Consider the following 62,475-nt stretch of genomic DNA (forward strand, 5'->3'; position numbering starts at 1 on the left):
TCCCTTGTCACCTCCATTCCCAAAGAGCATTTTTAAGAGAACAATGGATGGCAGCCCCAGGAGGGCGGGCAGCCTTTGGGTAGGGACAAATGATGTTATGTTGGGGAGGAAGCAACAAGAATGAGGTGGTACAGGGGTGCCAGAGAACCCAGTGAGAAGGAGGGCCAGTTACGGGGGAGTCATCTATGAGGGGTGACGTGGCAACCTCACGTGTTTAGACTGTTGTCAATAAGCACCTTTGACTGTGTTGGCCGCACAAGGACGTATCAAACTGTAGCTGCCCTGCCCCTCCCTCTGCTAGGGAGATGGGAGGAAGAAGCCTTTCATTCAACCTTCCTTGTCAGCGCACCCAAAATGGCTACCAGTGAGCGGCGGATTCTAGAGGGACATGGCACCAGGTCTCTCCTCCGAGGATGTGCCTTTTTTGCTTGGAAAAGGAAGGGAAGGGGCCAGAGCCTCATTTGGTGAGTGCTTTTTGACACCCCTTTGTGATGCTCGTGCTAGGAGGCCTCCAGGCCCCGGTCCGTCCTGCTGAGCTGGGGTACAGGAGAAACCAGGGTAAGGGGTGGCCTGGAAAGGCAGTCTTTCTCCCTCAGCCCAGCTCTGCGGCTCCTCTCATGGCACATTTACCCACCCTCCACCCAATTCCAACCTGTCCTTCTTAGACTGAGCTGGTTCCAGTTCTTCATCTGCATAAAGTATTTATTCTCTGGTCATTAATGCTACACTCTCCCTCTGAAATGCCAAAGCACATACTGCTTATAGTACTCAGTTTTCACCCAGCGTTACCCACTTCTTTTTCTCTGTGGCTTGCCTTGCTTCCCAACAAAAAGCCTAGAACCCTCTCACACCTAACTCCATACCAGGTACATAGGTTAGGCTCTCAGCAAGTACACTCCGATTCAATGAGGAAGGGAGGCAAGCTTCTAGGATATACCGTTGTCAGGAACTTTAATATCAGCTGCTGCCATCTTGGGTATTCCCTATGAAAGGGTGCATTACCTCTCACTCTGCCAACCAGGAAAGAGAAAGCTCAGTTTATCCAACTCAGTGAATATAGATAGCATGGTGTCACGACTGATTTGCAGTCACCAAAGCACATCTTTGCAGACCATCTGATTTGAACCACACAGAAACCTTGTGACCATTTAACAGATGCGGAACCTGAGGGTCAGAGGGGTTAAGTGATAGGACCCAGGGCACATGATTAGTTCAGCACACAGGTAGGTCCCTAGTCTCCCAGCCGTGCACCTCCTATAGTATGTGCACCTAGCATTCGGCTTAACACTTAGTATCCAGGGGCGCCTGGGGGCCTCATTCCGTTAAGCATCTGACTCTTGATTTTGAGGAAGGGACAGGCATTAAGGAGGGCACGTGACGTGATGAGCCCTGGGTGTTATACGCAACTGATGAATTACTGAACCCTACGTCTGAAACTAATGATGTCCTATATGTTGGCTAATGGAAAATTTAAAAAAATAGTGAAAATTAAAAAAAAATAGAAGAAAGTGGGTTCTACCCCAGAGGTTGGCAAACATGACTATACGAGAAAATGGCGGCAGCTGTCTCTTCAAATAACTGATTCTGGGGGCCACTCATCCCTACTGGCTCATTCCTTGGGGCAGCGGGGCTCCATCTCAGCTGCGCACCAGCATCATCCCAGTGCCCAGGCAGACTCCCAGGTCTATTCAATCCGCACCTCTTAGAGGGTAGAACCTAGGCTTTCTTCAAGTCCTGAAGTATATATACTCACTGAGTATCCGTGTAGGACCAAGGCTGAGAATCTCTGCTCTCCAGTGAGCTAGGGATCTGTGTGTTTAACAGGCTCCCTCACTGATTCTAAGGAACCCCAAGTCCACCTCACTGTGTTGCCAAGTATTTGAGAAACGCTGCTAAAGGTAACTTTCCTTAAAGCCACAAGTGTGGTCTACCAAACCAGCAGGGATAACGGTGGAGGCCAGAGGCCAGGTCCTGGCACAGTGCAGATGGTCAACGATGGGACAAGAGTGCCACTCAGCGATTCTCTTCTGGCCTGTGGCACCTCAGGAAAGCTATAGAACTTGGGCCTCCAGCAGGAGGAGCAGAACTGACAAGTCCAGAGGAAAATGGCTCGTCCCTTTGGTGCTGGGTTTAACGCTGTCCTCTTCAGACAACCCGAACCCAAACCATTTCCAGTGTATTACCCGATGCCACTCACATTCGAAGTCAGTCGCATGCACACGGTGTCTAAAGGCAGGGGATCTGGGTTTAATCCCACACTGTACTTGTTAGTTGTGTGATCTTGTGCGAGTTACCTAAGTTCTCTGAGCTTCTGTTTCCTCAGCTGCTATATGGAGCTAATCATACTATTTATGTCTTTGTGTAGTTGTGAGAATCAAACAAGATCATTAATACGCGAGGAGCACTTGGAACAATACCCGGCATGCAGTAAGTGCCCTATAAAGATTAGCTATAGAACTATATCAGGGCTGACTATGGGCCAGGCACTATTTTGGGCACTCTCCTCGCACCTTGTGAGTGGGAGGCCCAGACCCAGGAGCTCCGGGCTCCCTCTCCGAGGCCCTGGGACAAGTCACTTCCCTTCCTGGGAGGGATCTCCAAAGCAAGGCTGACAGCCCAGGCTCTGCGAGGTCTCCCAAAGCCTTTACAGCCCAAAGTTCTGAGCCAGACCCTCCCGGGGCACCTTCTTCAACCCGCAGCTAGGACCCAGGGGTTCCTATTCTTTCCGACTTGCTCTGAGAAGAGGTGAAAACACCCGGGCACACCCAAGAAACAGAGCAGGCTCTTTCCGTGTGGTTTTGGCAGGGGGCACGTCTCCCTCTGCGCTACGCCCACAGCCCAGCCCTGGCACACGGAGAACGCCCACAGATCCCGGCCCTGGCCAAGGCGGGGCCCTGAGCCCCTTCTAGAGGGAAGCAATTCCCGACAGGAGGGTGAGGGACACCCCGTGCCGCAGGAAATGCCACCCGGGCCCAGACCCAGGACCCCCTCGGGGCAGCCAGGGCCTCCGGGGGCCGGGGGGGGGGGGCGGGGGGCGGGTTAGAAGGGGCGACAGCCCCGGAATCCCGGGGGCGCCCGGGGTCCAGGCGAGCACAGAGTCTCCTCCCGAAGCCCTGTTCCCACAAAGCAAAACTGCGGGGTCCAGCGCGCACCCCGGCTTTGGGAAGGCCTGGAGCCCCTGGGCTGGGCCCAAAATGAGTCCCGAGAGGGCCGGGCCGAGGAGAGGGGGCACGCCGACAGGGCGGCGCCCAGGGCCCGACAGGCTCACGGGGCCAGCTCGGTGCGCGCGGCCAGGGCCGGCGAGGGGGGAAAGCGAGGCCCGGACGCGGCGCGGGACAGCTGACTCATCCTCCCACCGCTGCCGTGAGTCACCCGCGGGCGCCGCCGCCTCACGCGGCGGGCTCTGGCCCCGGCGGCCGGCCCGCGGCGCCCCCTGGCGGCCACACGGGACGCGCCGCCCGGGTCCCCACGCCCCGTGCCCGCCCTCGGCTCCGCCCGAAGCCCAGCGGCTGAGCGGGGAGTGTCTCTCTCTCTCTCTCTCTGTCTCTCTCTCTCTGTCTCTCTTTCTCTCTCTCTCTCCCTCCCCCCACAATGCGTTGTCCTTTTAAAAGATGAGTTTCTTGACCCTCTCAGGGACTCCAAGGCAATGCCACATTGGAGCCGGAAGCTGGGGGGGGGCCTCCCCACCCACCGCAACCCCCAAGAGGAAAGACCAGACCCTTAGCTTCCAGGAAGAAGACCAATGACCGAGGCTACCATCTACCGCTCCTATCCACCTCTGTCCCCACCTGGGATGTGGGCCCGAAGAACAGTGAGCCTGTCTGGCTGGCTCATCCCCACCACCCCCACAATCCCCACCCCCACTCCCATACACCTCCCCCAACCCTTCAACCCTCCCCCCTACACTGTGAAGCGCAGGATTTTCACCCAGCAGACCCTCCATGAAAATGTACCAAATGAATGAATGGGTGAGGGACTTTGGAGTGCAGGGGAAGGGAGCAGGCAAAAGGAGAGCAGGGGTCCCCATCCACTCCTCCAGCTACACTTACCCCTAGAAATCTCACAAGACTTTTTCATCACTGCGCTTCTTCCTCCTCCTTCATCCCCAGGGAACTGAGGCACCTTGTGAGCCCCCCACCACCCATTGCCTGCTCACCGTGTCAGGCCCAGGGGGATCCCAGGGCTGGCCCCCGGCATCCTAAACCCCAGCCCTCAGCCTGGCACAATTACCCGTTTCCCCTTCCTGGTGGAGCTTCGTGGTCAGACAGCAAAGAATTCTCTGGAGATGAACAGGGGATTAATGATAGTGGCCAACATTTGCCCAGCACGAGTGTCAAACATCTTGCAAAGCCTTTTACCCGCTTTATTTTATTTAATGCTCACAGCCACCTGAGGAAGTAGGTGCTGTTATGTGTCCATACTCAGAGAAAGAGATAAAGACTAGCATAATGACAATTTGTAAAGAACTTAATTATTTAGGCAACACTTTCATTTAATTCCACAACAATCCAAGGAATGAGAGATTATTCCCCTGCTTTACAGATCAGCCAACAGGACAAGTCTTTTAAAAAGTAAACAATTTAGTCAAGGTCACACAGCCCCAGCCCTCAGACACCAAGCCCCCTGGTGTTCTTTCTGTCTCCTTCCAGGGTCACCCCACCTCTTCCTACCCCCAAGCAAAAAAAGTGACTCACTCTCTTAACGCACTCCCCATCTGGATGCCAGCACCCATGAGTAATTTACCCTGCTGGTGGCTTTTGCATCAAAAACAAACCTAAACAGGGGTGCCTGGGTGGCTCAGTCAGTTAAAGGGCTGACTTTTGACTTTGGCTCAGGTGGTGATCTCAGGGTCATGAGATCCAGCCCTGCACCCAGCTCCCTGCTCAGCATGGAGTCTGCTTGTCCCTCTGCCTCTGTTCCCCCCCACCCCCGGCTCGAGCTCACGTGTGCTCTCTCTTTCTCTCTAAAATAAATAAAGAAAAATCTTAAAAAAAAAAAAAAAAAAAACATATCCCCCTGCTAAGCAGCCAGCTCCTGGGACAGGGATTTCTTTTTTTATGTTATGTTCCCTGCTGTCTCTCCAGTGCCTAGAACAGTCTGCCTATCTAGGGCTCAGTAGACTTGTGAGGAATGAATGAAATCTCCACACCAAATGAGGCCAGACAGCCCCTAACAGACTTCAAAAAGATTGGAAGATAGGGAAATGAAGAATTGGGAGGTGGGGGACAGTTGTGCTCCTAAAGGCTCTCCGGGAAGAAAGGGCACCTTCTAGGGCTCTGTCAGCTGCCAGTCTTCATGCCTCGTACCCTGTCAAGGTCAGGTATTTCTTCTTCAAATCTAGCCTTGAACATACTCTCACATTCCCCACATGCTTTAGGGGCCAGAATGAGGTTGGCGTCCTTCTGGCTCTTCATGGCTGCTTCCAGAAGTTACGTCCCACCACCACCCCTGCCATCCCTTATAAATATCCTTGAAGAATTCAGGCATCAACCTTTAGCAACCTGTTCTCTCTCTGCACCACCTCCTGGCCACTCCCCTTCCTTCCCTGCAGACTGAGCTCCTGGTCCCCATCACCGAGGCCTCTCTTTCCCTGGTCTTCTTCCTTCCTAATGACAAATTCCTCTCCCCTCAACTTCCCACTCCTGAGCCACACCTTGGATCTTATCATGTGCCTGAAACTGCCCCACCTCCCCAGGCCCCTGTCCCATCATCGCAGCTCTGGCCCCCTGCTCAGGGACTGCCCGTAAACCAAACCTTTGGTGTCACAGAGACCTCCAGCCTGTCACCCCTCCTCTGGCTTCTCTTCACTCTCCATCAGCCGAGGGTCAGTGGATCTTCATTAGACTCACTCCCTTGCACAAGTCCTCAATCCTCTCCCTCCCCTCCCAACATACTCACCCAGCAAAACCTCAGCCCTGGATAACTTCTCCAGGCCACACAAACAGAGTCGAGCATTGCTAGAGAACACACAGCAACCAGGCAAATGACATTGCTGTGATTTCTTGCTGACCAGCCTCCGGGGGGCTCCAGACGCAGCCACCGATCCTAAGATGTTTCTGAACCAAGTTCTCCCTCCCACTCTCCCTGCCCCTCAAAACTGCTGCTGGCCCCTGCCCCTCCCGAATTTCGCCTGACCGCTTTCTTCTCACTTCCCCAGGACAGAGCTTTTTCAACTTCCTGTGACCAAACTCACCCACCTACACCAGACCCCACCCCCTTTTCCTCTCCTGAGACCACAGAGGACCGGGTCCCTCCTCCCAGAGACCAGCAGCCCGCAGGAGCCCTGGATCCCATCCTCCAACGTCCCCTCTGTCTCTGCCACCCCCATCCTTCCCTCCAACACCACACATGCTCTTATAAACGCATCTGCCTTCTGGTTGGATTTTCTTTCATTTTCTTCATTTTTATTTGTATTGAAGTACAGTCGACACACAACCTTATATTAACAGTTTCAGATGTACAACATAGGGAGCCTACAGTTCCATACGTTACGAAATGCTCATGGGAAGCGTAGTTACCACCTGTCACCATTCAAAGTTATTATGATAGCATCGACTATATTCCCTATGCTGTTCATCCGCGTGACTTATTTATTTTATAATTGGACGTTTGTACCTCTTAACCCCTTTCATGTGTTCCGTCCATCCTCCACCCCCGCCCCCGCCGTAGGCACAAGTTTGTCCTCTGTACTTATGAGTCTGTTTCTGTTTGTTTGTTCATTTGTTTGGTTTTTTAGATTCCATATATAAGGGCTCATACAGTATTTGTCTTTCTCTGTCCGATTTATTTTACTTAGCATGACAACTTCTAGGTCCATCCATGTCATTGCAAATGGCAAGATATCATTCTTTTTTTATGTCTGAGTAATATCCCAATGTCTATCTACCACAACTTCTTTAACCAATTCATCCGTCAATGGACACTTAGGTTGCTTCCTTATCTTGGCCGTTGTGAATAAAGCTGCAGTGGACATGGGATGCCCATATCTTTTGGAATTACTGTTTTCATTTTCTTTGAGCAAATACCCAAGAGTGGAATTACTGGATCATAATGCTATTTCTATTTTTAAATTTTTGAGGAACCTCCATACTGTTTTCCTCGGTGGAAAGCATTTTAAAAGCCAAAGAACTACAAAACCCCTGTTCTTTCTCCACATCCCTCTTGCTCAGGACTGCCCGTTTCTCTGTCGATCTTCAGAGCCTAGCTTCTCGATAGAGCTGCCTGCCCTCCCGTACCCCCATTCTCCCTTCTGCTGGCCTCTGCCCTTAGCTTGGGCTGGAACTGCTCTTGTCACCAACGGCCCACCATGCGGCCCAGCCCAGGGGGTGCTGCTCCTCTGCCTTCCATTGTCACAGCAACCACCCCACAAAGGATTACTCCCTCTCTCAGCCCCTGGGCCCCACGATTCGTCTTTCTCCTTCTGGTCCTCAGCTGTTGCCTCCTCCAGCCAACCATAAACATCAAGGTCTGGTCCTAGGCCCCCATCTTCTCCAGTTTGCTCTGCCTCAGCCATCTCCACCATCCCACGACCTCAGATACCGTCTATGTCACCGTGACTCCCAGAGTCTCTCTCCTGCCCACAAGGCTCATACCCAACTGCCGACTGGACGTGGCCCCTTGCAGGCCTCCCAGGGCTTTAAAAATGGAACAACACTATCCACGGTTCCCCATCAGCAGGCCAGGCCACCCCGTCGCTGACCTGACCCCATAACATCCTTGCACTTTGGGCTGTCTCCAACCCTTCTCCACCCCCAGGCAGGGCGATTTTGTGTCATTTGAAATTTGTGTCAAACTCATATAGTATCATTTCTAAAACAAGAATTAAAAAGAAAAGAAAAACAATCGAAAGCTGGGCCTGGAAGAGATATTGGTACACCCATGCTCACGGGAGCATTACTCACAACGGCCAAGAGGTGGAAACAACCCAGTGTCCTTTGACAGATGACTAGGCAAGCAAAATGTGACATACATACACTGGAATATTATTCAGCCTTAAAAAGAAAGGAAATTCTGACACAGGCTACAAGCTGGATGAATCTTGAGGACATAACGCTAAGTGAAACAAGCCAGTCACCAAAAAATACAGTATACTTGTGTATCGTCTGATCCCACTTACATGGGGTACCCGGAGTAGTCAAATTCATAGAGACAGAACGGAGAATAGGATTGCCAGGGGCTGGGAAGTGGGGGGGGGGGGGGGGTTGTTATTTAATGGGTGTAGAGTCCTAGTTTTGTGAAATGAAAAGATTTGTAGAAACCCATTGCACAATGTGAATGTACTTCAGCTACTGAGCTGTGCACTTACCAAGTGGTTAAGATGGTAAAGTTTATTTTATGTGTTTATTTTTACAATTAAAAATAAAATAAGAAAAACATAAATGAGCTGGTGTTTCTCCCCTGTTTTAAACCCTACCACGGCTTCTCATTTCCCTGAGAATGTTGATGTCGTTTTTTTGGAGGGGTCTTGGTGAGGTCCGGAGCCGACGGCCAAGAAAGAATTCTTGAGCTGTCTTCGGTGCAAAAAAAAAAAAAAAAGGTGATTTTATGAAAGCATGGGGACAGATCCGTGGGCAGAAAGAGCTGTTGCTGCCCCGGGATTGTGAGGGGCAACTGATTATATACTCTGGGGTTGGGGGACTTAAAGTTAAGGAAAGTTCTGAAAGGATTTTCATATGCTAAAGAAGATTCACCAGATACGGGAGGCCTTGCTATTGCCAAACTAAGGTTGTTTTTCCCCTCCAGCAAAGCATTCACCTTAAGTCGGTTGGGAGCTTCCTGGAGGAAGGTTATCCTCTGCAGGTTATAAGGACATTTAATTTTATCAATGTTTCCTTCTGCCTTTGTTGCCCACATCAAATATGACTTCTGCTTCCCTGTCACCCTCACCTCTGCTCCCGATCCCCTGCTCAGCCAGGCCAGCAGCCTCTCAGATGCATACCCGGGCCAAGCTCTTCCCTCCTTGGAAGGCTCTGTCTCAGCCTCTTCCCATGGCAGGCTTTTATTTTATTTATTTATATTTTTAAGACTTCATCTATTTATTTGAGAGAACGAGAGAGAGGGCACGGAGCAGGTGGAAGGGACGAGCAGGGGCAGGGGCAAGCAGACTCCCCACTGTGCTAGGAGCCAGAGGCGGGACTCTATCCCAGGACCCTAATGAGATCAGGACCTGAGCTGAAGGTAGACGCTTAGCGACTGAGCCACCCGGGTGCCCCTGTTTTATCCTTTAGTCTGAGCTGAGCTGCTATTTCCTCAGGCCTCCCCTAGTCAACCTCCCCAGAGATTTCCCCAGCTTTCTATGTTGCTGTCCCCTATTTATTTCCTTCAGGGCACTTTCCTTAATTTGCAATTGCAGGCATTAATGTTTACTCTGCTTCCCACTAACACAACCACCAGCAGCACCTCCTCCAGGCACTAAAGCCTCAGGAAAGCAGGAAGCAAGCCTGTCCTGTTCCCCCTCTACCCCTGGTGCCCAGCGCACCACTGGACACACACCATTGCCTCCTGTGAGTTTGCCGGTGAGTGGGTCCCACTTGCTTGTGTTCCCCAGAGTAGCAACAGCACAGCGAGAGTCAGCCACTCCTGGAATTAAATCCCAGCCTCCCCACTAAGTGGCTGTGTGACCTGGAGCAAAAAGTACTTTCGCCTCTTTGAACTTCAGGTTCTTCATCTGTGAAGTGAAGGTATCTTGCAAGGTAGTTTTGAGGATTGTGTTAAATAACATATATTAAGTGCTTGCCACTGGTAGATGTCAACACATTAGTACCTAACATCATTGCATCCGATACCGTCAAGGGGACGCATTACATTCTACACCTTCAATGGAACGGCGTCGCTCTGGGAGGGAGAGGAAGGGGAAACGTCACAAAGCCCTTTGAGAGTTTGATTAAAACTGTAAAACTTTCCTCTGACTAGAAATATACAGCTCATCCCAGGGACACATATTTTACATATAAATTCTAGATGTTCACTGACCACAGTCACCAGGTTAAGAACCCTGAATATCAAGGAGAAAAACAAAACGAATACCATTAGATTGCTGAGGCTTGGGTAGCGTTCAAGAAAGCCTGTCGCAAACAGCATTCTAGGTGGACTCACGGAACAACCTGGCTGGCGTCCCTCGTTGTACAGTGCCCCCTGGTGGTGGGCTGTAACTCTGGCATCGGACTCCCGGGCCGGAGTAGGAAGGGCAGGATTCCCTGGGAATGTGCTCCATCCACCCTGGGAGGCTACCCTCAACACTTCACGTGGTCTCCGTCTACCTATTTATCCTTCAGTCACCTTCCCCGAAGCCCATCGCGTTCCTATTAAAATCTCTTTGGAGCAGTGAAGTGTTTCCAAGAACAGCTTTATCAGGGCGCCTGGGTGGCTCAGTCGGTTAAGCGGCTGCCTTCGGCTCAGGTCATGGATCGAGCCCCGTATCGGGCTCCCCGCTCAGCGGGAAGCCTGCTTCTCCCTCTCGCACTTCCCCTGCTTGTGTTCCCTCTCACGCTGTGTCTCTCCTTGTCAAGTAAATAAATGAAATTTAAAAAAAAAAAAAAAACGGTCTTATCAACTGTAGACTGGTAGTTTCAGGAGAAAAAAAAGGTGATCAACAATTCTGCTCCTTATCTTTCACAAACTGGAAATATGACATTGATTATGGGTGTCACAGACATCTCATTATGTTAATAATTATTACATTCCCAAAGATTTCAGGACTGCTTTAATTAAAGGGGCCAGCTTACGCATGTTTTTGCTTATGTTTTAAAATGTACTTCGTGTGTTCACACTGTTGTGTTATGTTATATCCCCAAATTATAAAAAGTCATTAATGGTTCAAAAGTGCTTTATGGAGTCATAAAAGTAGCAATGACGATAGTAATATAAATCTGACAACTCAGAACAATGTCATCTGTACACGGTTAGCAGGAATTCAGTGGGAATATAATATGTCTGTATGTACTGAGACAAAGGAAAATGTAAGAGTGATTATTTTGCACAACAAGCAAAAAAGAAACTGCGGATAGGAGCTGCCACAAAGATTACCTGGAAACTCGGGTTTCTTGACCATTCACCCCTTGTCCCCAGTGCATTATCAGCTGTGAAATGTCAAATCATGGCTCAAAGTCATCAAAACCTGCTTATGAGTCACAGGCAGAGCCTATTGATTTTTTTTCAAAATAAGCACAAAATATTTTTTAAAAGAAACCATTAGTGCAAAAGAAGAAGACAAAAAAAAAAAAAAAAGCACTTCCCAGAATAAAAATTTACTGGAAATAGAGCACATCACTCCAAGTTGTCCTCACTCCTCTGAGCAAATCAGGTACAAGTCACACAGCAAGAGATGTGTGAAGAGAGATGACCCAGTTGTGAAGTTAATGACCTAAATACTTAGAAAGCAGCTTTATCAAATGCCGTGGTTGGATATCACATAGCTGGCAGATGAGGTGCTACAAGGACTATGAAATAGCTGTGGGCGTGAGGACCACATACACGATGGCAAAACAGTCAACGAAGTTTTGTTCTCCTTATCTCTAAAATTCCCGACTACGGGAGAAAAATATTTTGTGCTATTAGAGATTATTTTGTGAATGAAAGGAACACATTGGCATCAGCACAGATGGAGAACTGGCTTTGGGAGCAAGAAGGCAGGCGGTTGAAGTTGTAATAAAAGAAGTTTGCCAGGTACATGGGTGGCTCAGTGGGTTAAGTGTCTGCCTTTGGCCGAGGTCACGATCCCAGGGTCTTGGGATCAAGCCCCACATCAGGTTCCCTGCCATCTTCTCCCTCTCCCTCTACTCTTCCCCCTGCTTGTGCTCTCTTGCTCTGTCAAATAAATAAATAAAATCTTTAATAAAAAAAGTCTACCTCTTTGTGGTTCAGTTTTTTCCCTCTAAAAATTGGAAATGATGATGACACTAATAACGATAACAATACCTATTTCATACAGTTGGGGTAAGGATTAGTGAAGAAATACATACGAAGTGCCGAGGACAACGTCTGGCAGACGGCAAGGACTCAGTGAAGATTATTATTGCGAGCATCGTATGAACGGCAGTTCACAGAGAACCACCGAGAGCTTCGATATGCCTCCTGAATCCAAGTTAGTGTTGAAGGAAATAGAAACATTTCACCGTGATTCAGATTGCAGTCACCAAGGATGGATTCCTTCCAATGTGTTCAGGTAGAAATAAACAGCATATAGAAGAAACTGCTTCCTCCTCCCAACACCTGGAAAGTTCTCTGACTCTAGAGGGCAAAGGTGCTCACATGAATTTGTTCTGTTCTATTTTAACATTTTTATTGAGATGTAACTCACATAACATAAAATTCACCATTTTCAAGCGTATGCTCCAGAAATTTTTGTATATTTACTATATTGTGCAACCATCGCTAACTCCAAAACATCTCTATCACCCCAAAAAGAAACCCCACCCCTATTAGCAGTTAGTCCAAATTCCTTCCCTCCCCCATCCCCTGGTACGTGCTAATCTACGTTCTGCCTCTATGGATTTGCCTACTCTGGACATTTTATATCAATGGAATCATACAGTATTTGGTCTTTTGGGGTTGGCTTCTTTCACTTATCACACTGCTTTCAAGGTTCTCCCGTGTTGTAGCAAGTATCGGTACTTCGTTCCTTTTTATGGCTGAATAATATTCCATGATACGGCTATATCACATTTTGTTTATCTATTAATTGCTTGATGAACATTGTGTTGGTTCTACTCTTTGGCTATTGTGAGTAATGCTTCTGTGAACATTCACGTACAAGTTTTTCTGTGAACGTGTTATCAGTTCTTTTAGGCATATACCTAGGAATAGAATCGCTGGGTCATATGAGAATTCTATAACCTTTTGAGGAATTGCCAAACTGTTTTCCACAGCCGCTGAACCAGTTTATATTTTCAAGAGCAGTGTAAGAGGGTTCCAATTCCTCTACCTTCTCATCAACACTTGTTATTTTCCTTTTTGTTATTATTATTTTAACTATTCTAGTGGGTGTGAAGTGCTATCTCACTGGTTTTGATTTGCATTTCTCTAATAATTAATGATGTTGAGTGTTTCTCCATGCTTTTATTGGCCACTTATTGTATCTTTGGAGAAATGCCTATTCAAATCCTTTGCCCATTTTTTAATTGGGTTGTCTTTTTACTGTTGAGTTGTAAGAGTTCTTTATATATTCTGGATACTAGACCCTTATCAGGTATATGATTTGCAAATATTTCCCTCATTCTGTGTGTAGTCTTTTCACTTTCTTGTTAGTGTCCTTTGACCCACAAAAGTTCTTAATTTTGATAAAGTCCCATTTATTTATTTTTTCTTTGTGCTTTTGGTGTGCTATCTAAGAAACCATTGCCTAATCTGAAACCACACAGTTTCACCTGTGTTTCCTTCTAAAAGTTTTCTACTTTCAGTTCTTTTATTTAGATCTTTGATCCATTTTGAGTTAAGATTTGTGTATGGTATGAGATAGAAGTCCAAATTCATTCTTTTGCATGTGGATATTCACTTATCCCAGCATTATTTGTTGAAAAAGTTTTGTCCCCATTGAATGGTCTTGGCACCTTTGTCAAAAATCAATTAGCCATAAGTGTATGAGTTTGTTTCTGGACTCTTAATTCTACTCCATTGGTCTATGTGTCTATCCTTACAACAGGACCACACTGTCATGATAACTGTAGCTTTGTAGTAAGTTTTGAGATTAGGAACTGTGAGTCTTTCAACTTTTTTCTTTTTCAAGATTTTTTGGTTATTCTTGGTCCCTTGCAACTCTATATGAAATTTAGGATCAGCTTACCCACTTCTGGGGGGATTAAAAAAAGCAGTTTTGACAGGGATGACATTGAATCTGGAGATCAATTTGGCAAGTATTACCATCTTAACCATATCAAATTTTCCAGACAATGAACACAGATGTTCTTAGATTTATATTACATAGACCATCTTTAATTTCTTTTAACAGTGTTTCAGAGTGTACAAGTCTTGTACTTTTTTGGTTAAATTTATCCCTAAGTATTTTTATTATGTTTGATGCTATTATAAATGAAATTGTTTTAATTTCACTTTCATTTTTTTTAAAGATTTTATTTACTTATTTGACAGAGAGAGACAGCTAGAGCAGGAACACAAGCAGAGGGGAGTGGGAGAGGGAGAAGGAGGCTTCCCGCCGAGCAGGGAGTCCGATGCGGGGCTCAATCACAGGACTATGGGATCATGACCTGAGCCGAAGGCAGACGCTTAAAGACTGAGCCACCCAGGTGCCCCTTAATTTCACTTTCAGATTGTTCATTGTTAGTGTATTGAAACGCAACTGGTTTTTGTATATTGATCTTGTATCCCGCAACTTTGCTGAAATTATTTATTAGCTCTAATTCGTGTTTTTGTAAATTCTTTAGGGTCTTCTCTATACAAGATCATGTCATCTGCTAATAAAGATAGTTTACTGCTTCCTTTTCATTACATGAGTTTTTGAAAGGCAAGGTGACACTTCATAACATTGATAATGCCAACAAAGAACATTTCTCCAATTGCAAATGGTCTACTCACATAATGTAGTTTAGTGATATGTCAGAACCTATTCACTCAGAAAGTCAATTATCACATGGTTTCCCTTATTTGTGGAACATAAGGAATAGCGTGGAGGACATTAGGAGAAGGAAGGGAAAAATGAAGGGGGGGAATCGGAGGGAGAGATGGACCATGAGAGACTATGGACTCTGAGAGACAAACTGAGGGTCTAGAGAGGAGGGTGTGGGGGGATGGGTTAGCCCGGTGATGGGTATTAAGGAGGGCACGTACTGCATGGAGCACTGGGTGTTATATGAAAACAATGAATCATGGAACACTACATCAAAAGCTAATGATGTAATGTATGGTGACTAACATAACATAATAAAATTAAATTAAATTAAAAAAATAACCTATCACTCAGGACCAAAATTTCACAATTTTAGTGTTGGGGAAACAATATCAGGATGTCTCAAAACTAGAACTCTGACACGGTGGCAGCATCAAAGCTTTACTATTTCCCAACATTTGATTTATTTGAGAAAGAAATAAAAAAAATATACTATTGGATATATTTAAAACCACTTTGATAAAATGGAAAGGTTTATGTTATGTATTTTACCACACACACACACAGAAACTCTTGAAATTCTACAACATAACAAGAAGTGCTTTCCAGTGCTGAACAAAGCCAAGGATTGGAAAAGGAATCGATTTGCCCCCAACTCCTAGGTTAAAACGGTCAATATTCCAAATTTTGTGCATAATGTGCTTACAGACCTAGGTCGGGGTAGTCTTGCAAACCATTTCCACTGACAATGCTCTCCACAGTCCTGAATCCAAGTTTAATCTGCTTACCCAGGACTGTCTGATGAAGCACTTGATGCCATTCCTTCAATTTTCCTAACTTAGTAGAAATGGTTAAAAAAAAAAAACAAAAACCCTACTGGATATGGGATCTAAGCTATGGCTCAAACTCTCTGACATCAAGCTGAATATAAATACTTTAGTGAAGATTACAAATATATCTTTCTCACTGACTTAAATCAAAGCCATTGAGGCGCCTTGGTGGCTCAGTGGGTGAAGCAACTGCCTTCGACTCAGGTCCTGATCCAGGGGTCCTGGGATCGAGTCTTGTGTTGGGCTCCCTGCTTAGCGGCGAGTCTATTTCTCCCTCCCCCTCTGTCCCTACCCCTGCTTGCACTCTCTCGCTCGCTCGCTCTCTCTCAAATAAATAAATAATTTTTAAAAAGCCACTGATGTGGGCGCCTGGGTGGCTCAGTCAGTTAAGCGTCTGCCTTCGGCTCGGGTCATGGTCCCAGGGTCCTGGGATCGAGTCCCGCATCGGGCTCCCCCTACTCTGCGGGGATCCTGTTTCTCCCTCTCCCTCTGCTGCTCCCCCTGCTTGTGCTCTCTGTCAAATAAATGAAATCTTAAAAAAAAGCCATTGATGTTACTTCTTAAATGTTTCACTACACTATTCCAAATTTTGTGACAATTTTTGAAATGTAACAAAAATTTAGGTACTTCGTGTATACCAGACATCCATTAAAATGGTCTATGGTTGCCAAAGTTTGAGAAATGATGATTTCGTAAAAAGAACATTGGATTGGGAGCCAGGAAGGCCAGATTTTAGCCCTGGATTTGACCTTGGCTATGTTAATTAACTTCTATCAGCCCCATTTTAGAACAGACTGGTATTTTTTGTCCTGGCTTCCTCCCAGGGCTTCTGTGAAAAGCAAATGATACAGTAGATACACAAGTGCTTTGTAACCTGTAAGACTGTGCAAATGGATGAGAGGAGATAATCTTTTAAAATCTATATTTTGGCTTCCCCTTCTTTTGGTTCCTTTGTGTACATCCCCACCACTTGTCGAATAGACCATTCCTCCTGGCTTTGCATTTGTAAATTTGGCCTATAATAGGGCACAAACCCTGTTTGGCCCTGGTGAAAAATGTTGCCAGGTCTCCCAAATCCTACTCTGACTCCTCTGTGTCCCACGGTTCCCTGTCTCTCCGTTTCCCGGGGTCCTCCCATAAGTACTTGGAGAGGGTGGAGGCTGCGGGGTTCTCAGTCACACACTGCATATACCCCCGAGTCCTGATGACAGCTCCATACCCCAGCTTCTTTCATCCTCTCCCAAGGAAACTCACACCTGAGATTCTGTAGACAAAGACATTCTCCCACCAACCACCTCTGCTATATCCTGGACCGCTCTGCTGTCCTTGTCCCTTGTGCTGAGCCAGACAAGGGAGAGAATAGCCCCATCTGCAAACCCCACCCTCCAGGACTGGATTTATGCTTTATTGTTGGTGGCAACCATGGAAACCACTGTGAGTCAGAGGATAATAAACAGGATTCTTTACTAACAGAAGTTGCCTGGGGCAACCCTGGGAAGGCAGGGCCCTGGATTTCTTAGTTTGGCCTCTGAGAACCTCCAAGAACAGCAGAGGTCCCAACTCGGCTAACAAGCACAGGTAAATCATTTGCCATTCTTCTAGAGTTCCTTCTCAAGACCCCCAATATCCCCTTGGACTTTGAGTTTCCTTCCATTCCTCAAACTCACTATGCTGTCTCTTGACTTTCCTACCTGAGCTTCCTGCTCCCAGAAACTCTCTTATTCTTTTTACTCAGAAAACACCTATTCGTCCTTTACATATCAGGCCCCTTAAATGTCCAGGGCCTTCCCCACCCCTGGAAGTGTCAGAACCCCAGAAAACATGGAATCGTGTTTCTCTCTCATTTGAGTAAAATCTGGAGATACAGGATGCTCTTCATGGAGTCCTCGCGGCCCCAGGCTCCTTCCCACTCTGCCAGCCAGCCCTACAGGTGAGTCCCTCAGCCTCGTGATCCAGGATGGCAGTATCTGCTCCAGACAGCAGGATGGAGACAGGAACAAGTAAAAACGGGACCAAGGGCTTATGCTGGCTGAGGTGTATAACAGGTCCTTAAATCTGCCAGCAAGTACTCAGCACCATTGGAAGGCAACTGATTTCTACCAGCTCACATTTCCTGTCACCTCCTTCCTAAGACATTCCTGCCTGCAGTCAAGGCAGCTGCCAATTCTCTTGTCCCACCAGCCTACTGGCATGCGCCACTGTTCTGCCACTGTATAAAAGACAGGTAGACCTCTTATCAACAGTGTGCAAGATCAGGGTCGTGGGAACTGTCGCCCCACCACCAAGGGCAGCCTATGGGGTGCACTGTAGAGAATGTCAAAACAGTGATCCGCCAAAAGCCGGCTGCTCTTTATTATCACCTCAACCAGCAATTCTATTTATTTATTTGACAGAGAGATAGAGGGCACAAGTAGGCAGAGCGGCGGGCAGAGGGTGAGGGAGAAGCAGGCTCTTGCTGAGCAGGGAGCCCGACGTGGGGCTCGATCCCAGGACCTGGGATCATGACCTGAGCCGAAGGCAGACGCTTAACTGACTGAGCCACCCAGGCGCCCTCAACCAGCAATTCTAAACAACATCAGTGATAAAACTATTCCTTTCCTGAAAATATATTTTGTTGGTCTAAGTTTTAAATCTAAACTAATGCTGTGGTTTCCGCTGGCTTTCCACAATAGGTATTAGCAAATTAGCATTTTTTATAATGTGTTTTCAGGATACATTATATTCTACAGAGAATTTCACTTCTGGAATTTCCAATGATATAGCAGGCCCTCAACTCCCGACTCAGCCAAGTGTGCCCCTTTCCAATTACAAGGCCCCTTCATGCTAGGTCAGTGCATCCATCTGGGCAAACTACTTACCTCTGCGTTTAAACAGGAGATTCAAAGGAAGGGATGACAGCAGTGAGGACGTAAAGACAAAAAAAGTAAATTGAATTATTTTACCTCTGTCTGCTTGGACTTTTTGTTTGTGTTTAAAATTTAAAATAGTGAAAAAGAGGATAGATTCCAAGTGGGACTATTTTTGTTTAATAAGAGTAAGCATGAGGGGCGCCTGGGTGGCTCAGTCGTTGAGCGTCAGCCTTCTCCTCAGGTCAGGATCCCAGGGTCCTGGGATCGAGCCCCGCATCCGGCTCCCTGCTCCGCAGGAAGCCTGCTTCTCCCTCTCCTGCTCCCCCTGCTTGTGTTCCCTCTCTCGTTGTGTCTCTCTCTGTCGAATACATAAATAAAATCTTTAAAAAAAAAAAGAGTAAGCATGAAATGAAATCATTTCATTTCACGATTACTACAGAAAATAATTTTGTCTAAAAGAAAAGAAAGGTGTTAAAAAAAAATAATCCACGCTGGGGCGCCTGGGTGGCTCAGCCGTTAAGCGTCTGCCTTCAGCTCAGGTCATGATCCCAGGGTCCTCGGATCAGATCGAGTCCCCACATTGGGCCCCCTGCTCAGCGGGGAGCCTGCTTCTCCCTCCCCCCCCCGCCTCTGCCCCTGCTCATGCACTTTTTCTGTCAAATGAATAAATAAAATCTTAAGAAAAAAAAAGTTATAATGCTTAGAGTGAAAAAGCTTGGTGGCCCCAAACAAAGAAAACACCAAAATATGGTTTTCAGTGAATCCCCTTATAACCAAATCAGCACAAACCTATGATAGGTCTTCATATCTTCTCTGTCATGTATATATTTTTGTTACAGGCACACTGCGAAATTAACAGGAAGATATCACAGCCCATGTGGAAGCTGTGGATTCAGTTATAGCTTAGTGCAGGGCAGCCGGATGGCAGTATTAATTTCCAAGTGCCGCAAGTTGTCCCAGACTGGCGGGAGGGAGAACCCCTTAGCACAAAGCAATGAAATACTAAAGGTATCTTATATCATACAGGTGACAAACTCATAGCAGAGCTCCATGCCCGATCTAACCCTCTTAAAACTATTCATGATTCCAGTTCCAGTTCCAGCTGAGAGCCAGGCCACCCGGCTGTGCCCCCGGCAGTGCCACACAGGCAGCCAGGCCTGGAGTTCCTCCCCGGGCACCCCCAGGGGCCAGCAGGGTGCCTGGCTGGCTCAGTCTGTAGAGCCTGCGACTCTTGATCTCAGGGTTGAGTTCCAGCCCCATGTTGGGTGTAGAGATTACTTAAAAATCTATTTGTGGGGTGCCTGAGTGGCTCAGCCAGTTGGGTGCCCAACTCTTGATTTCCACTGAGATCAGGATCTCTCAGGGTCCTGGGGTTGAGCCCCACCTTGGAACAGGCCCCGCGCTCGAGCGGGGAGTCCGCTTGAGGATTCTCTCCTTCTCCCTCTGCCCCTTTTCTCTCTCTCTCTCAAATAAATAAATCTTTTTTTTTTTTTTAATCTATGCGTGGGTGCCGGCGTGGCTCAGTCAGTTAAGTGTCTGCCTTTGGCTCAGGTATGATCCCAGAGTCCTGGGATCAAGTCCTGCATCAGGCTCCCTGCTTGGTGAGGAGTCGGCTTCTCCCTCTACCCCTCTGCCCTGCTTGTGCTCACGCTCTCTCTCTCTCTCTCCTGCGCTCTCTCTCTCTCAAATAAATAAATAAAATCTTTTTTTAAAAAAATCTATTCATGATTCCTAAAAAGGATCTGGACAGTGCTGACCTGCTGCAAAGCGCACTCCGCGCCTTCACCGTGCAGCCTGCAGTTAGATAGAGTGCGGCCAGCCAGCGCCCTCAGCCATCCGGTCTGGGTCTGTTCTCCTTTGCACATTTGCATGACTTCAAGGAGGAGGAAGTGAAAAGTTTCACATTTACTTTCAACAGATGAACACAACATCTTTAAATAAAAAGAACATATATCAAAGGCACTTCAATGTTTCATATTTTTGTAAACATTTATTGACTTGTAGAAAACATTCTCATTAACTTTTGCCCCCAAATTATTGGATGATGGAAACATCATGGTCTTTTCTTTTCTTTTTTTAATTTGGGTATGAGTATCCTGCTTGCTGTCAATTATCAATCGCTTCTCGGCTCGTTTGTTTATTCCGACCATGTTTCTACTAAATTAATTTAATATCATCTGTGATGTGCTCTCCTGTAAATAATGCATTCAACAACAATCATTAATACATCTTTTGTAAGCCTCCAATTTACTGGTAATCCATATTTTCTTGTTAATTTGCTCTGAATCTTAATTATTTTAGCAATAAATAATTATGTGTCCATTGATGCATTCTATTTACATCATACACAATATATCAGGTAAAGTTCTAAGGACCTTATAATATTAACTCATTAGGTCCTCATCATAACCCTCTGAGATAGATATTATGAAGAGATTGAGGTGCAGAGAGGGTAAATAACTTGCCCAAGGCCAAACAGCTAATAAGTGGCAGAACCAGGCTTCCAGTCCAGGCTACCTACTCCATTCATAAGCTAAACAACTGCACTCTGCTGCCTCTCTCAAAAAATTTAGGTCGGGTGAAGCTCTGTCCATCTCACTGGGGAAGTACAATCCCAATAAACTTTTAAGTTCAATATGAATCTGACATATTTCTGTTTTGATCAATTTTATACTAATCACTCTAATGAAGTTGTAGGGTATGGGAGACAGCAAACAGGGCAAAATATTGCTAACTGATGAATCCAAGGAAAGTGTATACAAGCAGTCATTGCATTATTTCACAACTTTTAAAAAATGTTGTAAAATTTTTTAAATCAGTTACAATAAAAGTGAATCCTTTTTTGATGTTAATATTAATAATACACTAAAAGTTGCATTTAAAACTGGAAGGAAAAATTTTAGATCTAAAAAACATGCAAGGATGTAAATCGTTTCCCAAAATTCTTTTAGTCGTGGTAACAAGTAAAGTTTGAAGACAACAGTCTTAATAAGGAACATTTCAGGAAATGGCCATGTGATTCTTTTGCTTTCAGCCCATTGGCTAGAACTCACCACGTGGCCATTGGCTGACCCTCTCACGGGTGAGTTCCGGGAAATTAGAATGTAAGATGAAGATATGAATGGAAGAGGTTTATTGGAAGCACTCCTGGCCTCAGCCCTTGTGGAGGGCAAATGAAGCAGGACTGGGCAGAGGGAGAAGTAGGGAGAAGAAAAGTTGCAAGAAAAACTTTAACTGACCCCCACAGGCAGCTCCGGAGCTGGCATGGCCCTGCAGAGTTGTCCCAGATTGGAACAAGGGGGCCAGAACTTTATACTTCCAGGTCAGCCAGTCATTGGATGTAGGCTATCCCAGAAGAGGGGGCAGACACTTGAGTAAGGCAGCTCTTCAGCTGAAGCAATCCATGGAAGGGGAAACAGCTGCAAGCTGTCAACAATGTCTCCTGCATCCCCATTTTACAGATAAGGAAGTGGAAGTAACTGGAGATTAAATAGCTTACCCAGGGGCGCCTGGGTGGCTCAGTGCATTAAGCATCTGCCTTTGACTGGGGTCATGATCCCAGGGTCCTGGGATGGAGTCCCACATGGGGCTCCCTGCTCAGTGGGGAGCCTGCTTCTCCGCCTCTGCCACTCCCCCTGCTTGTGCTCTCTCGCTCTCTCTCTCCCGCTCTCTCTCAAATAAATAAATTAAATCTGTGAATAGCTTGCCCAAGGTCACGGAGCTGGTAAACAGTTGTATCGGTTCTCTACTGCCACATTAATGGTGCATAACAAACATCCACAAAACCTCTAATAACAGGCTAATAAGTAATTAGGTTTGTGCGTGAGTCTCTCAGTCGGCTAGGAGGTTCTGCTGATTTGGGCCAGGCCAGGCTCACTTCAGCTGGGCTCACTCATGCATTTGTGGCCCTGGGCCATGTCCTCTGACTGGCCTCAGCTGGGATGACTTGGCTGTCCTCCTCGTGGTCTCTCGTCCTAGTAGGCTACCTTGGGCTTATTGTCATGATGGTGGGAAGGTTCCCAGAGAGGATGAAAGTGCCCAAAGCCTTTGGAGGCCTGAGACCGGGACTAGTACGTCGTCACTTCTGACACTCTATTGGCCAAAGCAAATCACCAGGCCAAGCCCAGAGAGCCGCAGAGGCATGAAAACCCAGGAATGGTCCGCCACAGTGAGGCAGCAAAGTTCAGATACCTCCCTTGACCATTATTTCCCAGCCACCTCCTATCAAATCTTTTGTAGTCTCCATTTCAAGTTCTGTCATTTCACAAGCACAGCACCTTGGCAGGCACTCTGGAGAGACAAGGTCCAACTTTCAAGGAGCCTACAGCCTAGTTAAGGAGATGAGACACCACCGTGGAAGGCTTGGTGACAAGAAAGGCAAGACAAATGGTAGAGGGACAAAAGCAACGGGAACCAAAGGTAGGAAAGGCCGCTCTGGACTGGGGAAGTGGGGAAGGTCGGACGGGGGTTCGTTTGGGTCTCGCACAATGTTCAGCATTGAGTCAGATGGTGAGTGAGGAGGAACAGATCACTCCACGTCCTCCTCTCTCCCCCAGGGACTGAAGGAGGGGGGAACAAAAGAGATGGAATGGGGGGCCCAGGAAGAAAGTTAACTTTTTAATCCCCTCTCCAATGTGTCCTCAGATCATTAGGGTTTCCTTCCACATCCCTTGGATATGCATTCTGCGCCCAGCATGCCAAGGCCAAGCCTCTTCAATTCGTATATGGGTTTACTACTCCCTTTAGAGAATGGTAGGCTCTGAAAAATCTTTGGTTTTACTGAGCAGAAGGGTGGACAGAGCTGCAGAAGGGAAGATGAGAATGGGTGGCTTTGAAAAGGGAATGAGTGGAGCTAGGGAGGGAAGGACCAGGCAGAGGGGTTAGAAGGAGACAGAAGAGAGGATGGGAGAGGTTTGAAAAGAGGCTATGAGGAGGGATCTTTTGGGGACAGGGAATGATGTGCAAAAAGGCTGCTTTTTAGGAAATGTTGCTGTGTGGTAAGCTGCAAGACCCTGTGCTCCAGGTCAACAGCCTTTAGCAAAGACCATTGTTACTTTTCAAGGCTTCAGGAGCTAGATTTCTGTTTCTTTGAATGCTGAGATGACCTTGAGGGTTAAAACAAGCCCTTTGGTGTTCCTTGGTTTTCTTGCCATATGGCAGGCTACACACAGCAACCCATTTATTTTCCCATAGGATAGTAGTAAAAGGTGCAGGCTTTGGAGTGAGACAAATGTGAGTTCAAATCCTGTTTTTTCTTCCTGTTGACTCAGTCATCTGAAGCATATTATATAACCACTCTGAGCCTATTTCTTCGCTTGTTCTAGGAGGGTAATACCTAACTCAGAGCTTTTGTGAGGATTAAATGAAATGAAACATGTCAAGTGCTTAATTATGCCTGCACATAGTAACTGCTTTATTAAAATTTTAGTGTGATTATCATAATGATCCTAAAATTTAATATTATTATCCTCATTTTACATATAAGGATGGAGACATAGAGAAGTCAAGTCCTCTTGCCCCAGAAGCCCTTGAGAAGGCCTTGTCTTTGAACAAAGACACTGACACAGAACAAGGAGCAGGAAGAAATGGGTAAGGCCATGACTGAAGGATATTTAGGCAGATAGAAAGGATTAAGGCAAAAATAGGGTGCAGACCAGTGTAAAATGGAAGTAAGGTCAGAGGAAGACATCTGTCCTAAACGCTCACAGAGGTTTCCTGTTTGGAGGCCAGTGGTTGGACCAACTCCCAGCTCTAAAGCCTTGTTAGATGTGGGGATAGGAGCCCGGCTGTTCCACATGCTGGCTTTGTGACCTTAGCCGAGTTACTTTACCTCCAAGACTCAGCTTTGCATCTATCAGATGGGATGATACTAGTCATACCTGTTTTCATTGGGTCGTAGCAAGAGAATGTTGATTAATCTACACGGGGCATCCAGCACAGTGCCTGGCGCACAGACCTAGGGGCCTCAGACCTGGGTGCCTGTCCACATGAACCCAAACTGAGAACCAGGGTCTCTGAAGGATGGTCTCTAAAATGACCCAAATTGTGGTTCAGTGATCTGAAAAGGGGTTCATGCTACAGAGAAGGACAGTTCCGGGCATATGAGGAAATTATCTTAAGTTTGAGCTGGAGGTATTTGGGTCAGAGATGAGAAAGAACTTCCTGAAAATCAAGGTTGTCAAATTAAATTAGAAATAATGATTTAGGACTGTGGTGCTGGCATCCACCCAAAGAATAAAATATCTGCCCATCTTCCTGGACTGGGCAAGATGTGTCATAATGAGACAGGACGAGATAGTCATCCATTCTGGGCAAATGAGCCTTAAAATACATGTGCCATGAGCAAGGGCTGGCTGCAATCCTGGACTAAGTAACGAGGGCCACAGTGCTAGAAGTTGACCATGGCAGGGAGCCAAGATGTTCTAACTTGGAGAACATTTGCAAAGACCAACTGGAGCCTTAAACTTCACAATTACAAGTACTTTGGAGTTAACCTCGGGCTGAAGAGATGGAGACCCATTGTCAGGACAGACCTGAGGGAGGAAATCAAATGACTCCTCGGGAGGAAAGGGACTTGAAGGAAGTGAGCACACCCCCACTAATCAAAAACACTTGAACAAAGGTACAGACTCTGGGAGCAGCACTGCAGGAGGTTATCAGGTAGAGGCCTGGGCCATCTGCCAAGATCATTAGCCAGTGTTCTTGCCTGAGGAGGAATATTGGGTTGTAAGACCATATGGGTCCCATTCAAGGGGGAATGGGCAGGGCTTTGGGGCGTGTCTGCTCCTGACTGCAGAAACCAAGTCATAGCATTTCCAGGGGATGCCACTAGGGGAGACCATGGCCCTCAGGTGCAGCGGAGCAAAGATAGGAAGCTGGGAAATAAAACATTTCTAGATATTACTCACTTTTGATACATTCTTGTCATTCTTTTAAAACTTTTTTTAAGATTTTATTTTTATTTATTTATTTGAGAGAGAGAGAAGGTACGCACACTGGAGAGGCAGAGAGGGGGAGGGAGAGGGACAAGCAGACTCTTCACTGAGCATGGAGCTCATCACAGGGCTTGATCTCACGACCCTGAGATCGTGACCTGAGCCAAAATCAAGAGTCAGACCCTTAACCGACTGAGCCACCCAGGCGCCCCTCTTGTCATTCTTGAAGCCTCAGCTGCCTAGGAGGAGAGAGGAATAGGGAACATTCCCACAGGTGGGAAACTCCTTGTCATCACCTTAGCTTTACCTGCTAAGGAACCTGCTGGGGATCCTGAACCACGGAGCCCTATTGGTCTGGCTGAGTCCACAGCCCCCTCTGGGGACTGATCATGTCAAGAGCATAAGGGGGCCCAGTAAGAACACAGACCCGGATGTTCAGACACTTGACTCCAAGGTCTGCTCTAGGAAATCTCAAGAAGGTAAATCTAACTTTGGAGTCCTCAGCTCCTCTTCTGCTCACTGTCCTCCTTCAGCTTCCACCAGAGGCAAAAGGCCCTGGGCTCTCCCAGTGCCCCAGTCTTGGCTTCATGTAAGTAAAGCATCTGATGAACTAACAGAAGGCGGAAGGAGCCCTGCCTCCTCACATGGCAAGTGTCACTAAGCCATCTTAGGGCCCTTTCTTCTTTTATTTTTTTTTAAGGTCTTATTTATTTATTTGTCAGAGAGAGCACAAGCAGGGGGAGCAGCAGAGGGAGAGGGAGAAGCAGGCTCCCCACTGAGCAGGGAGGCTGACATGGGACTGGATCCCAGAACCCTGGGATCATGACCTGAGCTGAAGGCAGATGCTTAAGCAACTGAGCCACCCAGGCATCTGAGGGCCCTTTCTTCTGAGCCCTCATCATCCACAGAATCCTTCTTGGCATAATATTCTAAGGAAACCACTACTAATCCATCAGCAGTGACGTGCAAGGTAAAACTTACACGGTGTGTTCATCCTAACGGGTCAGAAACCTCTAGCAGTAGCACCGAGGAAATGCTGAAGCTCTAGTAACAAAGCAGGAATGCCAAACTAAAATTATGGAACACTCCCAGATATTTAAAGAACAAAGATGCTTCCTTTGAGCAGGGACAGAGAGATGACAGAGTAGGCAAGTCTACCCACAAGTTGATTTTATCTGGATCCTCTAGCCAATCCATGCGGTTCAACCCCACAGACACTGGTCGCCAGTCCTAGGCCAGGCCCTATGCTGGTGGCTGGCTGCCTTCAAGGGGCTTGGAGTCTAGTGAGGGACATGGGCATATTGAATAGCAATAGTACTGGGCAGGTTAAGAATAGTGTGTTTTACAAAGCAGGAAAGAATGTCCAATGGAAAAAAGACAGTCTCTTCAACAAATGGTGCTGGGAAAATTGGGCAGCCACATGCAGAAGAATGAAACTAGACCATTTCCTTACACCACACACAAAAATAGACTCCAAATGGTTGAAAGACCTAAATGTGAGACAGGAGTCCATCAAAATCCTAAAGGAGAACACAGGCAACAACCTCTTCAACCTCAGCCGCAGCAACTTCTTCCTAGAAACATCGCCAAAGGCAAGGGAAGCCAGGGCAAAAATGAACTATTGGGACTTCATCAGAATAAAAAGCTTTTGCAGAGCAAAAGAAACAGTCCACAAAACCAAAAGACAACCGACAGAATGGGAGAAGATATTTCCAAATGACATACCAGATAAAGGGCTAGTATCCAAAATCTATAAAGAACTTCTTAAACTCAACACCCAAAGAACAAATGATCCAATCAAGAAGTGGGCAGAAGACATGAACAGATATTTTTGCAAAGAAGACGTCCAAATGGCCAACAGACACATGAAAAAGTGCTCAACATCGCTCGGCATCAGGGAAATCCAAATCAAAACCTCAGTGAGATATCACCTCACACCCGTCAGAATGGCTAAAATTAACAAGTCAGGAAACGACAGATGTTGGCGGGGATGTGGAGAAAGGGGAACCCTCCTACACTGTTGGTGGGAATGCAAGCTGGTGCAGCCACTCTGGAAAACAGTATGGAGGTTCCTCAAACAGTTGAAAATAGAGCTACCATACGATCCAGCAACTGCACTACTGGATATTTACCCCAAAGATACAAATGTAGGGATCCAAAGGGGTACATGCACCCCGATGTGTATAGCAGCAATGTCCACGATAGCCAAACTGTGGAAAGAGCCAAGATGTCCATGGACAGATGAATGGATAAAGAAGATGTGGTATATATATACAATGGAATATTATGCAGCCATCAAAAGGAATGAGATCTTGCCATTTGCAACGACGTGGATGGAACTGGAGGGTGTTATGCTGAGCGAAATAAGTCAATCAGAGAAAGACATGTATCATATGGTCTCACGATATGAGGAATTCTTTTTTTTTTAAAGATTTTATTTATTTATTTGAGAGAGAGAATGAGATAGAGAACGAGAGGGAAGAGGGTCCGAGGGAGAAGCAGACTCCCTGTTGAGCAGGAAGCCCGATGCGGGACTCGATCCCGGGACTCCAGGATCATGACCTGAGCTGAAGGCAGTTGCTTAACCAACTGAGCCACCCAGGCGCCCCTGATATGAGGAATTCTTAATCTCAGGAAACAAACTGAGGGTTGCTGGAGTGGTGGGGGGTGGGGGGGAGGGGGTGGCTGGGTGATAGACATTGGGGAGGGTATGTGCCATGGTGAGCACTGTGAATTGTGCAAGACTGTTGAATCACAGATCTGTACCTCAGAAACAAATAATGCAATATATGTTAAGAAAAGAAGAAGAAGAAGAAGAAGAAGATAGGAGGGGAAGAATGAAGGGTGGGAAATCGGAGCGGGAGACGAACCATGAGAGACGATGGACTCTGAAAAACAAACTGAGGGTTCTAGAGGGGAGGGGTGTGGGGGGATGGGTTAGCCCGGTGATGGGTATTAAGGAGGGCACGCACTGAATGGAGCACTGGGTGTTATACGCAAACAATGAATCATGGAACACTACATCAAAAACTAATGATGTAATGTATGGTGATTAACATAACAATAAAACATTTTTAAAAAATTTTTTTAAAAGAATAGTGTCTTTTAAAGAAACACAGGGCCAAAGCCGCGAAAGCAGGGAGGAACACGGTCCCTCTGGTTGGGGGAGTAGCAGGAAATGGTTCATGAAGGAAGTAGCCCTTAGGAAGGACCCTGAAGGGGACAGAAATGGAGATGCAAGGACAAGGGGCCAAGAACATTGAGCGAGCTGAGGGGAAGGGTTCGAGCAAAGGCATGGAATCAGGGCCACTGAGGCAGACTCAGAGACTGGGGACATGTCCAGGGATGGAGTAGGGGAGTAGCAAGGGAAAGGCCGGAAGTGTAATTGGGATCATATTGAGGAGGTCCTTGAATGTCAGGAAGAGGGTTTGTCCTCCTAAGCCACACTGCCCAGAGATCAGCTGCTCGGAGGGTGGGAGGTCCCCAGGAAGCCACCACGGCTAGCTTTCAGGAGGCCTTTGGGAGAGCCTGCCCTTTTCCTCTTGCTTTTTTAAACACGCTCCTCCAACATGTCGGGGTCTCTGTTCACGCTGTTCCCTCCTCCAGAAATGCCTTCCTCCTCCTCAGCGCAGCAAACTCCTACTCATCCTTAAAATCCCAGCACCAAGTTCTCTATGACACTTGCCTGGCTCCTTTATGTAGCTGTTAGTCCCTCCAAAGTGTTCCCATAGCTCTTGGTTCGTTCCTTATATGTTCAACTCGTAGATCAGTGTTCTGTACACCATCCGTCTGTCTCTCCACTAGTCTGTAGCCTCCTGGAGGCCAGGGACTGTCTCTTATACTAGGAAGAGGGCTATTCCTCATACTGGGAATATGTGTTCTATACACTCCTTGTACCTTCTTGCACCAGTGAACACTGTCAGTAAGTGTGGAAGGAAGACCAGGAGGGAGGGGGGGAGAAGGAAAGTAGCAAAGGGAAGGAGGGCATCAGTTCTGGTCTGTGCCCAGGGGCCTGGCCTCCTGGTGGTTAGCTGCCTCACATGCCCTGGTGCCTCCCAGCTCCAGCCCTTAGGTTCCCCTCCTCTTCCTGACCCTGGGCCAAGGAGGATGCCCCTGCTAGCACCTCATTAACCCAGATGGCCTCCGCCCTGCCCTGAGAGGTGCTGGCTAGGCAGAGCTCTGAGCTCAAGTGAGTCTCCCTGTGAGGGAAGGGAGAAAGGACATGGAGCCCCAGAAAATTACCCCCATGCTCTGAATCCACATAGCTCCGATCTTGGAGACAGACACCTTCTCAGGAGCTGGGGCATACCCTGATGAAACGTATCCACACTAAGGGAGAAACGCAGGCTCAGAGGAGGGATAGGACTCAAGCGTGTGAGGAAAGTCCGGGCCAGCCAGGAGGAAAGACAAACATACAGGTGCCCCTCTCTGGGCCATGGGCCAAGTGCTCCCCAGCGCCCCATAGTAGAGGCCAACCGTCCAACCCCCCGGCTCTCTGGGCTTCATTCATCTCCCTGAGCTGTGTTCTGCCTCAGCCTGTCTGAAGGCAGCTCTCCACAGCACAGCCAGGGCTTCGGGGAAACAGAGGTTGTGAGGGCAAGGATCTGACAAGGCCAGAATAGAAGGACTAGATCACAGGAGTCCCGCCTCCCGGCCCACAGCTTGCACCCGGCCACACCTCCCACTTTTAGACTCCAGCTTTCCCTGGGAACCTCTCCTCCCAGAGAGGCTGAAGACAGGCCCCGAGGCAGTGAGGCAGTGGCGGGTGGAGATTGGATCTCAGACTTGAGGGAAGTGAAAGGGTTAACTCTCCACATGTCCACTGGGCCAGTCCAGCCAGCTCACCCCAGAGCACTCTAAGTCCAGGCCTGTCTCTGGTGTTCTCTCAATTTCCATTTCCCGCTTACTCCTCCTTCCACCTCCTGCGAGACTTTGGGAGGAGAAGCTAGGGGCCCCTTGGCACCAGCTCTCTCTGGGGTGTCATTTAATACTGCCGGTAATCACCATCTCCTGGTTTATTAGTTCTCTTTCCCTCATGGCTACTCTTGCCACCCCTGAATCTCTCTCTCTCTCTCTCTCTCTCTCTCTCTCACACACACACACACACACACACACACACACAGGCTGTGAATGGAAGAGAAAAGGGCTTCTCTTCACTACAGTCCCTGCCCCACTCGGACTCCCCTTCGGGAAAACCGATGCTGAGCTACCTGGAGGCAGGAAGCAGGAGGTAGGATGCAAGGACCTAGAGGAGCTCTTCTGAAACAACGGAGCAATCACGTAACAGCAAGCTCAGAAAAAGAGACTTTGGAAGGGCAAATATGAGGAGGGCGGGGGAAATTGGAAACCATCCCAAGATAAAGATTCCTCTCCCAAACAAAACGGAGTCATCAGAGTCCAAGCGAGGACTAGAACACTTCCAATCACTTATGGGTTCAAGGTGGCAGACAGGAGAGGAGCATGGAGACCCCTTTCCCTCCTGCTACAATGAGATTATGCTTTTGAACGTGCTTCATAAACTTCCCAATGCTCTCCAAATGGAAGGAGGCCTATCGGTCACCGCAGAGCTGATTCGTGGGAGGAAGACCACAGGGCAGGGCGGAGGGGTAGAGGCACTCAGGCCTGGCCGAGGGCACCACCACAGACTCTTCGGCTTCCTGATTGTAAGATCACAATGACGCCGCATCCGTGGACACTTCTGATCACCAATATCCAGGGCTTCTGCCAGGCAATGCGTGGAGAGGTGGGAATGCGAGAATGTGGTCCTTTCATGCAATGCCCAGCGAGTGCCCTTGAACGGCGTCTATGTCAGCAGCCCCCGTGGGTGCTGGGATGGCACCCTCACTGTAGGCAAAGCCCGTTTGCCAGTGAAGTGTGGGGATGCCCCCATCTGACACCCCTGTCCTCCCACCCCGGGTCTCAGGAGAAGCGTTGGGTCAGGTCTCAGCCTGGCGCCCGGTGCCATCCCCGGAGCAAAGGCAAAGTCCAGAGACAGCCTTCCACCCGATGGCCAGGGCAGCCATGTGAGAGATACTGGTCACACTTACTTTGGACTGACTCAGCCAGAGAGCCGAGGGCCCCAGGGTCCTGGGGCCCCTGTGCCCCTTCCGCTGGCAGTCCCACTCCCCTAGGCAGGGGGAGGAGGGGAGAGCGAGCCACTCACTGCACCTGAAAGCAAGGTGGCACCGGAGATCACCGGGTCATTACCCGCACCGCCTCCTCCCGCGACGCCCAGCCTCGCATTTGGGCCTCATTCCTCTGGTGCCTGGAAGGGGTCTGGCCTGGAGGGGAAGGGCGCCGGGGCGGCGCGCGGTTCCCGGCCTTCCGCACCGGCCAGGTGGCTGGTGAGTTCAGGTGCGAAGGAGGGAGGGGAAGGGGAGCCCTGCGCCGGGAGCTCTCCTTGTCCCGGGAGGGTGGCGGCTGCGTCCCGGGCACAGGACCCTCCGTCCCGAGGGCCCCACGGGCGCCCGCACGGCGCGGCGGGGTCCGGGGCCCGCGGTGAGAGGGCGGTGCCAGCCCGCGTCCCCGCCCCGTCCCTCCACCTTCCCTCCCCGCCCGGCCCTGCGCTGCCCCGGGTCCCGCGGGGCGCTCGGTCCCAGACCCAGGCCGGGCAGCGGGGCTGGCATTGCCGGGGGAGCCGTCGACGACCGGGAGCCCCGCGGGCGGGGGTCGGCAGCGCGGGCGCCGGGACACCTGAGGACACAGGTGAGCGGCCGCGGGGCCGGGCGGACGGGGGCGGGGCGGGCGGGGGGGCTGGGGCCCGCGCGGGCGGCGCCGGGGCGAGAGGGGACGGCCAGCCGGCGTCCCAGCTCGGAAAGGACCAGGGGGAGGGAGAGGGAGAAGGAGGGGAGGCAGCCCTCGGAGGGAGGATCATTAGGAGGGAGCCGGGGAGACAATGAACTTTTTCCTCTTTTCGCTCAGAAACCAGAGGAAAGTAAGGGGAGGGCTGAGCAGGGGCCTCAGGCCATCTGAGGGGGGACAAGCACCTGCTTAGGAGGCCTCTGCTCTCCAGGCCCTGCCCACTCAAAGGCTGGGTCCTCTATCCAGGTTTAAGGGGAAGGGATGGAGCCGAGCCCCCCACCCGGCTCCCAGCTCCGTGGAGGTGTTTCCCTTAGGCTGGGGAAGACCAAACATAGCCTGCTGTCTCTAAGTCCAGCATAGCTGTCCTCCTCACCTCCCTGTCTGGGGCCAGGAGGGTCCAGGTAAGGGGCGGACAAACTTTCAGTAAAGGGCCAGATAGTAAATATTTTAGACTTGACGTCTATAGGGACAGTCTCGGTCACAACTAGCAAGAAAGCAGTGGTAGACAGCTGGAGAGGTGTAAATGTGGCTGTGTTCCAATAAAACTTGATTTATGGACGCTGAGATTTGAATTTTATATATTTTCCATGTGTTGTGGAATATTATTCTTCTTTTGATTTTTTCCCAACGATTTAAACACATAAAAAGCATCCTTAGCTTCGGGGCTGTACAAAAATAGTGGGCAGGTGGTACAGTCTCCAGCATGCCCCCACCCCATGCCTCCCTGCAGCTTTTCCCTAGGCTACGGGAAGGGTGTGGCTCGGTGCCTGGGAAGGAGGGACATCCAGGAAGCCTGGGGACCTGCCTGTGACCCTTGTTCCCAGCTACTCCGAGGACTACAGCATCCTTTGAGGCCCGTGAGGGAGCTTGTACGCCAAATGTGCACACATGTAAGGGAGGACGCATAGCTCCAGGGGGCTTTCTCCCCAGCATGCGGGGTCATACCCTACCCCCACCAAGTCACAGATAGGTTGCTGTGCTCCTGCAGTAAGTGACAAGCCCTTGGCCCTTCCTCCCCCACTCCATCACCTTCCCCTCCCCCCTCCCTCCTCCCCCTCTTGGTCCCCAACCTGGTGCCACCCACTGATCAAGGCTGGCCCTGCCATTCCTTTATTTTCTCTTTGCAGCCTCAGGGGACCCTTTTCTTCTGGATATTGAAGCTATGACCCTTCAGAGGTGACCCAGGAAAGAAGAGATGCAGACCTTTGCTCCTCCAGATGAGGGTCCCCTCCAAGGACTTGTGGCATCCCGCATTGAGACTTACGGGGGTCGGCATCAGGCTTCCAACCAGGGCTCTGCTGGCAAACTCCATTCCCGAGGAGGCCCTGGGCTGGTGAGTCCAGACTGCCCCAAAAGTGACCTGTGTGGGGCAGGACGGAGGATAAAACGGCCTTCAAGTCTGTCTTGCAGCTTCATGGGATGCTCTATTCCTATCCCTCACCCCTGCCTTCTTTCCTGGGTTGCGAGCGACAGGAGGGCCATGCTGGGCCAAGCTCCCAGGACTCCACACCCATCCCAGGCAGATGGGTGAAGCCAGGCCCTCGGAGGAGGTGCTGTTAGACAGGTCTGAGGCCTGGAGCTGGGGGAGGGTAGGGAGAGAGGGGAGAGTGTGCCACCCACTGGGATGGGCACCTCCCAGACTCCAGCCTCTACTTGGGAGGAGCCTCTGGGCTCCCTGAGACCTGCCCCCTCTGAGTCAGCACTGAAGGAAGAGCAAAAGTTCAGGGTGTCCCTACTCTGCAAGTGAGGAGGGGTGAGGGGCCTGCCTTGGCTTCCCCGCAGCTCCACCCTCCTGGCCTGCCTCAAATGCTGACCGAGGAAAGGGGTGTGGAGGCCATGCAGTCTTTCCCTCAGCCTCCAAGCTTCCCCTTCACCTTGAGCACAGTTCTGCTTCCCTCTCGGGGTATCCCCTGCTTTCCTGGAAGAGGATTTGGCCCTGGGAGACTGGGGAGGACAGCTGGGGACTCTCCCAGGCCGAGGGCAGGAAGGGAGACTAGGAAGTATGTGGTGTTTAGTCAGGCCACAGGCAGATCACGGAATGTGACCAGGCCTGCCCAAGAGGAGACTTGTGGCTGTGGTGTCAGTCTCTCATGAGGAAGCACAACCACTCCCAACTGGAAAGGACACATGCTGCATGCCCCTGGGGAGGAAGCCGCACACGTGCGTCCCCTCATGCCCACGTGCGAGGGAAGCCGTTCCCACGCAGGGGAAGCTGGGAGGGACCCAGAATGCAGCGCGCACTGTGCCTTGTACATGCAGGCCCGCAGGACAGGGAGCACACGTGTGAGGGGGCGGATCCTGGGGGCTGTCCACACCAGAGCCCGGGCATGTAGGTGCCTGTGCTCCTGCTCTGGAGGAGGCCCCACTTCAGCCCCGGGGCCCACTAGGGGGGCCAAGTTGACGTGCCCCTGCCCAGCTCGGCTTGGCCTCCCTGGCAGCCGCTGCCGTGACTCAGAGCGGGAGTGACTCACCCCAAACTGGTTTTCAGGGGAGGGGTGAGCAGGCCCCACTTGCAGGGGTAGGGGACACCATCTGGAGTCAAGCCTGGCCCTCACTACCTCTCTGGGGCTTCTGGGAGAACAGAGGCCCCCTCAGAGCTTACCCTGCTATTCCTCCTCCTCCAGGATCCTGGCCGCCGCCGCCTCCACGGCTATGTCCCCTTTGCCAAGGGCTCTGGCCAGGTCCGAGCCGTGTCTCCCCTGAAGCTGCGAGAACCAGAGCCCGAGAAGAGGCATGGAGGCCATTTTGGGGCTGGTCCACCACACTCCCCCAGACTCAAGGTAAAGGGCCCTCCTTCTCCCCTCCCCATGCTCACAGCCCGAGCTGTAGTGTCCTCCACAGATGATCAGAGTGGAGAGCATGGCCAGCCCCTCCAAGAAGTGGGATTCGGTTCTGTGGAGAGACCCTCTCAGGGCTGCATCTGCAAGCCATGCTGCCTCATAAAAATGTCCGTTTTATAGGCAAATGTCAAAATGTCGCCTGAGACTGCGGGTCCCCTGGTCTCCACCTGCAGGTCCCTCTGAAGGGTTCTGTCTCAGGAGAGCCCTGGAAAGTATCTTTCTGGTCAGGGAGCCTACGTCAGACTCCTCTGTCAAGCACCTTTCTGCAGGCCAAAGTGTCTCTCCACCCATATTCCAGCAACGCCCTTTCCCCTGTCCCCCAGGTTTCTGTGTTCCCACTCACAGACAGTGCTACTTGCCACCTCCCATTCCCAGACATACATGCATGTGTGCGCGCACGCACACACACACACACACACACACACACGTGCACATGCACGCAGCCATCCCCAAGCCAGGGGTCTGCATGCCCAGGACATGACCAGGACTGATCCCCTTTTCGGCTCCCCCAGGAGGTCACCAAGGCCCACCAGCTGGAGGTGAGGCTGCATACATTCAGCATGTTTGGGATGCCCCGCCTGCCCCCTGAGGACCGGCGGCACTGGGAGATAGGAGAGGGCAGCGACAGCGGCCTGGTCATTGAGAAGTCCTGGAAGGAGCTGGTGCCTGGGCACAAGGTGGGCCTGGAACACAGCGTCTGCCCCTGAGGTATCATAGACGCACACATACACCTCACCTCCACCCTGGAAGAGGGAAAGGCCTTGGGAAGTGCGATCACATGGGGAAAGCGTTTGGAGACATCTTGCTCTAGGTTCAACTCCTGGTTCTGCCACTTACTAGTGACACCTTGATGGAGACAGGAAACCTCTCTGGGCCTCAGTTGCTTCATCTGTAAAATGGGGATAACACCACCTACACACTTGGGGATTAAAAGGTCATCGTCTGTGAAGTAGATCTAGTAGCATTTAAACAGGTGGCAGCTGCCGTTCTTGTCATCATTCCCCAACTGAACCAGGGCTGTCCCCACCGCAGGAGATGAGCCGAGAGCTTTGCCACCAACAGGAAGCGCTTTGGGAGCTGCTGACCACCGAGCTGATCTACGTGCGGAAGCTCAGGATCATGACTGATGTGAGCTTCCCCCAGCTCTGGGCCAGGCCCCCACCTTAGCCATCCACCCATTTCCCTTGCCTGGTCCCCCTCTCCCCCCAGGCCGGGAAAGAAGGACCATGGAGGGGGGGTGGGGGAAAAGTGGGGACAGGTAACTTAGAGATCCCTCCCATTGGAGACCTGCTGGGGATCTTGGGAGGCAGGTTAGCAGTGGCGAAGCCAAGGGGATGCGTTGAAGGGCTAGGTTGGGGTCCCCAGAGGAGGAGGTCAGGCGCTGACACCCTTGGCTTTCCCTGCTTCCAGCTCCTGGCCAACGGCCTGCTGAACTTGCAGCGAGTAGGACTGCTGACCGAGGTGAGTGGGTGCTCAGGAGGACCTGGCCCATCCCAGGCTCTGAGGCCACAGAGTGGAGGTGGGCTCCCAGAGAGTCCCCCAGGCTGCTCTGTCTGAATTCCCTTGACCTCATTTTCCAGGACACCCCCTGCCCTCCTACTCCCCTTCCTGCTCTAGACCCCAAGCAGGCTGGCCTCTCCTCTTTTCCAGACTCAGCAGAGCTCAGCCCAAGTGCCGGAGGAGTAGAAGGGAAAGCCCCAGCCCCTTAGATCTCTCAGCTCCCCTGCAAGTTTCATCCTGACCCCACACTCTGCCAGCCAAGCCTGTGGGTCCTTGCCTGTCCACGGCCAGGGCTGCCTGACGGTGACCTGCCAAGGCTTGTGGCTAAGTTCTGCTCCATCCTCCAGGTATCAGCTGAGACCCTGTTTGGAAATGTCCCTAGCCTGATTCGAGCCCACAAGAGCTTTTGGGAGGAGGTGCTGGGGCCCACCCTGGGGGCAACTCGAGCCTCAGGCCAGCCTCTGGACCCTATCAGCCTGAGAAATGGCTTCTTGATGGTGAGACATGGCAAAGGGCCACATCTGGCTGGGGCGGGCCCGGGAGGGCCCAGAGAGGTCCTGTCTGCAGGGTATGCCTCTGCCACTTGAACTCTTCTATGACTTGAGGGGGTCTGAGAGCACAGCCCCCACCCCAGAATATCACCTCACCTCCTGCCCTTCATTCCACAGGTATGATCTCTGTCCCAAAGTTTCTTTGGTCTTTTGGTGACTCTTTTGAAATGAAACACAGCTATCTCAGGGAAGGGTTATACCTAATCTCTTAACTATAAAATCTTACTTCTTGGCCAGAGATGCATTGCCAAACAGCAGGGAGAAGAATGGGGCCTAAGCAAGGCATCCCCCAGGTGACTGGGGGAGGGGGCGTAGAAGGCTCCAGAGCACCCCGAGCATGGACAAATGTGATAAGAGAAAGCAAGAGGCCTGGGGTCAGACTTTCTTCCACAATTTTACCCAACCAGGAAGACGTGGGCCTTGCAGAGCTGGAATGGGGTACAGAGGTGGGGGGCTCATCTCCTGGGAGCCATAGGCAGGCCCCTTCCCCAGGAACAGGGCTTCTGGGCAAGCCTCAGGTCACTAGCCACCACCTGTGTGAAATGGGACCTGCAGTGTCCTGAAAACATTCCAGCTGAATTATTGATGATGGGAGAGTACATCCCCAGAGCAGCAGGGCACAGCAGGGGCTGTGCATGGGGGCTCAGAGAGTGGCAGTGGGTCTGCCTCCTGGGACCTCAGTTTCTCCCTGGACTCCAGAGAGAGTCAGGGATTGGGGAGAGCGTCATGGGGAGTAGGGATTGGCGGGAGCTGGACTAAGGGTCAGTGAGGGGCTCTCTCCCCACTGCCCCCCGTGCTCTGCAGCTGGAGGCCAGATTTCGTGACCTTCTTACCCCCGCCTGCCCATGTCTGTCCCTCAGTTCAGCCAGCGGTTCCAGCCCTATGTCCAGTACTGCCTACAAGTGAAGCAGACCATGGCTTATGCCCGGGAGCAGCAAGACAATAATCCTCTCTTCCATGCCTTTGTGCAGGTGGGAGAGGGGGTGCCTGGGAAGGGGGCTGGGGCAGGCCCTAGACAACCAGGTCATCCCTGATCGCCAGCTGGGTCCGAGGCCAAGTCCATCACTGGAATGGGGCAGCAGGGGGCTGGCAGACTCCTCACCCCCTGCCCCCCTCTGCTAGCAGTGGTGTGAGAAGCACAAGCTCGCGGGGAGGCAGATGCTGGGTGACCTGCTCATCAAGCCGCACCAGCGCATCACCAAGTACCCACTGCTACTCCAGGCTGTGCTTAAGAAGAGTCCTGAGGCACGCACCCGAGAGGCCCTGAACGCCATGGTAGGTGGCCTGGCAGGGCCATGCCCTTGGGAGCTGGGGACTGATTTCCAGAAACTCTTAAGGATCTCTTTCCTCATATGTATGTGGCAGCGTGGCACTGGCTGGCCACCCACGTTGTCATGGACTGGCGGAGACATACAGGGTAAGGAGCTGAGCTGTTCCTCCTTCCACACCCCGCCCGTCACCTAGATTGCCACTGTGGAGTCATTCCTGCGACACATCAATCAACAGGTCCGCCAGGGTGAAGAGCAGGAGAGCCTGGTGGCTGCAGCCCAACGCATCGGACCCTACGAAGTGCTGGAGCCATCCAGTGAGGAGGTGGAGAAGGTGAGGGAGGGCAGAGGGAAGGAGGCTCCGAACAAGCAAGGTCCCCAGGGGAACAATGAAGCAGCGGCCTGGAGGGTAAGGGGCAGAGCGGCCACAGAGGGGCCGTGTGCATCATTCCTTCCCCGTGAGGAGGGCCTAAGGGGTGGCGTTCCAGAGACTGAGAAGGAGCTTGCTGGATGCTTCCTCTCCCTCCAAGAGGGCAAGGATGAGGCGGGAACCTTCCCGCCAGCGACAGAACAGAGAACCACCGTGGCTGGGAGGGGGAGGCAGCCCTGCCTGGCCCCATGATCCTACCCACCCCGTGTCCCTCAGAACCTGCGTCCGTTCTGCACCCTGGACCTGACGTCCCCCGTGCTGGGGGTTGCTGCTGAGCACACCAGGCAGCTGCTGCTGGAGGGACCCGTGCGAGTGAAGGAGGGGCGAGAAGGAAAGGTGAGGAGCTGTGGGGAAGCTCGGAGAAAATGGGAGCTAGACTGAAGAGAAGAGAGGGATGCCGGGAGACAGAACACAAGTCAGAAAAGCTGGAAATGGGCAAAGAGGTGTGTGTGTGTGTGTGTGTGTGTGTGTGTGTGTGTGTGTGTGTGTCTGTCTGTGTCTGTGTGTGTTGGGAGGGGGACATGGCGTGGCAAGCTCTGGTTGTTTGTATGACCCTGAGTCAGCCATGTTCCCTGACTGTGAAGCGAGAGACGGGACCGAAGTGACACCCCTTCCAGCTCGAGCACGCCACCGTTGTGCACATGTGCACACATGCATGCACACCACACAGGAGCCTGATCGGTGTCCCACCCTTCCCCTGCTCCAGCTGACCCTTGTCTCTTTCTCCTACACATGCCTTCCCAGCTGGACGTGTACCTCTTCCTCTTCTCTGATGTGCTCCTGGTGACCAAGCCCCAACGCAAGGCAGACAAAGCCAAGGTCATCCGGCCCCCACTCATGCTAGAGAAGCTTGTGTGCCGACCACTACGAGACCCTAGTATGTCTCTCCTGTGGGGACATTTTCCTTCTCATTTCCTCTTGGCAAGGGGAAGGAGCAGCCAGGATGGGCATCAAATGAGGTCTAGCCCTTGAACAGAACTTCTTCTCCACACAGACAGCTTCCTGGTGATCCATCTCACTGAATTCCACTGTGTCTCCAGTGCCCTCATCGTGCACTGTCCCAGTGCTGCAGACCGTGCCCAGTGGCTAGAGAAGACCCAGCAGGCCCAGGTGTGTGAAAGCCAGAAGTGGGGAGGGCTGGGGGGGGCTCCTCAGAAGTCAGAGATGGGAGCACAAGAGGGAAGGAGGAAGAGAAAGAGGCTGGGATGGATGCAGGTTGAGTCCGGGTCAGCCCCTCAGGAGGGAGACACAGCCTTGACCATCCGTAAGAGCATGAAAGAAAGCCTTTGGCCAGCGACTGTGCCAGCCACTGGGCGAGCCCAAGACAGCATCCCCTAAAGGTTTTCACACCCTGAAACAATGGTCCTCTGGACTTTGCCTTCCATTCAACATCAATGGAGCACTTGCTAGATGGAGGCACTGGCTGGGTGCGAGGGACTCCGAAAAGAATAAAGCACCATCCCTCCCCTCAGGGAACATGCACTGCAGCCTAGCTAGACATGTTAGTATACAAATAATAGAAAACATGTACACAGAAGGGAACTATGACCGAGAAGGGAGATTTTCATTCTGTCTGGTGGGTTGGTTGGGAAAGCGACAATGCACAGGGATGGATGCTGAGACCCCTTCACAGGCGGCTATTGTCTGAGCACCATTTGTGGGGATATCTAGGAGTTCATTAGGGGAACAAGGATGGGAAAGAAGGGTATTCCAAATGGAGAAGCAGAATGTGCAAATGTGGGAAACATGAAACATCATGTGTGTTGAGAGAAGCACTGGCCTAGTAGTTCATATTACCAGGATATAAAGTCCAAGGTCAGGTATAGTGGCAGAGGCTGGGAGGTAGGTACTACCAGATCATGCCTACTCCTGGATGCTATCTATGCTAAGGAACTTGAACTTTGTCCTATAGATGACGAGGAACAAGTGAAGGTATTTAACAGGGCAGATTTATGTGATAAAAGCTAGAAGAATTCAAGGGATCCAAATGGAGCTGTACTAGTTACCAGAAATTTAATGGCTTAAAGCAACAGAGATGTACTCTCTCACATTTCTGGAAGCCAGAAGTTGAAAATCAAAGTGTCAGCAAGCCCACATTTCCTCTCCAAGACTCTAGGAGAGAATCCTTCCTTGCGTCTTCCGGCTTCTGGTGGCTTCAGGGGTTCCTCAGCTTGTGACTGTCTCACTCCAGTCTCTGTCTCTGTCTTCATGTGGCCTTCTTCTCTGTATGTCTCTGTGTCCAAATCTCCCACCGGGGTCTCTAATGCAGACACCAGTCATTAGACTTAGAGCCCACCCTAAATCCAGGATGGTCTCATCTTCAGATCCTTAACTAAAGATCTTTGCACATCTGCAAAGACCCTTTTTCCAAACAAGGTCACAATCACAGGTTCTGGGGGTGAGGACCTAGACATATCTTTCTGGGGCCACTATTCAACCCACCATAGAATCAGAATGACCAAAGAATAGAGATTTAAATTGGCCTTTTAAGGCTAGGGAAGATCATGAGCAGAAAAAATCAAGGGAGCAGTTGGGTTGGATTATCTGGGGGACAGGGACCATGTCTGTCTAAGTCAGGAGCAAAGGGTTTATGTGAGCAAGTGATGAGAGGCCAGGTTCTACAGGATCCCCAAAAGCTACAGAAGAGGGTGGACAGGATGACGTTGAATTGAATGGGTTGGCAAGAGAGAGCCACCATGGATTCTTGAGCAAGGGAATGCCATGGTGAAATCAGTGTGTTCATCTTGAATTGACAACTGGCAGGGTGATAGGTGGGCTGGAAGGGGCAGAGATCGGTGGCAGGAGATTTACTGTACTCGTTCGGGTGTGAAATACAGAGGTTTAGTGTCATGTTCTTAGGGACATGTTGCAAAACAGGGGAAAAAATGTGTGGGGGTGGAGATAGAGAAAGGAACTAAAGAAGAGACAGGTGAGCCTTTGGGAGACTGTGGTTAAGAGGCCATACTGAACGCAAGAACTGGTTCGGACACCCATTCTACCTCTTCCTAGCTGGGTGACCTTGGGTGAGTTATGTGCCCCCCCACACACACACATAAATAATAACAGTCCTTGCCTCATGCGGAAGAGTCAAGGAAGTCATTCTAATTAAGCAGGCAGCCTACTGCCCAGCTCTAGGTAAATGCTCCCAATGCAGGTCACAGGTTAGGAAGATTTGAAAGATCACTTTGGCAATGGAACCCCTGAGTAAAACAAAATCTTACAAAGAGAGAAACCTGTTGGGTTAGTTGTTGCTTCCTGGGAGGGGTGGGTCTAGGGTACTATTCAGTTTTAAGCGGAAGCGCTTTGAAAATGATGTAGTGGGGAATAGCCGAGTGGAGATATCTTAGGGGCTTTGGGAAGGATAGAAATACAGCCCTGGGGTGCAGGTGGGGACAAAGAATGAACTCTGAAAGTTGCTAAGGGAATAGATCTTAAAAGTTCTTACCACAAGAGAAAAAAAAAATTTTTTTTTGTAAAGTGTATGGTGATAGATGTTAACTGGACTTACCGAGGTGATTATTTTGTAACATATACCAATAGTGGATCATTACTCTGTACACCTGAAACTAATATAATGTTATATGCCAATTATACCTCAATTACCAAAAGGGCATTTTGAACAAGGAAAGACTATTTCTAAAGAATGCAACTTCATTATTTTTACAGTTTAAATCAAATTGGTGGTTCTCATAGCGCTTGCTTTAATGAATAGAAAATAATGATTTGTCATTGGCACATTAGGTCATTAGGGCTTCTGGAACTTGTGAAAATAGTTTGTCCTTTAAACAATTTTAAGCATTCTTCCTGCAATCTTTCCTATAATACCATATCATAATGTGGAGAGCTTATTTAAGAAAAGGGAAGTTGGAGCTTAGTCTCTGTTTAAATTGTGTATTTAAAACTATGCATTAGGAGAGTAAAAAATAAATATGAGGATTTTGCCATTTAAAAAAAAAGAATAAATGAAAGGCAGAACCTCAAGATCTTGTGTCTTTCAGCCCTGCTGGACTGCCACTTCCTTGAATACCTAAACAAGCCACAGGGCTCCCCAGGGCAGCAGGAGGGGGGCCCTTCCTGGAGCCCCTTTCCTTCACCACCCCACTGTCAGAACTTTTTCTTCTTCCTCTGGTTCCCAGTCCCAAGATGACACCCCCTCCCACCTCCCTTTAGGACCCCCAGGGGACCACTACAAACTGTTAGGATTTTATTCCAACTAATTCACCTTCAGAAGTCTCACTCCTGGTTAACGGGAAAGGAGGTCACTTCTGATAGGTAACCAAGCAGTGCACCAGCTCCCTGGCCTCGCTTAGCAAAACAAAGAACAAAGAAACTGAAATTAGTTTGTCCTGCTATTGTCTCACACTGAATTCTTAAAGAAAACTGCTCTCTGTTGCCACCGGTCTTTGTAAACTGATGGGAGCAATAGAATATCTGTTGGTCCCCTTGATAGAGCAACTGCCCGGGGATGGGACTGTTGCTTTCTCCCCCTCACAGAAATGTAGGTGTAGATTTATTCCCCACAGGTCTAGCCTGGGGAGCTTAAACTTTTAGGGGAAAAAATGAGCTTCTCCAAGGAAGACAGACTAAATCCTGGGAAATGCCCCTGCTTAGGGACTGGGAAGAGGAAAAGGGAACCAGTGATGGGAACAAAAAAAGCTGTCAGAGACAGAGGTCCAAAAATGACCGGAGGGGAGACTGAAGCAGGCAGCTGAGGGAATAGCCAGAGCCCAGCTCTTACCAGTTATCTGTGTTCTTACCGGAGTTATGTCATCTCTCCAACCCCAGTCACCATCTGGGGAATTGCAGTGATAGTGAGCACTACCATGCAGGAGAGATGGGACAATCATTGCTGCTGCTTGGCACGAGGCCCAGCACTTAATGGGCGCTCCATAAATGTTTGTTATTGTCACCATTAAAAGACAGTGGTGGTCAGTGGCGCCAGGGCAGGGCTATGTATAGCTGACTGGGGAAAGGCCTCACAGCTGCTGTTCAGAGTCCGTGGGCACCTTGAGAGATCCGTGTTAGTTCACTTGGGGAACTTTGGGAGGAGCAGATGAATCGAGGAGCGACCACAGAGGCAGCAGCGGGAAGAAGAGGCATTTCCTGTCAAGGCTGTGTTCTCCACCAGAGCAAAGGAAGAAGAATCCTGCTGGGGGAGCCCTCCCTTCCTCTTCTTGGCTCTGTGGAGGGGTCACATTTTGGCTCAGGCACTAATTTTCTCTTCCCTTCCCAACTTGTCTCTCCTCTTACCCAAGCTGAGAAGATCCTCCCAGGGTTGCTGGAGAGGCTTTGGAGTGTCTGGGAAGACCTCAAATAGCCCCATTCCCTGGTGCCTGAAGTCCCCTCCCTCCCTGCCTTTTCCTACGGTTGGGCCAGGGGCACGTTTAGTGGACATACTTGTATTACCCCACCCCTTCCTTCTAGTTCTTTCCTTCCACACACCATTCCTATCCTGGACTTCCCAAACACTCAATTGAACTTGGGTCATATGGGGCCAAGGGCATGGCATCTCAGCCGGACAAGCAGGCTGCTCCAGCTCCACCCTGGCCCCAAGAACGACTCCGCCCACCGTCCTTATTTCTTGTTCCATCCCACATTGGAGAGGAGGGAGGGGGTCATGGGACCTGGCCTGGTGTGTTGGTTTCCTACGCCCAGGCACCATCATCCCTTGCTCTGGCCAACTAACTAGTCTTATGAGACTGCTAAGAATCTTTGCACTGCTTTGTCACTCATGAGACTGAGGGACTGGAGACCCAGAGAAAGGAAACTTGCAATATAAACCTGATGCCATTTTCCTATCCCTGTTCATCCATTTTTCCAACATGTCTCTTATCCTGACCCAGCTACTGGCTGTGTTTCTGGAGAGGCTTTGGGAAGGTCCAAGTGTCCAGGAGTTGCTGGTTCATATACCTCAAGCTGGGGAGATAGTCAAAATATTTAGCAATCAGTATGGCGTGTCATCATCCAGTCAGAGTGGAGCATCTTGGGGGTGGGGGGTGTCCTAGAGGTCCGCTGCTGTGCCATGTTATCCCTCTAGCTGCTGGATCTTGAGGGATGGGGTAGTCCTAGGGAAGGGAGGCAGGAGGCTCAGATAGCAGCCCTTTGCTTACCAGTTATGCAAGCACTCCAATATTTTAACAATGATATGGCCATACCAGCGAGTACTGATATCAGAGCTGCCCACAGCTGCCACCAGCACCTCCCTTTTGCCCAGCCTCTGCCTTCAACCTTTCTGCAGGTTCTGCTGCCTTCCCTCCCCCTCCCTAAGCAAATGTTGTCCTTTAAGGCTGCCCTTCAAAAACAGGGCAGTTGCTGAACGAGGACCCAAAGAGAAGGCCCAGTCCCAGTTCTGCTTCTCGTCCCATGGGACCTTGAGCAAAAGCCTTTGTCTTTCTAGGTCTTGTTTCCTCATCTGTAAAATGGGCTAATATCCATGCTGTCCACCCCGCAGGGTCATGGTGTGTATCATATGACCACATGCATGTGAGGGGTGCCCTGTAAGCCACTTCTCAAATGTCACTACTTGATTATCAGGGCACCTGTGTGAAAATGTTGAGGGAAGAAGACAAAAAATATAGTGTACCCTCTCTCTATTCCTCTCGCAATGGTCTTGCTTTCATCTCTGAAGGACAGCAGAGGAGAAAGCCTGACCCTATCCACCCTGGTGGCAAGAGCAACTTGAGGCCCAGTACCCTTCAGAACATTTACATTGCCATCACCATCTATCAGGGAGGGCTTCCTGAAGGAGGGGACAGACTGGATAGAGGGCTTGCAAAGGGGGCTTGAGAAGCAGGAAGACCTGTGCAAAGAGGAAAAGGGGCCTTCTGTTCACCCCACCCACCCCCAGGGCCAGCTCAAGAGTTCAGATCCTGGCTCCATCCCATTTTCTTTTGCTTCATGACCTTGGCAGTTACTTAGCCTGAGTTTTTCCGTAGTAAAGTAGGAGTAACAAATAATATCTGCCTCATAGGCTTCATAATATATTCAGAATCTTTGAGGATTAAATGAAATAATGTCTGTAGAGCACTTAGCACCAGTCTGGCATACAGCAAGTCTCAATAAGCGAGAGAGAGCTCTTAATGAAAGTATGCCCATCCCAGGTCACCCTGCAAAAGCTGAAGGCAGAGGAGTATGTCCAACAGAAGAGGGAGCTCCTGGCTCTCTATCGGGACCAGGACCAGGAGTCCCCAGGCACCAGGCCCTCCTCGCCTTCCCCGGAGGGCTCTCAGAGCAGCGCAGAAGGGAGGTAAGACCCACAGGGACCACAAGTCTCTCAAAGCAGGGGAGCTGCAGGCAGGGAGAGAGAAAAGAGGAACCCACAAGGCAGAGAAATGTCAACACAGTTTTGGGGGGCATTGGGAATAGATCAAGGAACCCAGGCTATAGGTTGGAGTAGAACAGGTTTGGCACCAGCCCTGCAAAGGGCCACATGGGACAGCCTAGGGGGTTAGCCAGTCTCCGGTTGCCCGGGTGAAGGAAACAGACGCAAGCGACGAAAGGTCCCTGAGAGGAGCAGGCTCCCCAGGCCAGGGATGGAGAGGGAAGACCAGGATGGATTTGCAGAATGTTCCAGCTGCAGGGATCCATTGAGTCTAAATCCCCGGAGAGGGCAAAAGGTTCATTCACAGTAACACAGCTGTTCAGCAGCATGGTTAAGGAGAAAACAGATCCATCACTGGGGGATAACCTCAGGGGAGCTCAGGAACCCTTCAGCAAATACCTGAGCACCTGCTTGATACAAGGTCCTGGACCAAGTGCTGTGGCTAAAATGCCTTAGAGGAGCTTACTACAGTCTAGCCAGCAAGATGAGAAAATAATCATACGGTGTAAAAGTGATACCGAATAAGTGTGGAGGAGGGGCCGTTTCTGGATGGGATGAGACTTCCTGGACTTGAACTTGACCCCTCAGCACCGGACTCTGACCATTTACTATTACTATTACTTGTAGGACTCCTGAGTTCTCGACCATCATCCCTGACCTGGTGGTGACAGAAGACACAGATGAAGACTCTCTGTTGGTACCAGATGATACCTCGGACTCTGGCTACAGCACCCTGATCCCAGGCTCCCCCAAGGGGCCCCACTATGTGAGCCGTCTTCGCCCACAGGCCCTTCGGCGTGACCCTCGCCTCACCTTCTCCACCCTGGACCTCCGAGATGTTCCTCTGCGCCCTCAGCCTCCTAACCCCCAAGCTCCCCAACGCCGAAGTGCCCCTGAACTGCCAAGGGAAGTTATCCGAAGAGGAAGCAGCCTTCCCAGGGGAGATCCACCAACCTGGTCTGAGGAAGAAGATGGGACCTCAGTGGGAGGGAATGTGGTAGCGGAAACCTTGCATCGGGCCCGACTTCGGGGACAGCTCCCCCCATCCCCGACCCACACAGACTCTGCTGGGGAAAGCCCCTGGGAGTCCTCAGGGGATGAGGAGGAGGGGTCCCTCTTCCTGGGACCTAGCTGCACCCTCTCCCCCCGCCCCCTGCGGGCTGAGGATATGCTGAGAGAGATCCGGGAAGAACTGGCCAGCCAAAGGATCGAGGGCATCCCCGAGCCTGGGAACAGCAAGCCTCGGAAGCTGACCCGGGGCCAACTGCAGAGGATGCGTGGGCCCTACATCTTACAGCTGGACACCCCCCTGTCCACATCGTAAGTGCTGAAGGGCAGGTGGCCTGGGAGGGAGCAAAGAAGGCCCGTATGGAGCCGGAGGAGGTGCCAGAGTAGGATGTCGGTGGGACGAAGTCAGTAGAGAAGGAGGGCACTACCAGAGCGGGGGGCCATGGCAAGGAAGGGCACTTAGGCTTGCTCTTCACCCCACATCTGACTTGACCTAACACCCACCTCCTTTCTTTTCAGAGAGGTGTGAAGGGCACTCAGGACTTTTGGCATTTCTCCCAGAGGAAATCTCTCCCCGAGAGTGCTGGTCACCACCCCACCCCTGGACTCTACCTCAAGGACCACACTTTCCACTAAGAAGCCACTCCGCCTCTCCTGCTCAGAGGGCTTTGGGATCCAGTGCTGTACATTTTTGTAGCATAGACATACCAGAGCCCCACATAAAGTCGTGCATAAAAATGACTGCCTGGCCATCGCTAGTTGAGGATGGGAAGAAAGAGAACCTGAGGGGGAGGGGCGTGCGCACAGGCTACTCCTTTGTCAACTGGCATCATGGTGGTGGGATGTCTGGCCCAAGCTCAGGGCCTTTCCCATCCCACCCCATCAGGAGCGGGTCTCTGCCCGGACCTCCCACACCCACCACTCAGAAGGACCACCCCCTCCAGGAGCAGAGCTTTAATTCCAGAGTTTTAGTGTATTTACAAAAGTCCACAGCTCCAGCTGGCAGCTCCATTGTTCTGTGCTCGCCCCTGCCTTCGGACAGGTCAGCTCACTCTGTGCTTGTCCAAGCAGGGGGCAGAGGGGTGCCCAGTTTCTATTAGTGTAACATAATTGATACAAAGATTGCTTATCTACTGTGAAAAAGGCCCAGGGACCAACCAGAGGCCCCTAAGCTGCCTTGCTTGGTTCTCCAAACCCAAAATGGGCGGTGAGGCGGGGCGCCCCCTATCTCTGCAGCCACAAGCTTGGGCTCCCGGCACACCCAGCCACTCTCAGGATCACACACACACACACACACACACACACACACACACGCGCGCGCGCGCCTGTCACACACAAGGCTGAGCCTCTGGCAGTGCTCCGGCAGCTGAGAAAATCTATGTACACTGAGAGAGTAGCACCAAGTAGGTGGCTGACAGCCATGCCTGCCGTTCCAAGGCCCCCGTCCAGAAAAAAGGGTCCGAAGGGCATCTTGCACCGTCCTTCCGGGCAGCCCCGCCAGGAGGCATTGGTCCTCAGGGCAGGCCCCTGCCGGGGCGGGGCGTGGCCTCATCGCAGGAGGCGGGGCGCCGGCGAGAGGGAGGCGGGGGCACACAGCGCCTCCTCGATGTCCTCCAGGCAGCCGAGCAGTTCCATGTCGCGGAGCACTCGGCCCAGCAGCTCCAGCGTGGCCTCGCGTCGCGGCGTACGCCGCCGCCAGGCCGCCAGCATGCTGTAGTGCGCCTCCCGCAGGCAGCGCCCGTTCTGCAGCTCCAGCCGCTCGATCTCGTGCTCGCTCAGCCCCAGACGCCGTACGAACTCCTTCCAGCGCGACGGGGGCACGCCGTCCACCACGGCATACAGAGTCGCCGGATCCGCTGGGTCGGCTGCGGGGAAGCCGGCGGTGAGCTTCCAGCGGCGGCGGCGGCGGCGGCGGCGGCGGCGCCCCGGCCCGCCCCCCTGCAGCGCCCCCCCCCCCCCCGCCCACTCCCCGTCGGCGCACGCGCCCTTTAGGAGCCCTGCCCACCTGCTCCGTCCAGGAACTCACCTTCTGGGCACTGAGTGTGGGTGCTGTCCTCCGACTTCTGAGCGGGGGTGGGGATGGGGGTGGAGGCTGGAGCCGCAGTGAGGATGGGGCCGGCCTCCTGGTAGGGTGAGGCCATCTCTCCAGAGACTGATGCAGCCCTGAACTTAGACCAGTCACTAGGGGTGAAGACGGACCTGGGGCTGAAGGTGGGGTTGGGGATGGGACTGAAGTTCGTGGTGGGACTGAAACCTGCCACCGAGGCCAGGGTCTCAGGCTCCCCCTAAAATAGAGAAGGCACAGCATTAGCAGAGGAGAGGAAAAACAGCCCCAAACCTCTTTACTCTGGAAGGGGGTTGGGACTAGAGGGAGTTAGGGGTGGCCGAGGGTCATTTGGGTATCACAAGATTATAATGGACCATCAGGGAAGACTGGGGGTAGGTTCCTACTTTCATCTTACCTCCTTTGTAGGTGTCGATTTCCCACAAACTGAGAAAAAAGAAACAAAGCGTCACAAATTTCACTTCCTCTCTCAGCCCTGGCACCCATACTGGGGCTGGCCGTGGGGACTTGTGGTGACATGCTTCAGGGCCAAAGTGGCCCCGGGGACAAGAGAACTACTGATGTAGCATGACCTCTCACAAGCCATCAGGGCCGCCTCCTGCCGACAGGGTTCTCGGCAGCAAACGAAGGGCACACTCCTCATTTCCCTCCGTGCTGGTCCATCTTGCCCACTCACCCTCCTCCCACATCCCCGCCAGCATGCTTTCCCCTCCCAAAGGCCCCAATCACTCACCAATGGAGAAGAACCTGGGCTTCTGCCGTTGGTAGCGGCACATTACACCGATGAAGGATAAAACGCAAATGCCAAAGAAGATCACCAGGGGCAACAGCACTGTGGTACCTGGAGACAAGGCAGACTGTGGTCTGGGGAGGGGATATAGCAGGAGGCAGCAGGGCTGGCTGGGTAGGTGGAGGGGCAAGGATTAGAACGGGGCAGGTGAGCATGGGAACTGGGTGATTTGTCCTCACCTGGGTCCTGAGGGACCTTAACCGTTTCCACAGGGGGTAGACACCACTTTGTGCACTCTGTGTTTTTCTTACAGCTAAAAGAAGAGATAGCACAGGTGAATAGGGGCCCTCCCATAAGAAGAAGACAGGGCGGGGCGGGGGGGCTCAAAGAAAAAGAAAAAAAAACTCCACCTCGTTGCAAACTCTTTGCTTTACGAATATTTTAGCTCTCTCTTGATATAATGGAAATTAAACCTCTCCTGGGAAATTAAACTTTTCCTGATGCAGAGGAATGAAACGCCAGTTAATCACAAAATCAATTAATTTTAGAACTGGTCTTGAGGAGGCTGTGTAGAAAAAAATTAAAAGCGGTGAGAGACGGGGCATGAATTCCAGCCCATTCATTGGCTAGCAGCGTGAAATCCAAGCAAGTCATTTAACCTGTAAGCCTCAGTTGGCCCATCCACAAAATAAGGCTCTTACCCACCTGCCAGAATTGAGGAGTTAAGTGAGATCAGTCTGCCTGACATATAGTAAGTGCTCAGTAAATGGTAATGGTCACTGAATCGTTTTACTGACGAGAATCCCATGGTAAAGAGAGGCTGGAGAGCTTTTTCTTGAGATAACGCTGCTAGTGACAATCCCTGACTTTGAGAGAGGGGTCAAACATGCATGTGAAAAATTTTAAAATACATATTGTTGGGGGCAGCCAGAGAGCACTCTAGAACAAGCACATCTTCCCCCACTGGGAGTTGTCACTGGCAGCATGGAGTGATGAGAACCCCATGGGGGGCTAGAAGGAACTCAGGGGAAGGTGAATGCTCAGCAGGAATCTGAAAGCAGGAAGAGGCACTTTTGCCCACCTCACAAGCTCATGGTGAGAACCTCATGGAATGAGTGTGAAAGCTCTTTGAAGCAGCAGAGCGGACTTAGTAGAAAAAGAAAAATAGTTCTGTGTAAGACACTTTGTAGCTATACAACTTGCCAAGTGGATGTCCTTGGCCTTACTTTAAAGGTGAAAAAACTAAGGCTCCGAGATGTTAAATAACTTGCCTAAGGTCACACAGCCCAAGTGGCCTGGCTGAGATTTAAACCCAGGTCAGTTGAACTTTAGAGCCCTCAGAGTTCCTTCTTTGCAAGCGAGTGTGCAAGACCAGGCTCCGTGGAGCCAAAAGAGGAGGCCTGAACAGAGACTGGGGAAGAAATACCATACTGCAGCAAAGATGCCATCAAAAGTAAGAAGCACCATTATTTACATACTACATACACACGCACACATACACACACACACACACACACACGGAGCTGCCAGTTAAATCATGATACATCATCAATTGTTAGATGCAGTCTGATTTCAGAGATGTGAAAATGCACGTCCTAGAATCGACGAACTGTAGTAGACCCTGTCACCCCACAATCCAAATGTCTGAATTAAAAGAACTGCAAGTCCATGAAGTATGAGCCTCTATTGCCAAAGACTTCTTCAGATTTTAGGAGCAAGTCCCCCCGGGGTGGGGAGGGAGTGTGGGAGGAAGGACTATCTGGTGTTTTGACACTAAGTATCAACCACTCAAACAGCCAGTAAGAGCCAGAGCATCCTGGGGTGTCTCCCTTGCCCTGCTGGTGGCTCTCACCGGCAGCCACCGCACCCCACCCCAAGCCCCCTCCCCACCCGATCCAGTGCCCAGCAGCTGGCAGAGATACTCACTGAACACAAGAGACGCATTCATTCTCTCTTAGAAAGAAACCCGCGTGGCAGGTGCACACGGTGTTCTGTCTCTCCTTGCCTGTGGGGAGAGATGCAGCACAGCTAGGGAAGGACCGCCCTGCACCCCGAGGATCACAGGGAAAGCCAGGAGGGGCAGGAGAGTGGAGGTGGTCCCACAGACTTCGGGAGTGGGAAGGAGGGGAAGTGTTGCATCAGGGAGCGGGGGGCACAGAGGCGGAGAGCTTCCTCCTGAGCCAGGGCCACCCTGGGGCAGGGAGGGGGGCCGGGGTCGGGAGAGCCATGCTCACAGGAGATCTGCACCGTGCCATTGGGGCAGAGGCTGCAGTTCACACACTGGAAAAGGGTTTCACTCCAGTAATGCCGGTACTGGTTCTCCCGGCAGCCGCACACAGTGTCCCGGTACACGGTGCAAGGAGAAATCTCCACTTGGTTCATTTCTGGACAGGGGAGGAGATGGGCTGTGAGCCCCTGCCCCACTGCAGTGTGTGTGTTTTTCTCTGCACACAGGTCCCCACCCATGCACTCACCCATGCACGCGCATTCCCGCCCACACCCACCAGCAGAGATCTGTCCACCCTCGGGGTCACAGGCACGCACACTGCTCTAACCAAGCCACCTGGCACTCTGTTTAGAGCCCTTGCCGCCTCCTGAGACTCACCTTTTCGGCATTTGGAGCAGCTGAGGCACTGTCTGAGGTGGTTCTCAGAAGCTGTGAAGGTGCCATTTTCACATTCCCTGCAGTCCGTGTCCAGCCCTGGGCCGGGACAGTCATTGTACAGGTAGGTCCCTGTGATGGGGTGGCAGGGTTAGAGCTCAAGGAAGGAGACCCATGCTAGAGAGAACAGCCAGGGCCACCCTCCTCCCCAAGTCTCTAACAGAGGAAAGAAGGGAGAAAATCCCAGCCCAGGAGAGGCAGCAAAGTTAGGAGACTGGAGGTGAGAGACCCCTAGGTTCTAGAACCTCTGGAAAAGGCAAAGGAAGAAGCAGGACCCCATAACTGAGCAGGTTTGCTGTAACCGCATTCTTCTACCTTTGTGACACTTTGTACAGCAAATGGAATTATCTCGAGGGTGAATATATTTTCCTTGGGGACACAGAATAGCTCTCTTCTCCCGGTCCCTGAGGTGAGGGACCAGTGCCGTAACCCTTAAGGGGTATATTTCCACCAACAGAGCCAGGAGCACCTGGGGAAGAATCAGACAAAGGAGATCCCATCAGGAGAGGGTGGGTGGGAGCCTTAGAGGTAGCAAGTCCAAAGCCTTCCCAGCTCAAGTCCTTCCTCAGTGGAACATTCTCCCCAGGCCAGGCGACTCCCGCTCACACTCGTTCTTTCTCTAAGCTTAGACAGCTGGCCCCATGTGATCCAGTGCTTAATTCTTCCCTAGAACAACTAGGGACTAATTTTTGTCCCTCCAAGTCAAGGCTAGTAGACCCCAAGCCTGGGCTCTATTTTATCCTTCTTTCCCCATAGCAGCTAACAGTGCTGGAGGCGGGACAGGTGTTTAAGAAATGTTTTTTTGATTGAGAACTGGCAGGTTACCTCAATTATGGCCCTTCCTTCCAACAAGGAGCCCTAAGGATTGGGGTGGTGTTTCTCCATCCGGTGCTATGTTCGTAGTGTATTCACTTTGTGAACAGTCACAGAGGTGAACAGTTAGGATCTGTGCACTTTCCTGGATTGTGTTATACCAGCAAAAAGGTTTTTTATAAAATCGGATTGGTGTGGAAGTAAGTGATGTTTCTGTGGGCACCATTCCTGGGGAGTGGGCAGAAGCAAAAGGAAGAATTTCTTTATAAATCTCTATCAGAACCTCACTTAGGATTGTGCCCTCAGACTCCAGGCCATATCCCCTTCTACCACCAAATCTGCACAAAGGCCCCAGGCTGGCCAGGGCAAATGGGGAGGGGAGTAAAAGGGAAAGTTGTGGGTCAGGAAAGAGGTTGGTGATTGACGAAGTTTAGGGGCAGGCAGGAGTGGACAAATGCATGTAGGTTACACGCAATAGAGCTGGCCAGAGGCTGGTGTCCGGCTCAAAGGACCATCAAGTCTAGAGCTGAGGGTGGCTCAGGGAGTCCTGCAGCCATCTGCACACCAGGGCATGCTGGGAGGCATGTTTTACGGACTCGGGGCAAGCCCAGGGCAACTGAATCACCTGCTCAGTTCTGGCTTCAGAGCCAGGGACAGCAAAGCCAGGAGTCAGTGTCAAGCTCCAACCCAGCCTTGGCCCATTGATCTCGTGTCAACTTCGTTCCAGCTTTCCCTGGGTCTTGATTTGGTTTTCCCTCTGCTCTAAGCGCCACTTTATGTAAAGATAAGAGGATGTCCTCAAAGTGTGTTAAACACTGGGGAGCAACAGATCACAGAAACCCCAGTCTGGGACAGGAGGGCATCGCAGCCCACAGCCCAGTAGGCGGGCAGGTGGGCAGGTGGGCAGGTGGGCATGTGATGCTCTGAGGCACCCTCTGGGGGATGCTGCAGCCTGGAAGCTGGAGCCTCAGCCTCAAACAGAAGCCACCCTGAGAAACACAGCCGCAACACCCCCCCACCCCCACCCCCACCCCCCACAGGGCTGGGCTCCCCTACTCGGAGGGCAGCACCCTCCTTGGCCCACTCCAGAACTGTTATCTCCCCTGAACAAGACTGGGGCATCCAGCGCACCAGGAAGAGTTTGGGGTGGTTATGGGAAGAACTTCCCAATCCTGAAAGTGTGGTTCCTTTCCCTGAAGAAGAGCTGCCGGCGCCTAAGGTTACTAAGGTTACTGGCACTTGAAATTCCACGCGGGCCCGCCTACCCCCCCACCCCCAGGAGCAAAGCCAACCAGCAGAGACAGAGTCAGGGAGAAAAACTAGGGGCTCCAGTTCCGAGACAGCCTTGGTAGGGAGCTTTTCAGGGCCCACTGGCCTGTGAGGTATAAGCTTCCCGGGGGAGCGAGCGAGGGAGGGAGAGAGGCTTTCTCAAGCCTAGTGTCTCCCTCCCTCGCCAGCACTTTTGGGGTTAAGTCAGATCCGGGAAAGGGAAATCTTTTCCCAGCAACTCCGCCCAGTGACTCAGGCCAGGGAGGGAGGGCATCTAGGGGAAGGGAGAGAGAACCAGCAGCTTCCCCAGCTCCTCAAGGGTCATGACTCAGCACAAAGACTGAGGGACCAGCCAGCCCTTAAGACCCCATGTGAGCCCTTCCTCCTGTGGGCCAGGCTCTCCCTCCAATCCCCACTAGGAGTGCGCTTCCTCCCCCTCCCCCTGACCCTCCCCCTCCTCCTCAAAAGAGCCAGGCAGAGGACCCTGGTCCCACTTGGCCCACAGATTTCGGGAAATGGCTCCCTCTCCCATTCCATCCCAAAGGGAAGTCTCCTCAAGCCCTGGCTTCCTCCCATCGGGTCACTACCCACCCCTCCCTGAGGGGCCCCTCAGCTCCTTCCCGCCCCTCAGCATCCTTCCTTTAGACCGGGCCCCGCCCTGGCTCCTCCTCCCCATTCAACCAGTCCCCAGCCCACAGGCCTTTTCCCTGGGTTCTCACAGGAGCCCCCTGACACTCCCCAGTTCCAAAAGAAAGCAAACCAAGGCCGCCCTCCCACCCGGGGTTCACTGCATTCCCACAGCTTGGCTGGTTCTGGCCAGTGGGGTTGAGGTTGGGGACCTCCCTGAGGTCCCCAAACAACCCTTAGGAAATAAGGCCAGTTCTGAGTCTCCACAGCCCCCCCCCCCCCCCCCCCGCCAAGTCCACTGGCAGCACAGGAAACATTCCAGAGCCCTGAACGCCCACGTCCAGGAGTGAGGAAGCAGGCGGGCGAGAAGAGATGTAACACAGCCAGCCCCTATTTCCCAGGGTTCTCATAGCCCCCGGCAGCGCCCCAGCCAGCCCTCTCTGACCCCTAGTAGCCAGGGCCTCAGGCCCCCACCAGTGGGTACCGTTTGCTGGCACCAGCTGGCTCCAGGGAGCAGGACCTCAGCAGGTGTATCTTGCAGCTAAATTAGGAGGTGAGCAAGCTCTGTGCCCCAAGACCCTAGCCAGCCTGCACCTGTCATCTGGAGCAGGGGAAAGGCAGGAAGCTGGGAGGTGCCTGTGGAGAGATAGTTGAGGGGGTGGCCCAGCACCCCTCCAACTCCCCCACAACTTCCGCCTGGGGAGACTTTAAAGTGTGACTTCCTGTGCTGGGGCTGCAAAGGGGGCGGAGAAGCTAGAGAAGCGGAGAGAGCGACCCTGTGGTCTAACCCTGACCCAGCACCTCACGACCTTCGCTGTGCCCTTCCCCTGCATTAATTTGTTCATTAAATTAAAACGTGTTTGTTCTATGAATGTCAAAATCTTTGGGGAGCTTACGACAGCTTCTCCTCCAAGAGCTCAGTCACGATCCCACCTCCCTCCCCCGAAGCCCTCCATTAACGCCACTTCCTCCGCTCAAGCTCATTAGATGCTCAGCCCCCTGTGAACCTCAATACCATGAATTAACTATATCTACTTTGGGCTCTTATTATAATATAATTATCCTGGGTGAGTAGATATGATCTCCCCAAACAGACCATAAACTCTATGAGATGAGCAATCAGAGAGCGTGTGTGGTCAGAGATAGTGTCTTATCCTCCTGGGTATCTTCTCAGCCCCCAAAATGAGAAGAGCTATTAAAATAAGTATAGACTGATTGGCCTATCTAACAACTCATCTGAGCTCCACTCCAGTTGAAGCCAATGCTTCCCAGAGAGGGAAGTAGAGAGTCAGTGCCCCCTTGTAAGAACACACTTATCTCCAGGAGAGAGTTCTCAAACCATGCCCACTCCTTCACACACACACACACACACACACACACACACACACACACACACACACACACTCCCCCCCACTGGAGAGTCTGATGAGTGTTCTTCTCCTTTTGAGCATCACTGGTGACTGAATGCAGCCCATACGAATGATATAAAGGCAGATAAGAGTTGGAGAAGCCCTGCTCTAGCCTGTTAGGTGTGCACTTCATCTGGCTGTTCCAGAACCCTTAACATGCCCCACACTCAACAGATCCATCTCCTGGTCTAGACAAATGTCACACCACCAACTTCTCAGCACCAGTGCCCAGAGCTCTGCTACCCTTCTCTCCTCGAGGCCTCCCTGTCCCGATCCTGCGGCCACTGGGTCTGTCGGTTCATCTTGCCAGTCCTTCTTCAGTGATCTCTCAGTCTTGTCCATACCCATGGGTTGCCTCGCATTTGGATTATTGCAACTGTCTTCCAGCTGACTGCCCAGCCACCAGCCTCTTTCCTGCTCCGATCCATCCTACTCACTTCTTTATCTGTGTTCCCGCTTCAGCTCGTAGCCACATGTGTGGGAATCATCTTCTCCAGAACCTGACCTGGAACATCATTTCCACAGGTCACTCTTTCCCTGAACGAGTACTTGCAGAGGTCCCTCACTGCTATTCTGAACACGTTCGCAGGCGCCATGGGCCCTCAGAGAACTGTTTCTGAATGAATGAATGAATGAATGAATGAATGAATGAATGAATGAATTCCTCCACCTGGGACCACATTCAAGATTCTCTCTTCATCCCCTCCCCCACTCCCTCTAATGTTCTCATTCTCATTTCTTCTTGTTCCTCAACATGCTCCTTCCACTCCAGCCAAGGTGTTCTGTCTGCTTCCTGCCACCACCACCCCCAACACAAAATCCCACCTCTCCCTTCCCCTACTCTCCCTCCAACCAGTCTCCCTTCTTTCTAGCCACACTGCCAGTGAGTGACTTCGAATCTCAGCCCCAAATCCACTTTTCTATGAGGTTTTCCCTTCCTCATTCCATCTGACCAATGCCTGTTCCTTGATTCAGGCAACAAAGAGTTAGGGAGCACCATCTAGGCACCAGGTCCCATTCGGCTGCTAGGGGTCTACGGCGAATACACTGCTCATGCTGTCCAGTTCTCAGCTGGGTCAGAGACAGTCCCTTGCAGGCTCTTCGGTCTAGGCAGGGGGTGCTCCTGGAGCACTGAAGCCAGAGTTGAGGCAGCTGGATGATGCTCATTCCCTTCCCTGGTTCTGCCTCGCATCGGTGTTCTAGGACACTACATCGAAATGCTTTTGTGGGTATTCTCCGCCCGCCGCCCCGGACTGTTCTGAAACCATTTTTTTGCTGCAGGCTGTCTTGGCTCCCAGACTGTAAGCTCTCTGAGAACAGCAAAATCCTACGAGGTTTGTCAGTCTCTCCGGTATTCTTCCCCACTATCCCCCCCCCCACCCCCCCGACACACAGCATACTCCTGTGCTCGGGACTGCCCACTGAACAACGGTGAGCAATTGAAAAGCTCAGACACCTCGAAAACCTTCTGTTCCCCTTCAGGCTCCAGGATGAGCTCGGGTCCCTTCCCGGTCACACTCCCACAGGGGCTGGATGCTCCACCCCAGCCCCCAGGCACTTTCCTCTATCTGTTCAGACTACCCATACGCTCTGTTTTCCAAACACAGTAGCCACCAAGCAATTACTACCAATACTACTAATACTAACAAGACAAACCGAACATTTATTGGGTGCTTTCTATATGCTATACTTTATTTCTCTACTAGAATGTAGACTCCATGGGGGCAGCGATTTTGTTCACTGCTGTCATCCCAGCACTTAAAATAATGTCTAGCACAGACCCAGCACTTGCTAAGTTGAATCCTTAACCCACAGTTGACCCTTGAACAACGCAGAGATTAGGAGCGCCAGCCCCCCACTTAATGAAAAATCCATGTATAACTTTGAATCCCCCAAAACGTAACTACTCATAGCCTACTGTTACTGGAAGTCTTACCAATAGCAGAAACAATTGATTAACACACATTTTGTATGTTATGGGGAGTATATACCAGATTCTTACAATCAAGTAGGCCAGAGAAATGAAAATGTTATTAAGAAAATCATAAAAAGAAAATACATTGACAGTACTGTATTTAATGGAAAAAATCTGCACATAAGTGGACCTGCGTGGTTCAAACCCGTGTTGTTCAAGGGTCAACTGTATATCAATCTATTTAATCTTCAAAACGACATTATGAGGTTGTGTTTATTACAGACGTTTTAGAGATAAAGAAACTAAGACATGGAAGGTTCTGTAGCCTGCCCAAGTTCAGGCAGCTAGTCGGTGAGGGAGCCAGGATTTGAATCTAAGCGATCTACCCCTAAAGAGAGAAAAGAAGGAAGACCAGGCACCGGGGAGAAGGACAGCCTTGAGAGGAGTCAAGAGAAGGGGCTGGGGAGACAGGAGGTGGGGCAGTGAGGCCTAGATGGAGAGAGGTGCTGCCTGGGGAAGCAGGGTCTGGCAATGTGGACTCCAGCAGAGAAGAGAGGGAGAGGGAGGAACCAGGGAGAAAAAGTTTCTTTTCTTCTTTTTTATTTGTTTATTTATTTATTTTTAATTACGTTCAGTTAGCCACCATGTAGTACATCATTAGTTTTTGATGTAGTGTTCCATGATTCACTAGAGGAAAAGTTTCAAAAAAGGAGACCATCGTGGGGAAACTGACAGAAAAGGAAGGAATGCTTAGGAGAGACAGCACAAGACCCAGAGGAGAGGACAGTGGGGGCATGTAGGCCGGGAAAGGGCAGAGACGTAGAAGAAGCCGGCCAGCGCAGGCCGGGAAAATCCACCCCAGTAGGTGGGAGAGAGGGGCTCAGAGTACGGCACAGGGTGACTCCAGGACAGGCAGGGAGATCAAGGATACATTGAAACGAGGCTGAGGCACAAGAAAGGGACATTTTCCAGTGACGAAAACAACTTTCTACTAACTTCCCCAAACCGAGCTGTAAAAGAAGAAACCAAGACATTGTTGTTTAGGCCTGTGGGAAGGGGGCTGGAAGGCTGGCACAGGGATGAGGACAAGGCACCAGGTGGGGGTGGTGCTGGTTGTCCAACAGAAGCCACCCATCTAGAAGCAGAGCCAGAGGCAGAGGGTGAGAAATGCCTCCAGGTGGGCGTCCTGGCCCTGGGGAGGGCACTGGGGATGCTCTCCATGGGGTTGCCCTGCCCCTACCCAGTTCCCACTCTACTCCCAAATACCCCCCTCCACACAGGCACACACACACACACACACAGCATCCCAAACTTACCCACCAACCCATGTCCCTTCCCGGACTCAGTTTCCCCCTTCACTAGCATCCAACTCCTACCCTCTGCCAGGGTTTGCTCAGCCCGGGCCCACAGGCAGCCCCCCCTCTCCCAGCCCCCCCCCAACAGGCTGGCCAGCCCACCGATGGACAGAACTCTGAATCATCGGGACTCCGAGGCCTGAATGTCCTTCTTCCACCCCTTTCCTTACTCTCCCGAATCGGCCCCACCCTCGGGGATCACCTGCCCCCACATTCCCGGCCACCTCCTGGCCCCAGCAAACTTCTTTGGCTGTCCTCGGCTTCTCTTTCACTGTCCCCCTGGCCTCCGACTCAGGGCCGGCGGCCGAATGGGGAACCCGAACGTCTGGCCGCGTTTGAAGTGGGGCCACGCTGGCCCGAGGCCGGGGCGGGGGGGTGGGGGGCCCTGGGCGAGGGCCCACTCCTGCCGGGCGGCGCCCTCCTCCCCTCCCCCAGCCCACTGGGCCCTGGTCGCGGGGCTCACCAGTGGCAGCAGGAGGCCAGGCACGGTGGGGAGGCCCATGTCCGGCCAGCTGTGGCCTCTCACTCCCCCATCAGGGCTCAGGCAGTGGCGGCGGCGGCGGCGGAGTCCGGGATGCGCGGGCCCGGCAGGTCCCGAGAGGAGCCCGGGGCCGCGGGCAGGGGAGCTGAGGTGGAGACCGGGGTGAAGATCACGGCTCGGTCCCGGGCCGGGTCCTCCAACCCCAAAGGCCAGAGCTGGAGCCCGAGTCCTGCGAACTGGGAGAAAATTAAAGCCGAGACGAGCGAGGAGGTGGGAGGGCAGGGAGAGTGGCAGATGGGGTGTTGCAACTGCGGGACAGGAAGAGCCTGGGGGCGGAGAAGGGAGGAGGCGGGAGGAGGGGGCGAAGGGCTGTAACCCTTTGGAGCTCAGTCAGAGGCGCCCGACTCCCGGATCTGGCGGCCCCCGGCCCCCAACCCACCAATCCGACCCCTCCCGAGCCGACGCGGAGGTGCCCAAGCCCCTCCCCTCCTCACTCACCCAGTCACCCGACCTTTCTCACGTGTACAGCAATAAACCGACTCGGGGCTCTGGAGTCAAATTCACTGGGTTCCAGTTCAGAAGGCTCTATTTTTTAGCTGGCTGGTCCTGGACCAGCAACCTACACCCTGTGAGTCTGTTTTCCAACTTGCCACAGGGAGAGAACCTAGCTCAGGGGGTGGCTGTAAAGGTTTACTGAGACAGGACAGGTTGAGGGTCTGATCCATGACAGGCACTCAGTGTTCCTTAGTAGCTCTTCCCTTGCCCCAGAGTTCTCCACTGACATCCTGATCTCCCACTTTCTTGGGTATTTATCCCTCCAATCCAGACTCCGAGTGAACCCTCACCCTAGTTTTCTGCCCTGCCTGGGGCCCTGACACCCTCCACCCACTCCGGGGCTCATCCACTCTGCCTGGCCGGGGGGCCCCAGCTGCTGATCGTGGCTCTGCCACAAAAAATTGGGGACCCGAGGCAAAGCCTCCACCGAGCCTCATTTACCAAGTGACAGTAACATTGCCTGGCCCACCTACACGAGGAAAATGATGTCATGAGGATAAATGAGATCATACCCGTGAAACTGCTTTGGAAATTACAGATATCTCGATCGCGTTTTACCAGTACGTTCTCAGTGCCCCTCTCCCAAATATTCTGATATATAAATCCAAATTGACCTTAGACATAATCTACCACGGCCCTCTGTTTTATAGGTAAGAAAACTGAGGCCTGGAGACACACAAGGCATGTTCTCTGCACAGCCAGCTGAAACCTCTGAGCCCCAACTTCAGTCCAAGGGCCTGTTTTGCTATTATAGACAACATTACCGCTTTTCTATCTGTCCCCTTGAGTCAGACACCACACTCTGGGTATTTCACACCACCCCGCTTTGTGCAGGATATATCCCAGATGAGTCCCGCAGCAAGGGCCCCACAACATTCACCCACATATCCTCTGGGCACAATGACTTTCATAATACCCAGCTAAGGCCTGAGATCCCCCAGCCGCTGAGGTTGCTAAATGCAGGGAGACCGGAGAGGTCTTTGTGACTTGGAATCAGAGCTTCTGGCCCCTTCTCCCCTGAATCTACGATCTGACCCCACCTCTTGGACTCCAGCCTCCCTGGCTCTCCCTGGCCTTCCCTCTTTGATCCCAAGGGTGGGGCATCTGTAGGTGAAAATGGAGCTCAGATGCCCCCCACCCCTGGCTGATGTCACCCCATTTTCCAGCTTCTGAAAAAAGAAGTGTTTACCATATATTAAGCATTCAATAAGTGGTAGCAATGTCAGGAGTTGCACAATGAGCAGTATTCCCAATTAACAACAACTTTAATGTCCTATCTTAATGTTACAAGGAATTTTTAATAGTCTGTGCCAACTGTCAAAGCCATTGTACATAGCCTGACACAAAAAGAGAGTTTCTTTCATTGTTTAGGATAAATGTGTATTTACTTTAAATTTTGAAAAATGTGGTATTAAATTGTTCAATAAAATTCTGTCTCAAAAAGATGGTGAGAGGTGGGTGCTGGTAGGAATAGGAAAGGCTAGTCTCATGGAGGAGGTGAGAATGTGGCCATGACCCCTCCAGGGGAAGAAGAAATAATGGTGAGGGAGGGAATGGCAGAGATGGAGAAATAGGAGAGGGGTGAACTAGGGGATGATGGAACTGGCTGTTAGGGCTTGTGGAGCAACAGATGAAGAGGAAAGAGCACAGACCCCTCTCCCCTGCCATGTCTCCCCCCCCCCACACACACACACCCCACAG

General features: G+C 51.3%; 2 protein-coding genes across 2 annotated transcripts; one reads left to right on the plus strand and one right to left on the minus strand.

Annotated features, from left to right (window-relative positions):
* The first annotated feature begins 33,109 nt into the window (after positions 1-33,109).
* On the plus strand, positions 33,110-47,620 carry PLEKHG6 (pleckstrin homology and RhoGEF domain containing G6). The gene is made up of 15 exons (XM_028120990.2): positions 33,110-33,308; positions 34,600-34,755; positions 35,328-35,492; positions 35,848-35,943; positions 36,226-36,276; positions 36,663-36,812; positions 37,727-37,837; positions 37,992-38,141; positions 38,331-38,468; positions 38,781-38,900; positions 39,309-39,441; positions 39,559-39,674; positions 45,665-45,810; positions 46,513-47,205; positions 47,413-47,620. The coding sequence occupies exons 1-15, from the start codon at positions 33,171-33,173 to the stop codon at positions 47,420-47,422; spliced, it is 2,373 nt and encodes a 790-aa protein (XP_027976791.1). The 5' UTR covers positions 33,110-33,170; the 3' UTR covers positions 47,423-47,620.
* Positions 47,621-47,832: 212 nt separating this feature from the next.
* TNFRSF1A (TNF receptor superfamily member 1A) lies at positions 47,833-60,525 on the minus strand. The gene is made up of 10 exons (XM_028120991.2): positions 60,202-60,525; positions 52,666-52,819; positions 52,294-52,422; positions 51,923-52,072; positions 51,615-51,693; positions 49,928-50,001; positions 49,692-49,799; positions 49,356-49,384; positions 48,920-49,178; positions 47,833-48,758 (listed from the first exon to the last, which is right to left on the minus strand). The coding sequence occupies exons 1-10, from the start codon at positions 60,238-60,240 to the stop codon at positions 48,442-48,444; spliced, it is 1,338 nt and encodes a 445-aa protein (XP_027976792.1). The 5' UTR covers positions 60,241-60,525; the 3' UTR covers positions 47,833-48,441.
* Positions 60,526-62,475: the final 1,950 nt, after the last annotated feature.

This window comes from Eumetopias jubatus, unplaced genomic scaffold (genome assembly GCF_037043125.1).
Source record: "Eumetopias jubatus isolate StellerSeaLion01/CBP00866 unplaced genomic scaffold, mEumJub1_p1.0 scaffold_8, whole genome shotgun sequence".
NCBI lineage: Eukaryota > Metazoa > Chordata > Mammalia > Carnivora > Otariidae > Eumetopias > Eumetopias jubatus.

Excerpts from the sequence above, each read along its gene's own strand:
- PLEKHG6 (XM_028120990.2), top strand. The coding sequence starts at position 33,171 with ATGCAGACCTTTGCTCCTCCAGATGAGGGTCCCCTCCAAGGACTTGTG. Across the intron at positions 38,142-38,330 it reads GAGAGGCCCTGAACGCCATG|ATTGCCACTGTGGAGTCATT; the intron begins GTAGGTGGCCTG and ends CCCGTCACCTAG. Across the intron at positions 38,901-39,308 it reads AGGAGGGGCGAGAAGGAAAG|CTGGACGTGTACCTCTTCCT; the intron begins GTGAGGAGCTGT and ends ATGCCTTCCCAG.
- TNFRSF1A (XM_028120991.2), bottom strand. The coding sequence starts at position 60,240 with ATGGGCCTCCCCACCGTGCCTGGCCTCCTGCTGCCACTG. Across the intron at positions 51,694-51,922 it reads TGGCACGGTGCAGATCTCCT|GCAAGGAGAGACAGAACACC; the intron begins GTGAGCATGGCT and ends CTCTCCCCACAG. Across the intron at positions 48,759-48,919 it reads CCACACTCAGTGCCCAGAAG|CCGACCCAGCGGATCCGGCG; the intron begins GTGAGTTCCTGG and ends GCTTCCCCGCAG.